At 46.0% G+C, this 71368-nt stretch overlaps 3 protein-coding genes across 6 annotated transcripts; 2 read left to right on the forward strand and 1 right to left on the reverse strand.

The window, feature by feature from the left end:
- Positions 1 to 9716: 9716 nt before the first annotated feature.
- LOC120042193 (luc7-like protein 3) lies at positions 9717 to 30309 on the reverse strand. 4 transcript variants are annotated; one of them, XM_038987068.1, is made up of 10 exons: positions 30066 to 30309; positions 24030 to 24136; positions 22929 to 23073; positions 22692 to 22769; positions 20642 to 20746; positions 20309 to 20470; positions 19736 to 20073; positions 12959 to 13116; positions 12042 to 12277; positions 9717 to 10342 (listed from the first exon to the last, which is right to left on the reverse strand). In XM_038987068.1, the coding sequence occupies exons 1-9, from the start codon at positions 30162 to 30164 to the stop codon at positions 12075 to 12077; spliced, it is 1395 nt and encodes a 464-aa protein (XP_038842996.1). In that variant the 5' UTR covers positions 30165 to 30309; the 3' UTR covers positions 9717 to 10342; positions 12042 to 12074. The 4 variants fall into 4 exon arrangements, with proteins under 4 accessions (XP_038842996.1, XP_038842997.1, XP_038842995.1 ...); XM_038987069.1 differs by having other exon boundaries at positions 19736 to 20070; positions 22692 to 22772; XM_038987067.1 differs by having other exon boundaries at positions 22692 to 22772; positions 30066 to 30308.
- Positions 30310 to 42929: 12620 nt separating this feature from the next.
- Positions 42930 to 58134, forward strand: LOC120042194 (ankyrin repeat domain-containing protein 40-like). Its single transcript, XM_038987071.1, has 5 exons — positions 42930 to 43459; positions 43971 to 44119; positions 44436 to 45038; positions 45351 to 45532; positions 55132 to 58134. The coding sequence occupies exons 1-5, from the start codon at positions 43326 to 43328 to the stop codon at positions 55273 to 55275; spliced, it is 1212 nt and encodes a 403-aa protein (XP_038842999.1). The 5' UTR covers positions 42930 to 43325; the 3' UTR covers positions 55276 to 58134.
- Positions 58135 to 65717: 7583 nt separating this feature from the next.
- LOC120042195 (WAP, Kazal, immunoglobulin, Kunitz and NTR domain-containing protein 2-like) lies at positions 65718 to 69142 on the forward strand. The gene is made up of 2 exons (XM_038987072.1): positions 65718 to 67360; positions 67757 to 69142. The coding sequence occupies exons 1-2, from the start codon at positions 67113 to 67115 to the stop codon at positions 68964 to 68966; spliced, it is 1458 nt and encodes a 485-aa protein (XP_038843000.1). The 5' UTR covers positions 65718 to 67112; the 3' UTR covers positions 68967 to 69142.
- Positions 69143 to 71368: the final 2226 nt, after the last annotated feature.

The raw sequence follows: 71368 nt of genomic DNA on the forward strand, positions 1-71368 counted from the left end.
CTTGCAACTTCATTTCGATAACACTTTACGACTGCTCCTACCTGCAGTGAGGTGTGGTAATCTGGACACATAATTCCAGATCTGCTGCAGTGAATTTAGTTTGGGATACCTTTTTCTGTCAGCACCGCACTTACCTGACCCAATGTGCATTCTTTCCTAGTTACTTTCCACATATCCTTCTGCCACAGTGAGAGAATGAGAGGGAGACTAGTGTTTGTGCTATTTTTATTTTGCCGTCATGTTTGGGTTTTTGCACCGGCTTGTTGTTATGGTACAGATTATGGGAGGTCAGTTTGAGGGGTTGCTATGGAGACAGTGTTCCCTGCGCTGGCGGAGGATGATTCGGTAGCTCCTGGGTGTGTCAGTAGGTTCTCTGGTGAGGTGAAATAGATTTGACCTGGATAACACATCCAACCATTTACACATAAACACAGCTAGGCCTTCCTGCCTGAGAGCAGGCAGCTCAACCCACCATTCCCTCTCCACTCCCCTCTTGTTTTTTTCCCCATCTCTCTAATCCGTCATTTTCAACAACAAAAAATGACATGCCGGGCATTCAGTTTGTGTTTCTGAAGTATTTGCTTATCATTTTTATCTATCTCTCTGTATCCTAGTCATCCGCCTCTTTCTGCATTTCTCATGTTCCTCTTCATCTCACTCCATCCCTCTCTCTTCTTCTCTCCTGATGGGGTGGGTGGAAGTGAGGACATCCTCCCTCCATATCCCTCCCTCCTCTCCCTTTGCTTTTTGAGAGTGATGTAGGCAGTCATCCTTTCATTGTCAGTCCTGAATTCTCTCATCCAACTCTCATTCTCTCAAATGTCTCTCTCCCTTCTCTTCACCCCTTTCATTCCTATTATCACTCTTTCATTTATTCTCTCCATACCTCTCTCTCCTGTGCTCTCTGAGAGGAGTGGAGGCGGCTGGAGGGAGGATGTCATCCTGAGCATCAAGCCCACAACGAGGCTTTGAAGCTCGGTTGGACTCCACTCACTGGCTGCCTCTCCTCCCTCTCTACCTCCGCAGCTCCTGGCTCTGGAGCTATGGCTAGGCAGGCAGGACTGCAAACGCAGCAAAAACACACACAGAGAGAAAGAAAGCGAATGAAAAAAGAAAGAGGGAGGGAGGAGAGAGAAACAGAGAGCTGCTGGGCTTTTACTCTGAGCCTGTGTGGTGCCTGATTCCTGTGGAGGGGCCATCTGCTTAGAGGGAAGGAGGGAAGGAGAAAGAGAGAGGGGGGGGCAGGGAGGGGAATTCAGAAAAGAGCAGTAGTAACAGTACCACACACACTCTTATCTAACCTCTGCAACCAGTCTCCTCTGCAACCAGTCTCCTCTGCAACCAGTCTCCTCTGTAACCAGTCTCCAATGTAACCAGTATCCTCTGTAACCAGTCTCCTCTGCAACCAGTCTCCCCTGCAACCAGTCTCCTCTGTAACCAGTCTCCTCTGTAACCAGTCTCCTCTGCAACCAGTCTCCTCTGTAACCAGTCTCCTCTGTAACCAGTCTCCCCTGCAACCAGTCTCCTCTGCAACCAGTCTCCTCTGCAACCAGTCTCCCCTGCAACCAGTCTCCACTGTAACCAGTCTCCCCTGCAACCAGTCTCCCCTGCAACCAGTCTCCTCTGCAACCAGTCTCCCCTGTAACCAGTCTCCTCTGCAACCAGTCTCCTCTGCAACCAGTCTCCTCTGTAACCAGTCTCCTCTGTAACCAGTCTCCCCTGCAACCAGTCTCCCCTGCAACCAGTCTCCTCTGCAACCAGTCTCCCCTGTAACCAGTCTCCCCTGTAACCAGTCTCCACTGTAACCAGTCCCCTCTGTAACCAGTCTCCACTGTAACCAGTCTCCACTGTAACCAGTCTCCACTGTAACCAGTCCCCTCTGTAACCAGTCTCCACTGTAACCAGTCTCCACTGCTGTGTTACTATGACAGAGGTACAGTACAGTAAACATCACCTACAGCCTCTTACCATCACCTGGTGTCCTGAGGACTCTCTCTCTGCTGCTCCAAGTCTCACTCCACCATTATGTTACAGTACTAATGGTATTAAGTGGTAATAACGAAGGTGATAATGCCCATGTGTGTGTGTGTGAGACAGAGAGGGTGTACTTTCATGCTCTATCCACCATGCGTTACAGTACTACGTGTGAAGGAGTAAGCCCTTCACTACAAGGACATTGTTTTAATTGTGTCTATTGCTTATTTATTGGATAAAACAACATGTATGCAGAATCCCTATCATGTTAACCATTCATCATTCCATGCAATATTATAGCTGCAATGTCAATTGCACCTCTTCAGTGTTAATTTGTTATGTAGCTCCTGATTGGCTAGTTAATTGAGTGGCTGTTTGAACACAGGTGTGGTCCCTCAGACCTAATTATTGAAGGAACCGCTTTTAACAGAGGGTGTGTTATTGTTTGAGAGATTATTGTGCGTGTGTATGGTGAGCCACAGTTTTAGCCATCCATTTGGTCATTTTTACCTGGTTTATCCTGCCTTTTTACAATGAATTAAGCATTTTTGCACATCTTACTTGTCAGTCGGTTTTAAAAGCATTATGTGCAGGAGTAGGCCAGCTGTTTCAGGCACAAGTGATAATAAGAGTGATAATGATATGTGATAATGGGTAGTAGTGGAACAGCAGCCTCAGACAGAAGGTAATACATGACTCTGGAGGAGTGTCCTCTGGCCTCACTACTAGATGACTGACAGGTGACATAGTAGGTGTGTGTGTGATGGAGTCAGGGTGTGTGTGTGTGTGATGGAGTCAGGGTGTGTGTGTGTGATGGAGTCAGGGTCGTTAGAAAGTCGAGTGACATAGTAGGTGTGTGTGTGATGGAGTCAGGGTGTGTGTGTGTGTGTGTGTGTGATGGAGTCAGGGTGTGTGTGTGTGTGTGTGTGTGTGTGTGTGTGTGTGTGTGTGTGTGTGTGTGTGTGTGATGGAGTCAGGGTGTGTGTGTGTGATGGGAGTCAGGGTGTGTGTGTGTGTGTGTGTGTGTGTGATGGAGTCAGGGTGTGTGTGTGTGTGTGATGGAGTCAGGGTGTGTGTGTGTGATGGAGTCAGGGTGTGTGTGTGATGGAGTCAGGGTGTGTGTGTGTGTGTGTGATGGAGTCAGGGTGTGTGTGTGTGTGTGTGATGGAGTCAGGGTGTGTGTGTGTGATGGAGTCAGGGTGTGTGTGTGTGTGTGTGTGTGATGGAGTCAGGGTGTGTGTGTGTGTGATGGAGTCAGGGTGTGTGTGTGTGTGTGATGGAGTCAGGGTGTGTGTGTGTGTGTGTGTGATGGAGTCAGGGTGTGTGTGTGTGATGGAGTCAGGGTGTGTGTGTGTGTGTGTGTGATGGAGTCAGGGTGTGTGTGTGTGTGTGATGGAGTCAGGGTGTGTGTGTGTGTGTGATGGAGTCAGGGTCGTTAGACAGACGAGTGACATTGCATTACTGTTTTTACTGTCACTTGACGAATGGCCCTCTGATACAATCTATGGACGGCTCTCCCACTCAACCTTCACTTGTACACTACTGACTATGTGTGTGCATGTGACAGGGCGAGAGGGAGGGAAGGAGGAGAAAGAGGGAAGGCAGAGAGATGACCATCCATCCCCATTATCCTTTTTCACTCAAGTTATTTATGCCTCACATCCGGCTGACTCTCTCCATCTGTTTTTCTATCGGTCCCTGTCATTTTCACTTGTTCATGACTGTCCCCTCTCCCTCTTTCTCTGTTCTCTCATTCTGCCCCTCTCCCTGAGGAAATACCAGGGTCCTAATGACATGCGGAAAGGTTGAGGTGGGAGAAATAGCAGGGTCCTAATGACATGCAGAAAGGTTGAGGTGGGAGAAATAGCAGGGTCCTAATGACATGCAGAAAGGTTGAGGTGGGAGAAATAGCAGGGTCCTAATGACATGCAGAAAGGTTGAGGTGGGAGAAATACCAGGGTCCTAATGACATGCAGAAAGGTTGAGGTGGGAGAAATACCAGGGTCCTAATGACATGCAGAAAGGTTGAGGTGGGAGAAATACCAGGGTCCTAATGACATGCAGAAAGGTTGAGGTGGGAGAAATACCAGGGTCCTAATGACATGCAGAAAGGTTGAGGTGGGAGAAATACCAGGGTCCTAATGACATGCAGAAAGGTTGAGGTGGGAGAAATACCAGGGTCCTAATGACATGCAGAAAGGTTGAGGTGGGAGAAATACCAGGGTCCTAATGACATGCAGAAAGGTTGAGGTGGGAGAAATACCAGGGTCCTAATGACATGCAGAAAGGTTGAGGTGGGAGAAATACCAGGGTCCTAATGACATGCAGAAAGGTTGAGGTGGGAGAAATACCAGGGTCCTAATGACATGCAGAAAGGTTGAGGTGGGAGAAATAGCAGGCTATTGACATACAGTAGTGTGTGTGTGACACTGGTCAAATGTCAGTGATTTTATTCTCAATGCTCCAGTGTGTGTGTAAATGACTGTGTGACACTCACTAGCAGACACACACACTCCCCTCTGGTGCTCTGGCACATCTAAAGCCTTTGGGGTGAAAGTGACACAGCGCAGTTACACACTGACCCCTGCTGCAAATATTGGGTAATACAACCAGCACATACACGACTACTTCAAACAGGAAGACAACACTAAGCATGAAGTTGCATTGGAGCCTCTGGGCTGGTAAAACTCTTGTGACATCACATTTACATGTAGGCTGTTTTACAACAGCAATGCAATTTGGTCCATTACTTTATTCTGGAGAACAGTGATCTGACCACTAAAACAGAATTTAAATACTATTTACTCATACTCTGCCGAGGTTAAAGCATAGCAGTGAAACAAGTTGAAAGAGATACTGACGTTCCATTCCAAACTGCAGCACACCTGCTCTATTGTGCTGCAGCGAGGGAGAGTCAGCCAAAGCGTTTAACTCTGTGGACCAGGGCCAATATAGTAGGGCCAGACTTCAGAACCTGTATGGAAGCTTTACCAAGACATTTCAGTCTTCAAATTTACAACCTTGGCCGGGACTCAATCCAAGCCACATCTGCAGTGTTTACCTAGAATACATTGCCTTTAAAAGGTGCATTGCATAAACCATGGTTTATGAACTGACACAAAAAACACTTGATTCAACACAGAGTTTTTCATTTTAAATTATTATTCCAATTTCTTGCCACCAACAGAATATATATATATATATATATTGGGCATACCACAATCTCAGCTCTGTAGATTTTTGTGCGAAGAGACAGAATCACAAGATAATTTATTCTGGTATTGTCCCTATGTAGCTTGTTTCTGGTCACAGGTTAAGGAATGGTTTAAAAAAAATCACAACATGCACTTAAAATTAACCTTACAAATAGCAGTGTTGGGCGATTTGTTAAGCCATAGTCAATAAATCATATTATAATACTAGTAGGAAAGGTTTTCATCTTCGGATAAGAATCTGTGGATACTACAACATTAGAAAGGTTCTAAATGTACATAAAACATCACAGCACTATTGACAAACATATGGCACTTACAAACCAAACGGGGGTGGTCTATGGTGATAGGTGGGATGGGCTGAGAGTGGCTGAGGGGTGGGGTTAAGGAGTTTATGTTCAGTAATGTATTATTGTTATGTGATTGCTGTATATAAAAATAACGTATGCAAAATGTATGTATATGTAGCAGAAAAGCTGTAAAAAACAAAAAAAGATGTGTCCTCCTTAGAGGGGGTTAATAATAATACAAATCAATATATACAGTACCAGTCAAAAGTTGACACACTCATTCAAGGGTTTTCATTATTTTTACTGCCATTTACTACATTGTAGAATAATAGTGAAGACATCAAAACTATGAAATAACACATGGAATCATGTAGAAAGCAAAAAAGTATTTTATATTTGAGATTCATCAAAGTAGCCATTCTTTGCCTTGATGACAGCTTTGCACACTCTTGGCATTCTCTCAACCAGCTTCATGAGGTAGTCACCTGGAATGCATTTCAATTAGGGTTGTTAAAAAGTTAATATGTGGAATTTCTTTCCTTCTTAATGCATTTGAGCAAATCAGTTGTGTTGTGACAAGGTAGGGGTGGTATACAGAAGATAACCCTATTTGGTAGAAGACCAAGTCCATATTATGGCAAGAACAGCTCAGATAAACAAAGAGAAATGACAGTCCAGCATTATTTTAAGACATGGTCAGTCAATCTGGAAATGCTCAAGTTGAAAGTTTCTTCAAGTGCAGTCACAAAAACCATCAAGCGCTATGATGAAACTGGCTCTCATGAGGACCGCCACAGGAAAGGAAGACCCAGAGTTACCTCTGCTGCAGAGGATAAGTTCATTAAAGTTACCAGCCTCTTATATTGCAGCCCAAATAAATACTTCACAGAGTTCAAGTAACAGATACATCTCAACATCAACTGTTCAGAGGAGACTGCGTGAATCAGGCCTTCATTGTCAAATTGCTGCAAAGAAACCACTACTAAAGGACTCCAATAAGAGGAGACTTGCTTGGGCCAAGAAACACGAGCAATGGACATTAGACCGGTGGAAATCTGTCCTTTGGTCTGATGAGTCCAAATTAGCGATTTTTGGTTCCATCCACCATGTCTTTGTGAGACGCAGAGTAGGTGAACGGATGATCTCCACATGTGTGGTTCCCACCGTGAAGCATGGAGGTGTGACGGTGTTTCGCCGGTGACACTGTCAGTGGTTAATTTAGAATTCAAGGTACACTTAACCAGCATGGCTACCACAGGTTTGCACTTAGTGGGACTATCATTTGTTCTTCAACAGGACAATGACCCAACACACCTCCAGGCTGTGTAAGGGCTATTTAACCAATAACGAGAGTGGTGGAGTGCGGCATCATATGACCTGGCCTCCACAATCCCCCGACCTCAACCCAATTGAGATGGTTTGAGTAGGGCGGCAGAGTGTAGGAAAAGCAGCCAACAAGTGCTCAGCTGTTGGAAAAGCATTCCAGGTGAAGCTGATTGAGAGAATGCCAGGAGTGTGCAAAGCTGTCATCAAGGCAAAGAGTGGCTACTTTGAAGAATCTCAAATATAAAATATATTTTTTACGCTTTTTTGGTTACTACAAGATTCCATGTGTTATTTCATAGTTTTGATGTCTTCACTATTATTCTACAATGTATAAAATAGTACAAATTAATAAAATGAGTAGGTGTGTCCAAACTTGACTGGTACTGTATATAGACTCAGCAAAAAAGGAAACGTCCTCTCACTGTCAACTGCGTTTATTTTCAGCAAACTTAACGTGTAAATATTTGTATGAATATAACGGAACAAGTTCCACAGACATGTGACTAACAGAAATTGAATAATGTGTCCCTGAACAAAGGGGAGGGGTCAAACTCAAAAGTAACAGTCAGTATCTGGCGTGGCCACCAGCTGCATTAAGTACTGCAGTGCATCTCCTCCTCATGGACTGCACCAGATTTGCCAGTACTTGCTGTGAGATGTTACCTCACTCTTCCAACAAGGCACCTGCAAGTTCCCGAACATTTCTGGGGGGAATGTGATCAATGGGATTGAGATCCGGGCTCTTCGCTGGCCATGGCAGAACACTGACATTCCTGTCTTGCAGGAAATCACGCACAGCACGAGCAGTATGGCTAGTGGCATTGTATTGCTGGAGGGTTATGTCAGGATGAGCCTGCAGGAAGGGTACCACACGAGGAAGGAGGATAATGCATGTAATGCACAGCGTTGAGATTGCCTGCAATGACAACAAGCTCAGCCCGATGATGCTGTGACACACCGCCCCAGACCATGACGGACCCTCCAAATTGATCCCGCTCAAGAGTACAGGCCTCGCTGTAACGCTCATTCCTTCGGCGATAAACACAAATCCGACCATCACCCCTGGTGAGACAAAACCGCGACTCGTCAGTGAAGAGCACTTTTTGCCAGTCCTGTCTGGTCCAGCAACGGTAGGTTTGTGCCCATAGGCAACGTTGTTGCCGGTGATGTCTGGTGAGGACCTGCCTTACAACAGGCCTACAAGCCCTCAGTCCAGCCTCTCTCAGCCTATTGCGGACAGTCTGAGCACTGATGGAGGGATTGTGCGTTCCTGGTGTAACTCGGGCAGTTGTTGTTGCCATCTTGTACCTGTCCCACAGGTGTGATGTTCGGATGTACCGATCCTTTGCAGGTGTTGTTACACGTTGTCTGCCACTGCGAGGACGATCAGCTGTCCGTCCTGTCTCCCTGTAGCACCGTCTTAGGTGTCTCACAGTACGGACATTGCAATTCATTGCCCTGGCCACATCTGCAGTCCTCGTGCCTCCTTGCAGCATGCCTAAGGCACGTTCACACAGATGAGCAGGGACCCTGGGCATCTTTCTTTTGGTGTTTTTCAGAATCAGTAGAAAGGCCTCTTTAGTGTCCTAAGTTTTCATAACTGACCTTAATTGCCTACCGTCTGTAAGCTGTTAGTGTCTTAACGACCGTTCCACAGGTGCATGTTCATTAATTGTTTATGGTTAACTGAACAAGCATGGGAAAGTGTTTAAACCCTTTACAATGAAGATATGTTAAGTTATTTGGATTTTTATAAATTTTCTTTGAAAGTCAGGGTCCTGAAAAAGGGACGTTTCTTTTTTTGCTGAGTTTATGATTCCGGCCCTTGTCTCTGTGATAACACTATCATTAAACACTGATAGCAATGGTTTTATCAGGTATGGTTTTGAAATGTTTTATCAGGTATGGTTTTGAAATGTTTCATCAAATATTCTTAATTGCTAATACTTTATAGCCTGCAGGTCACTTGGTTAGGGAAACCTTTTGGCTCTAATCACGATTTATCATCAGTCGAGCTAAGACGTTCCTTCTGAACACAAGACCCGGCCTGGGAAAATTCCAAGCCCTAGGAAAACTCCAAGCCCTAGACCCAATTCCCCTCTGGAAGAGGCAGGTGCAGTCTACACCCAGTACAATCACTTAGACCTTGGCACTAATCCTTAAGCATTTGGCTGGGCTCCAATGCTCACTCAGACCAGCCACAGGAGGCAGGCACAAATCCAGCCTGTACACTGACCCCACCAGCCTTAATTATTAATTACACTGCTCTGATCAGGTCTGGAAACGCCCGCTGCGTTGTCTACTTGCCTGCTGGGTTGACAAGGTCAGTTCTGAGACTGAAAAGCCGAAATCACACTAATAAAAAAGGCGCGACTAAGCCAAGCCAAACTGTAGGCTACTGGGCTGCCTGGTTACGCATTCACTATAGTTGCTGGAACCGTGCTGGAAAGGAGTGTGAAAAGACAATATCTGAGCCAGCACAGTGGGGTTCATGACGGCCCTAAAGTGTGATCCAGGGAAGAGCGAGAGGGTGGTAAGGCATCCTTATTAGGACCATAATCAGACCAAACGCCCTCAGTTATCTAGCTCCTATCTTGATGCTGGATGGTAGACAGGGAATAGCAAGTTAGTTGCTTAACCACTACGCCACCTGCTGCCCCAAAAAGACTGAGAGCAAGTGAAAGATGGAGTGAGTCAGCTACCGTTGATTAATGAAAATCTCTGGGTTTTATACAGGGCCAGTGGGGCTCATCCTCGGAAGTAGATTCTAATGAGCCGGGGTCTGTATTCACGAAGCATCTCAGAGTAGAAATGCTGATTTGTTGGAACTGATCCCGACCTCTTATTCAGGACTTAAAAAGGCTAAATTGACCCTAAATCAGCACTCCTAACACAAGAGTCAAACAAATCCAGACATCATTCAAGCTCTCTTTTTATTGATCAAGATGAACAAGTTTTAAAATCAAAACAAAAAAAGCTCAATTAAATCTCACTATATTTTACAGTAAGGGGCTAGAGAGATCAGTCAGTGGGTGTGAGATCTGGTGGGTGGGAAGGAGAGAGAAGAGAGAGATGCTCCTGACTAACATTGTACAAACACTTCTCGAACTGATTTTACAACTAATTTTCCCCCAAAAAGTCAAATCGTGGAAACCTGACATTACAAACCAAAACAATTTATTTGTCATAAAAACTGCATGAGAAACAGAACATAGATAAAAGCCTTAATGTATCATTCAGCCTCAGCAGCTACTAGACAAGGTCCTTTATTTCAGAAACGATGAAGGAAAGAAATACAACGTAAAACTGAATGAAGAATGTCTGGTCCTGCGCTAAAAATGTGATCTTCAAAAAAAAAAAACAGGAGGACAACAGAGGGCACCTTTACACACGTGTCTTTTGTTGTGATTTAGATGTCACAGTTGTTTTAATAAGCCACTACATCTGTGGTTCACCTTGTTTTAAGCAGCGCAGAGACAGGTTCAGGGTGGAGCGACAGGTGGTCTTCAGATCTTCCTCCTCCAGATTTCCCAGCGTCCCCTGGGGTGCACAAACGGTCAAAGAGGTGACACATTAGCAAAGATCCTGGTAACACAGCTTGTAGCAGCCACAAGCTGTTATCAACTATACATACAGATATTTCTCATTAATAGAAATCCCCCTACAGACATGTCACAGAGGAATGGTAACTAATCTAACGAACTGGAAAATAAACTAAAACTAACACTAGCAAACGTTGGGGAAAACTAAATTGCATTTTTGGAGCAGGGAACATCCTGGCATTTTGTGGACGTTTCTCCAACAGCTCTTTAATGTTAGTGGACATTAGCTGACGATGGCCGCCCTGCTCTTCACACTCAGTTTGGGACACAGTATAAGGCAATAGAACTCAACTTTAAAGTTTTAACCATCCTATTTTGAGATTATGGAACCTGCTTGATATCCCCTTTACCATAAAATGAACTGTAGACAAACCTAAACTGAGGAATGTTAGTTGGATGATATCGATATAAGCATCGATATCAAACATGGGTCAAAATTAAGTGTTTTCACTCAACAGCATGTAAATAATATAAATTGATACACTTTCAAAGTCAATGAAGTCTTGAAAGGCAGGTTCACTAATAAGTATCAAATCTAATTAAACTAGACAGCTGGAGGATATCAAACAAGTTGACATGTACCTCTTATCATCATCACTTCCTGATAATAAATACTGCACAAAAACACCTTTAAAAGATGAAAAAAACAAAGGAGAAACAAAAACAATACACATCAAGCTTTAGTCATGATAAAGAGCAGTAGGCTCACAGGTAACAGCATTCAGTAGAAATGGATGTGGGTAGAGAAAGGAGTACCTGGGTGAGTACCTGAATAGTTTGACAGTTTGATCCTTGAGGGTTTATTAATTTGCCTTTTTCTTTCATGAGGTCGCTCACTCACTCAACACCAACGCTGTGTGAGGTATGGAAGTCAGCTGCAATCATTCATTAACCCCTACCCTTCCATCATCAGCCCAATGCTAACCAACACACTGTGTTACAATACAATGCATATCAGAGAACAGAGAGCTGTATATAGAACACAATATCCATGGCAGTGGGAGAAAAAAATGGTTTTAGACTGTGCATTCAGTAGGTCAAAGAAATAGTACGGATCCTTCCATATATAGCTTCACTTTACTTTTAAAGTATCTGTAAAATGCAGTGTGTCTATGTGTGGATACATGTCCACATATCTAGACAGTCACTTTAATACGTTCAATATAGGCTATGAAAATCGACAAATGAAAAGACATGGTTACTGCCACCATCACTGAAGAGAAAAAAAATATACAAGAGGCAATACAGGCAGAAAGAAATGCTTGGATTTAAATTTGGAAGAGATTTTTGTCCAATAGACAAAATAGAGATATATAATATGTATGCATGTATATAACCGATACAAAACGAGGGGTACCTCCAGGTATGTTTTTCAGGGCTACACTGGTCTTTCCCTCTGGGCTTTGTGACCTCTGTTTCTACCTTCTTCTCTCATCATCGGTCTAGCTCCATCTTCAGTGCATACTTACGATGCACTATATCCAAAACAACAGGATAAAGATACAACATACAAATCAAAGGCAATAGAACTGAAAGTAAACGGGGGGAGAGGAGAACAGGAGGGGGAGGTTTGAGAGGGAAGATGGGGGAGGGGTGTGTGTTTTGAGAGCCAGGATGACGGGGGAGGGCGCACTTACCTGAGCCTGATCTGAGGTCCTATCAGATCAGTTTTAATTGGACTGAGTGTCACCTTCAGAATGGAGGTCGTCTTGAGCAGCCCCGTTGACCCTGGCCAGAAGGGCCAGGCCCAGAGTGGAGGCAGGAGCCTCAGCCTCCACAGGCCCAGGCTTGGCCACGTCAGAGGAAGGCTTGTCTTCCTTTAACACCTCGTCCTTCTTGGAGCTGCTCCTCCTCTCCTCCGGCTCCTTACGCTCTGGGAGGGATGGAGGTAGGAAACAGAGTCATGACAAAGACTTGTAGAGTAGGACACACTTCAGATCACACTTGTGAATTCAGTAGGGACCATTATGGTCCAAATGTTGTTGCATCACCAGCTCAATCACAAGTGTGGAGTCACTAAACCAAAGTGTAAAAAAGTATATTTTATACATTTTAGGGATGGAAACCACTTTCAGTGTAAACCTAAACGACAAACCAGATATAAAGTATTTAGAATAAATAATGGAAAATATATATTTTTTTAATGATAGATTTTGAGATCTAACAATCACCAAAAGAAAAGCTAGACAGTCGAGGAGAATTGAACAAAAAGATGAATTTAGCAGTATTGATTTTATGTTTGAGTAAAAGAACACAGCATTAGCCGTGGCAAAATGAATAGAATTGCAGGAAATTAGCTCTAAAACAAACATTTTCTCACAGCTCAATGGGGAAATTTGTATAACTAAGAAATTCACTTAAATTCAAACATTTATCTACACCGCCTCTAAAATTCAACCACGCCGACAGATGGACCGCGCCCATTGCCACGCCCACCACCTAAGCCCCTTTTAGATTCAGAAAAAAAACCTGCTATTGCTGCAAGAAACCTGCAAGATCTGAGTTGTGATTATTCTAAATGTGTTTGAATGTGCCAACCTGTCCCATGTCTCACCTTTGTCTCTGGACGTCCTGTCCTTGTCCCGGCTGCGGCTCCGGTGGCGGTGAGACTTGCGCTCTGAGCTGCGGGACTTCTTCCTCTCCCGGCTGCGGGAGCGCCGTTTCCTGTCCGAACGCTCCCGGCTGCGCCGCCTCTCCCGGTCCCTGTCCCGGCTTGTGTGGGAAAACACCGAACACAGGAACATGTTAATCCATGACAGACTCAAGAGCAGAGCAGTGGAACTTTCAACGAGAGATTTTCACAAACACATGAACTGTGATCCCTGATTAACATTATAGGGCCAGGCAGAGCTGTACTGGGCTGATTAACCCCCTAAGGTCGATGTCCGCATGTTAAGTTCATGTTTTAAGTATCCCTATATTTCTGTTATTACGGGGCTATCACTCAGTCAAGAGTGCGCATGCGCAGGAAGTCTTGTCGTTGTTGGACCTAGCCTGGAGTGTAATGGCTACCTTGTAGTGTGTTCATATAGTAGAGTAAACTTTGTTAAACTGGAACCTTGTCGTTGTGTCATTTCGAGTTAACATTGGTAGCAGAGGATGGTTTCTAACTACAACGTGCCACCTCGCTTCGACGAGAAGAGGTCGTACGAAAGTTGGAAAAATGAACTGGGAATCTGGACACGCGTTACTAATCTGGACGCGAAAAAGCAAGCACTTGCGGTGGTATTATCGCTCGAGGGAAGAGCGAGAGATACAGCACTGGAAATATCCGTTGAGGATTTGAACAAGGATGACGGTATGGGAACTTTGATCACAGCACTGGATTCTGTATTTCTCAAAGAAGAGAAAGACCGTGCCTACGAGGCATATTCAAACTTTGACAGTGTTACGAGAGATATTTTGGTTGCAATGGCAGACTACATCATTGATTTCGAACAGAGGTACAATAGAATGCGCAAGTACGACATGGTTCTCCCAGATGCAGTGTTAGGGTTCAAGTTGCTAGACACTGCTTGTCTAGATGGTAGGGAGAAACAGTTGGCTTTGACTGCTTGTACTGTGCTGACTTTTGCATCTATCAAGTCGGCACTAAAAATAATATTTGGTGAGAAGACGTCTATCGCGCCAATAACAGATGGAATGCAAGTGAGTGACGCAGCATATTACACCGAGCAGCACAGAAAAGGCGCCAACAAGTCACATTCTCAAGACAACCAGAAGAGGGCGCCATTTCCCGGCACAAATCCACTGGACAAATATGGAAGGAGATCGAAATGTGCAATTTGTCAAAGCACTTACCATTGGGTTAAAGACTGTCCTCATAAAAATGAACAAGTTAAACTAACAGAGGAAAATGTAAACACAGAGATAGAGCAGTGTAACATTACACTGTTTTCAAATGAATCTGCTTCTGATACTGAGATTTTTATAGTTGAATCCTTAGGATCTGCTGTGATTGATACTGCATGTACACGGACAGTGTGTGGTGCAAAATGGCTTGATAGCTATGTCAGTGAACTAAATATGAAAGAAGTACAAAATATGATTGACACACCAAGCAACAGAGCTTTCAAATTTGGAGACGGGAGAATTGTCCATTCTACCAAGAGAGTTAAGATACCAGCAAAAATTGGTCAGACTAAGTGTCACATTGAAACAGAGGTGGTCCCTACAGATATCCCCTTACTATTAAGCAAAGCTTCCCTCAAGAAGGCAGAGGCTGTACTAGACATAAAAAATGACAAGGCAGTGATGTTTAAACAACCAGTGACTCTTGAACTTACTACCTCAGGCCACTATTGTGTAAACATTTTAGACAAAGACATCACACAGAGTCCATGCAAAAATGAGATTCTGACTGACACAGAGCACATGAAGATTCTGACAGTCACAGAGAACATGAGCACTAAAGAAAAACACAAAGTATTGTTAAAGCTTTACAAACAGTTTGGACATGATACAGTTAACAGACTTCAGAAGTTACTCAGCAGTTCAGGGAATAATGATGATGAGAAGTACGAAACTGGAAACAAAGTGTACTACAAACGAGTTGACTGTCAAGAGTGGAAAGGACCGGGAGTAGTCATTGGTCAAGATGGTGTGGTGATATTTGTGAGGCACGGAGGCATGATTGTCAGGGTGCATCACTCAAGATTGCAGAAAGTAAATGATCAACAAGATAGAGGGGCTGTTGCTGAGAATCAGTCTCCTAATGAAAATGACAAAAAGGACACAGTAACAGACACAAACCTACCAGATGTCGCATCCGATGATATGGACACCGAAACTAACACAGGAAATGGAGCAGAGACCTTCAACCATGCCACAGGTAATACTGTTGAGCGTTCAAATGAGGAAAACATTCAACAGCCACATGTGTTAAGAGAACATGGTTGTTCCAATCTGAAAACTGGACAAACTGTTAAATACATGGACAGAGAAAGTGGTATTCCACATACAGCAACCGTCATTGGACGAGCAGGAAAAGCAAAACACAAGAACTGGTACAACTTGCAGTACTCTGAACCAGCTACACTTTCTGGTACAACAGGGTCAGCTGACCTGCCACTTGTAGATAATATCAGAATTGAACCAATGGAAAATCGAGAAAAACAGAATGACATTCAAAATGATGATGTACTTGAAACAAAGGACGTGTCATTTGACTCAGCTAAGCTAGATGAGCTCAGTAATTGGAGGAAAAATGGAGTGTTTGAGGAAGTCAAAGACATTGGCCAAAAGTGCGTCTCAACAAGGTGGGTGTGTACCCTTAAAGAATCCTTAGCTGGAATAGCGCCCAAAGCACGTCTAGTGGCTAGAGGTTTTGAGGAGCTGGCTGCTAAAGAACTCCCAAAAGACTCACCGACATGCGCCTCAGAGTCACTCAGATTGCTGATGTCAGTGATCTGCCAGAAAAAATGGAAACTTAATTCCATAGACATCAAATCTGGATTTTTGCAGGGAACAGAGCTGTCAAGGGACATTCACATCCGACCTCCGCCCGAAGCTAAAAGTGAAGGAACACTGTGGAAAATAAAAAAGTGTGTGTATGGACTGGCAGATGGATCACTCTACTGGTACAACAAAGTCAAGGCAACAATGCTGAATACAGGTGGAAAAATGTCACAAGTGGATCCTGCAGTCTTCTATTGGCTTGATCAAGACTGCAATGTGACTGGAGTACTTGCCTGTCATGTTGATGACTTTATCTGGGGTGGCTCACAGACCTTTGCTTCAACTGTGATTCCACACCTCAAAGCTGTTTTCTAGGTTGGCCGTGAGGAGCATGATCATTTTTGTTATGTTGGCATAGAGTTTATTACAGTTGATGGAAAAATACTGATGCAACAGGAGAGCTATATCAAGAATCTTCAACCTATCCACATGGATTCTTCAAGAGCCGTACAAAGGAATTCCCCTCTGTGGAATTGAAGCTGGTCAATTGAGGTCAAAGATGGGACAAATTTTATGGGCTGCGAGACAGAGTAGACCTGGTTTGATGGTTGCAACTTGGCATCTAACACAAAACACGCCACTGTACAAACCATTCATGAGGCAAACAAAGTTGTTCGTAAACTGAAATCACAACAAGTGACTTTAAAGTTTCAGCATGTTGGAAAAGATGACTCTTTGAAACTAGTTGTCTTCCGTGATGCTTCGCTAGGTTATCACTGGTGGGACAAAACGGCACTTCCTACCTGTAGTTTGTGTCACTGACAACTACTCATTAGTTGATGCTGTGAAGTCAACCAAGTCTGTCACAGAGAAAAGACTTTGAGATTAGCAGCATCAAGGAACTTATTCAAGCACAGAGAATCCAGCGGATTCTGTGGTAGACCACAAAGGAACAGCTTGCTGACTGTCTGACTAAAAAAGGAGCATCCGGTCTTGTGCTCCTACAGGCTCTCGCTCCTACAGGCTCTCAGTAATGGAAAGTGGCAGCTTGAGTAATACAAATAAGAACTGTCACACAACCCATTTGTAATGGGGATCTTGAATAATACTTGGACATTTAACTATGTTGTTGATGTTTTATTTGTCTTTAAAGAAAAGGGGGAGATTGTTAAGTTCATGTTTTAAGTATCCCTATATTTCTGTTATTACGGGGCTATCACTCAGTCAAGAGTGCGCATGCGCAGGAAGTCTTGTCGTTGTTGGACCTAGCCTGGAGTGTAATGGCTACCTTGTAGTGTGTTCATATAGTAGAGTAAACTTTGTTAAACTGGAACCTTGTCGTTGTGTCATTTCGAGTTAACACGCACCCCGCGGAAAACTATTTACAATAATAGCTCCATCAAAATACACTGCTCAAAAAAATAAAGGGAACACTTAAACAACACAATGTAACTCCAAGTCAATCACACTTCTGTGAAATCAAACTGTCCACTTAGGAAGCAACACTGATTGACAATAAATTCCACATGCTGTTGTGCAAATGGAATAGACAAAAGGTGGAAATTATAGGCAATTAGCAAGACACCCCCAATAAAGGAGTGGTTCTGCAGGTGGTGACCAAAGACCACTTCTCAGTTCCTATGCTTCCTGGCTGATGTTTTGGTCACTTTTGAATGCTGCCGATGCTTTCACTCTAGTGGTAGCATGAGACGGAGTCTACAACCCACACAAGTGGCTCAGGTAGTGCAGCTCATCCAGGATGGCACATCAATGCGAGCTGTGGCAAGAAGGTTTGCTGTGTCTGTCAGCGTAGTGTCCAGAGCATGGAGGCGATACCAGGAGACAGGCCAGTACATCAGGAGACGTGGAGGAGGCCGTAGGAGGGCAACAACCCAGCAGCAGGACCGCTACCTCCGCCTTTGTGCAAGGAGGAGCACTGCCAGAGCCCTGCAAAATGACCTCCAGCAGGCCACAAATGTGCATGTGTCAGCATATGGTCTCACAAGGGGTCTGAGGATCTCATCTCGGTACCTAATGGCAGTCAGGCTACCTCTGGCGAGCACATGGAGGGCTGTGCGGCCCCACAAAGAAATGCCACCCCACACCATGACTGACCCACCGCCAAACCGGTCATGCTGGAGGATGTTGCAGGCAGCAGAACATTCTCCACGGCGTCTCCAGACTCTGTCACGTCTGTCACATGTGCTCATGTGCTCAGTGTGAACCTGCTTTCATCTGTGAAGAGCACAGGGCGCCAGTGGCGAATTTGCCAATCTTGGTGTTCTCTGGCAAATGCCAAACGTCCTGCACGGTGTTGGGCTGTAAGCACAACCCCCACCTGTGGACGTCGGGCCCTCATACCACTCTCATGGAGTCTGTTTCTGACCGTTTGAGCAGACACATGCACATTTGTGGCCTGCTGGAGGTCATTTTGCAGGGCTCTGGCAGTGCTCCTCCTTGCACAAAGGCGGAGGTAGCGGTCCTGCTGCTGGGTTGTTGCCCTCCTACGCCCTCCTCCACGTCTCCTGATGTACTGGCCTGTCTCCTGGTAGCGCCTCCATGCTCTGGACACTACGCTGACAGACACAGCAAACCTTCTTCCCACAGCTCGCATTGATGTGCCATCCTGGATGAGCTGCACTACCTGAGCCACTTGTGTGGGTTGTAGACTCCGTCTCATGCTACCACTAGAGTGAAAGCACCGCCAGCATTCAAAAGTGACCAAAACATCAGCCAGGAAGCATAGGAACTGAGAAGTGGTCTGTGGTCACCACCTGCAGAACCACTCCTTTATTGGGGGTGTCTTGCTAATTGCCTATAATTTCCACCTTTTGTCTATTCCATTTGCACAACAGCATGTGAAATTTATTGTCAATCAGTGTTGCTTCCTAAGTGGACAGTTTGATTTCACAGAAGTGTGATTGACTTGGAGTTACATTGTGCTGTTTAAGTGTTCCCTTTATTTTTTTGAGCAGTGTATTTCAGATTAAGGTAAAAATATTTTGTTTTTGCAATGGATGTGTCTCAATCCACTGCATCCGCCTACGTAACACTTCCGCATCTGCGGTGAAAGGTGACAGAGCTAGAGCGGTGTTTGTCAGACCATGAGACATCCCGAAAAATCGGTCTTCTCACAGAATCATCTGTAGCGTCCGAACTATTATGAACCCTCTATGGAAAGATGAGACTGGCATGAACACGGTGTTCTCCGTTTTGCTCTACGATCCCCACAAGCGTCTTGGGACTCATCAGAAGTCATTACAGCCAATCTGCCGACTTCTGTCTGTAGCGTCCAAACAGTTTGGGCTACACACTAATATGTGAAGGTGAGACTCTCAGGAACATGTCTGTTGTTCTGCTCTAAGACGCCCACAGGCCTCAAGACTGGTCTTATGGAAGTATATATGGAGGCTGTTAATTGGCAAAAATATGGGGTTAAATACATGTTTCAAAATAAAATTATCTGTCAGATGTAGGACAGACACTTCAGAACAAACTTCCTTTAGATGTCTTTTTGGGACTATTTGTTGTTCCATGTAATGAATCTGTTATTCAATGCGTTTGTATAGGCTAATAGCAGTAAGGCCCAAAAATGTTTTAATCAAATACGTTTAACATTAAAAAAAAAGTGTGATACAAGGGGTCTTAAAATACCAAATCAAATAGCAAAATTATCTTTGGTATGACCTTAACACAATTCCTTATAGCTTAGTAGACCCCCTCCCCCGGCTTAGACTCTTATGGGTTAAGCATCCACCATAGTTGCTGGGACCGTGCGGGAAAAGACCATTTGAAAGGAAAATGAACGAGCCAGCACAGTACAGTTGGGGGTCGGCCTATAGTGTGAATCAGCCATACACTACTAGTCTACGTGCCATACACTACTAGTCTACGTGCCATACACTACTAGTCTATGTGCCATACAGTACAGTACCTGCTACGTTTGCGCTCCCTCTCCTTGCTCCTGGACCGCCGGCGTTCCCGGGAACGACTCTTCTTACGGTCCGACGCTCGGCTGGAGTGGCGGCTGTTCGAGTGGCTCCTCCTTCCTCTCTTCTCCCTCTCTCGCTCCCTCTCTCTCTCCCGCTCCTTCACTCGCTCCCTCTCTTTCTCCTTCTCCTTCTCACGCTCTTTCTCCTTCTCCTTCTCTTTCTCCTCCTCTTCCAACTTGCGCTTAGTCTCCCTCTCCTCCCTCTCACGCTCCCAGTCCTTGCTTTCTAGCTCTCCCTTGTCTTCTCCGGCGGGGTCTTCGGATCGCCGATTTAACTTCTCCTTAACAGAAAATCATTCATTCATGACTTACCACCAACAATTCAATTATATGACTGAATGTTTTTCTGCATCAGCAATATCAACATACTGGTCTTTCAAAACAGCAACAGTCAAAATGATAAAATGATACTTCCTTTTCATGGGTATTAAAGCATACAGTACAACAAATGGCATATATGGAATCTTGACAAACATTGACTTGGGAGTGAACAATCCTTCAAACCTAAGGACTTACCTTGAGCTCCTCCACAGTGGACTTGATCTTGGCGTAGCCCATGTGCTGCTTGCCCATCAGGTGGTCATCCACCCGGGACTGGGCGTCTCCCACAATGAGGAATGCCCCGCACACCTCACACACCTCCATCTGTTTCTCCTGGGCCGCAAAGGTCTCAATCGTCTGGAATCAATCAGGATGACTTTTAGTTTTACAAGTACAGCACTTTCAACCAAAAAATGTCTCATCCCCAGGTTTAATTCACGGTATTGAATTCATACAAAAGGCTTACTAAATAGATAATGGAGTTGATCTCAATGCTGATGGAGTGAGAAAGAACTGGGAGTAACTCACAGAGGGGGTGGAGCTGAGCAGCTCCCTCTCATCCTTTAGCTGTTCCACGAGTTTCATCATCCCCTGGGCCTCCTCCACTCTGCCCTCAGAGCCCAACTCCTCGATCTGAACACAGCACATACAAACGGAAACTTTGTTGACATAGAAAACAACTTACTCACTCCAGAGTATGTGTCCTGCAGGAATGTAGGTCTTCACATGACGGATGCATGTACACTACAGTTCAAAAGTTTGGGGTCACTTAGAAATGTCCTTGTTTTTGAAAGAAACAATGTCTACAATGTATTTGACCAATTTGATGTAATTTTAATGGACAAAAATGTGGTTCTCTTTCAAAAACAAGGACATTTCTAGGTGACCCCAAACTTTTGAACGGTAGTGTAGGGTCCATGTACATTTGAAGTCGGAAGTTTACATACACCTTAGCCAAATACATTTAAACTCCGTTTTTCACAATTACTGACATTTAATCCTAGTAAAAGTTCCCTGTCTTAGGTCAGTTAGGATCACCACTTTATTTTAAGAATGTGAAATGTCAGAATAATAATAGAGAGAATTATTTATTTCAGCACATATTTCTTTCATCACATTCCCAGTGGGTCAGAAGTTTACATGCTACCAAATACTAATTGAGTGTATTGCCTTTAAATTTTTTAACTTGGGTCAAACGTTTCAGGTAGCCTTCCACAAGCTTCCCACAATAAGTTGGGTGAATTTTGGCCCATTCCTCCTGACAGAGCTGGTGTAACGGAGTCAGGTTTGTAGGCCTCCGTGCTCACACGCTTTTTCAGTTATGCCCACAAATTATCGATAGGATTGAGGTCAGGGCTTTGTGATGGCCATTCCAATACCTTGACTTTGTTGTCCTTAAGCCATTTTGCCACGACTTTGGAAGTATGCTTGGGGTCATTGTCCATTTGAAAAGACCCATTTGCGACCAAGCTTTAACTTCCTGACTGATGTCTTGAGATGTGGATATATTGAAGCAACATCATTTTTCTGCCTCATGATGCCATCTATTTTGTGAAGTGCACCAGTCCCTCCTGCAGCAAAGCACCCCCACAACGCTGCCACCCCCATGCTTCACGGTTGGGATGGTGTTCTTTGGCTTGCAAGCCTCCCCTTTTTCCTCCAAACATAACGGTCATTATGGCCAAACAGTTCTATTTTTGTTTCATCAGACCAGAGGACAATTCTCCAAAAAGTAAGATCCTTGTCACCATGTGCAGTTGCAAACCGTAGTCTGGCTTTTTTATAGAGGTTTTGGAGCAGTGGCTTCTTCCTTGCTGAGCAGCCTTTCAGGTTATGTCGATATAGGACTTGTTTGACTGTGGATATAGATACTTTTGTACACGTTACCTGCAGCATCTTCACAACTTCCTGTGCTGATGTTCTGGGATTGATTTGCACCAAAGTACGTTCATCTCTAGGAGACAGAACGCGTCTCCTTCCTGAGCGGTATAACAGCTGCGTGGTCCCATGTTTATAGTTGCGTACTATTGTTTGTACAGATGAACATGGTACCTTCAGGCGTTTGGAAATTGCTCCCAAGGATGAACCAGACTTGTGAAGGTCTACAATTCTTTTTCTGAGGTCTTGGCTGATGTCTTTTGATTTTCCCATGATGTCAAGCAATAAGGCACTGAGTTTGAAGGTAGGCCTTGAAATACATCCACAGGTAAACCTCCAATTGACTCAAATGATGTCAATTAGCCTATCAGAAGCTTCTAAAGCCATTTTCTGGAATTTTCCAAGCTGTTTAAAGGCACAGTCAACTTAGTGTATGTAAACTTCTGACCCACTGGAATTGTGATACAGTGAATTATAAGTGAAATAATCTGTCTGTAAACAATTGTTGGAAAAATGACTAGTGTCATGCAAAGTAGATATCCTAACCGACGTGCCAAAACTATAGTTTGTTAACAAGAAATTTGTGGAGTGGCTGAAAAACGAATTTTGACTACAACCTAAGTGTATGTAAACTTCTGACTTCAACTGTAATTGTGTTCGATGGTAGAATGTAATGTTTTGGTAAACCCAGGCAGCTCACCTGCATGACTAGGTCCTCGATCTTCTCTGTCAGGACTGTAGCTTTCTCCTCGTTCTTCCCCACAGGACCACCAGGCCCCTGCTGGAGAAAGAGAAGGTCCAGTCAGCATAATCTAACAACATTGATTAACATGACAAACCGAATACAAGGGTTGGCCTAGGTTTCCATGTTGAGTTCTGTGTTCTCTATAGCGGCGACCTATGGGCATTGACTGAGTAAATCTTTATGTATTCTTACTCCTGCGGCCTGCTGGGCCTGCGACAGGGCCAGACGGGCGTGGCCCCTGCGGATCCTCCTCTCCACCTCGGCCAGGAGAGACTGCAGGTAGCGCAGGAAGTCCCTCTCATAGCCCTCCTTCATGAACCGGGAGCTCTTCTCATACCTGGTGCACATAGGGATGAAAAGGGAGTTATTCACCTGTTATACACTATAGACATGTGATATTAGTTTAAGAACAGCCCTTAGTCATGGTATATTGTCCATATACCACACTCCCCAGGCCTTATTGCTTAAATATACCACAGGTATAATACAAAATTACCTGTTTACTTTTCTAATTAAATTGGTAACCAGTTTATAATAGCAATAAGGCCTGAGGGGGTATGGTATATGGCCAATATAACATTCATAACCAGTTTATAATAGCAATAAGGCCTGAGGGGGTGTGGTATATGGCCAATATAACATTCATAACCAGTGTATAATTGCAATACGGCCTGAGGGGGTGTGGTATATGGCCAATATAACATTCATAACCAGTTTATAATAGCAATAAGGCCTGAGGGGGTGTGGTATATGGCCAATATAACATTCATAACCAGTTTATAATAGCAATAAGGCCTGAGGGGATGTGGTATATGGCCAATATAACATTCATAACCAGTTTATAATAGCAATAAGGCCTGAGGGGGTGTGGTATATGGCCAATATAACATTCATAACCAGTTTATAATAGCAATAAGGCCTGAGGGGATGTGGTATATGGCCAATATAACATTCATAACCAGTTTATAATAGCAATAAGGCCTGAGGGGGTGTGGTATATGGCCAATATAACATTCATAACCAGTGTATAATTGCAATACGGCCTGAGGGGGTGTGGTATATGGCCAATATAACATTCATAACCAGTGTATAATTGCAATACGGCCTGAGGGGGTGTGGTATATGGCCAATATACCATGGCTACGGGCTGTATCCAGGAACTCTGCGTTGTGTCGTCCATAAGAACAGACGTAAGACTTGCTATATTCACAATATGCCACACCGCCTCGGGCCTTATTGCTTAATTTTAACACAAACAACAAAAAGTGATGGGGTGGAAAAGGTAAAACTTACATTTTCCTAAGGTTTTCATCGTGGATTTTTTCACAGGGACCCAAGTCAGACCGGGTGTTTGTGAATAATTCTGCAGGGCAGAATCCACAGAGATAGTACTTACAGGTCTGCAAGGGAAGGGAGAAAAGATGAGCCACGTCATTAGTGAGCCAACAGTTGCATGATTTTGGGAAATACTGAAGCTACAAAACCCAAAACCTCTTCAATGCCGGGCCTGCCAAAAATGTTGCTTGCAAACTGGTTGCGAAATGCAACATGGATCTTCTATCAAACATGCATCTTCAAACATTGATTAGCCTAATCTCACTGATGAACAAGATTAGTAGCTAGTGACCTTTGCTTTGGTAATAATGCCAATTCTAATCTTTTTAGAGGTAACCATTTGGCCCATTATACACACATACAGTGCGTTCGGAAAGTACTCAGACCCCTTCACTTTTTTCACATTTTGTAACATTACAGCCTTATTCTAAAATGGATTAAATGAACAGAAAATCCTCTCAATCTACACACAATACCACAATGACAAAGCAAAAACAGGTTTAGAAAATGTTGCATAAAAATACACAAAAAACAGAAATACCTTATTTAAATAAGTATTCAGACCCTTCGCTATGAGACTTGAAATTGAGCTCAGTTGCATCCGGTTTCCATTGATCATCCTTGAGCTGTTTCTACAATGTGATTGGAGTCCACCTGTGGTAAATTCAATTAATTGGACATGATTTGGATAAGCACACAGCTGTCTATATAAGGTCCCACAGTTGACAGTGCATTTCAGAGCAAAAACCAAGCCAGGAGGTCAAAGGAATTGTCCGTAGAGCTCCGGGACAGGATTGTGTCGAGGCACAGATCTGGGGAAGTGTACCAAAAAATGTCTGCAGCATTGAAGGTCCCCAAGAACAGTGGCCTCCATTCTTAAATGGATGAAGTTTGGAACCACCAAGACTCTTCCTAGAGCTGGCCGCTGAGGCCAAACTGAGCAGTCGGGGGAGAAGGGCCTTGGTCAGGGAGGTGTCCAAGAACCGGATGGTCACCGACAGAGCTCCAGAGTTCCTTCCAGGACAACCATCTCTACAGCCCTCCACCAATCAGGCCTTTATGATAGAGTGGCCAGACGAAAGCCACTCCACAGTAAAAGACACATGACAACCCGTTTGGAGTTTGCTAAAAGGTACCTAAAGGACTCATACTGATGTAACGATATGACATTTTTGGCCGATACCAATATCCGATATTTTCCGTGTCAAATAAAACAATACCGATAACAGACATTTAAAAAAAATTGTAGGCTTTTAAGCATTCTAGTACAGTTAAATAGTTAGCACACACATGGACGCAGCGGTCTAAGGCACTGCATCTCAGTGCAAGAGGCGTCACTACAGTCCCTGGTTCGAATCCAGGCTGTATCACATCCGGCCGTGATTGGGAGTCCCATAGAGCAGCGCACAATTGGCACAGCGTCGTCCGGGTTTGGCCGTCATTGTAAATAAGAATTTGTTCTTAACTGACTTGCCTAGTTCAATAAAGGTTACACACACACACACACACACACACACACACACACACAATTATATTGTTGGCATTTACGTATGCCCCCACTACCAGTAAAACATCATCAAAAAAATATATTTCACTTACTTGCTGTGCTGTTTCGTCGTTAATTTCTTCAGTCGTTTCATTCTCAACCAGGATTTCTATGGAACGCCGTTTGGGTCTTTACGTGTCAAAAAAGATAAGTGTCAAATAACACTATTTGACGTGTCAAATAAGCTTGTTGACCAATCAACATCTGAATATGACTAATAATTTAACGGGTTCATACATTTTTTGCATAGTTTTTACACATTGATTACTCTATCACTCGTATTTCATATGTCACAACGATTCATCGATACGCATGCTATGAGCGCTGGTAAATATTTATCGCACATCTACAGTGCTGGACATTTAAAAATAAGACAGTTCTTATTTGATTAATGGTGGTCGGACCCATCTATGTGATTCTAGCCACAATAAGGATTAGGCACAATAGTTGAATTTGAGGTTAGCCTTCAAATAAAAATATGGCATAATTCTACTATTGTTTTCATTTGAATCACTTTCAATTGCATACTTTTATTTTGAAGGCACACTGCAAATTCCACTAGTGTGCCTAATCCTTATTGTAGCTAGCTTCACAACACATTCCGGTCGAGCTTACTGAAGCTAGCTGGCTGCTTACAATGTTAGCTTTGGCAACAGGGTTAAGCAGTTGGCTGGCTATTTCTTTTCTTCATGAACTGATGTTCATTTTCAATAGGCGAACAACAAGTGGCAACCTAGCTAATACTTACAAGGATTCCTAAATCATTGCTAAGAATAATGAAAATGACCACAGTTTCTACTGGTCATTGTTTTCAGGCTGGATGTATTGGTACTAGCTAGGTACCCCAGAAGCTGCGGCCGAACAAATGATGCTTTATTACCAACGCGGTATTGTAAACACATCGTTCGTGGCCGGTGTTTGCAGACTCTTTTGTACTGCTTTGACTGTGTTACTGTATCTTTTTTGACACGCAAACACCCAAACGGTGTTCCATAGTAAACTCAGCAACAACAAAAAATGTTCTCTCACTGTCAACTGCGTTTATTTTCAGCAAACTTAACATGTGTAAATATTTGTATGAACATAAGCTTCAATTACTGAGACATAAACTGAACAAGTTCAACAGACATGTGACTAACAGAAATTAAATAATGTGTCCCTGAACAAAGGGGGAGCATCAGCTGCATTAAGTAGTGCAGTGCGTCTCCTCCTCATGGACTGCACCATAATTGCGCGTTCTTGTTGTGAGATGTTACCCCGCCCTTCCACCAAGGCACCTGCAAGTTCCCGGACATTTCTGGGGGGAATGGCCCTAGCCCTCACCCTCCGATCCAACAGGTCCCAGGCGTGCTCTTCGCTGGCCATGGCAGAACACTGACTTTGCTGTCTTGCAGGAAATCACGCACAGAATGAGCAGTATGGCTGGTGGCATTGCATTGCTGGAGGGTCATGTCAGGATGAGCCTGCAGAAAGGGTACCACATAAGGGAGGAGGATGCACAGCGTTGAGATTGCCTGCAATGACAACAAGCTCAGTCCGATGATGCTGTGACCTACCGGCCCAGACCATGACGGACCCTCCACCTCCTAATTGATCCAGCTCAAGAGTACAGGCCTCGCTGTAACGCTCATTCCTTCGACGATAAACACGAATCCGACCATCACCCCTGGTGAGACAAAACCGCGACTCGCCAGTGAAGAGCACTTTTTGCCAGTCCTGTCTGGTCCAGCGACGGTGGGTTTGTGCCCATAGGCAATGTTGTTGCCTGTGATGTCTGGTGAGGACCTGCCTTACAACAGGCCTACAAGCCCTCAGTCCAGCCTCTCTCAGCCTATTGCGGACAGTCTGAGCACTGATGGAGGGATTGTGCGTTCCTGGTGTAACTCGGGCAGTTGTTGCCATCTTGTACCTGTCCCGCAGGTGTGAAGTTTGGATGTACCGATCCTGTGCAGGTGTTGTTACACGTGGTCTGCCACTGCGAGGACGATCAGCTGTCCGTCCTGTCTCCCTGTAGCGCTGTCTTAGGCGTCTCACAGTACAGACATTGCAATTTATTGCCCTGGCCACATCTGCAGTTCTCATGCCTCCTTGCAGCATGCCTAAGGCACATTCACACAGATGAGCAGGGACCCTGGGCATCTTTCTGTGTGTTTTTCAGAGTCAGTTCTCATAACTGACCTAATTGCCTACTGTCTGTAAGCTTTTAGTGTCTTAACAACCGTTCCACAGGAGCATCTTCATTAATTGTTTATGGTTCATTGAACAAGCATGGGAAACAGTGTTTAAACCCTTTACAATGAAGATCTGTGAAGTTATTTGGATTTTTACGAATTATCTTTGAAAGACAGGGTCCTGAAAAGGGGACGTTTCTTTTTTTGCTAAGTTTATGTATGTTGTGAAGCTAATAGCAGTGACGCTATTACTGTGTAACTCCAGTAGGACAACATCTGAAAAATAGCACACTTGGTAGTGTGTACCGGTGCTCAACCAGACGGCGAAAGCCAACATCCCCCATGACAGAGAACGGTTGATTGTCAAGGGCAATGAATTCCATTATCTTGGCTTTAATGGATTTTGCCTTTGAGTTGTCTCACTGAAAATGTCACAGCAGACATTGTGGGCTCGGTTAGGGATGCTGTGTTGCATAACATTTTACGTGGTGTCATTAATTCATTACCTACGTTATATAGATATGCACGGCAGCTTTGACATCGGTTTTTAAACATCGGTGTGAAACTATACATCGGGCCGATACCGATATTGGCATTTTTAGCTAATATTGTCCGATTCCGATATGTTCACCGATATATTGTGCATCCCTAACTCAGACCATGAGAAACAAGATCCTCTGGTCTGATGAAATCTTTGGCCTGAATGCCAAGCGTCACGTCTGGGGGAAAGCAGGCACCGCTCAGTTCCAGAGCGCTCAGGACCTCAGACTGGGGCGAAGGTTCACCTTCCAACAGGACAACGACCCTAAGCACACAGCCAAGACGACGCAGGAATGGCTTCAGGACAAGTCTCTGAATGTCCTTGAGTGGCCCAGCCAAAGCCCGGACTTGAACCAGATCAAACATCTCTGGAGAGACCTGAAAATAGCTGTGCAGTGAAGCTCTCCATCCAACCGGACAGCGCTTGAGAGGATCTGCATTGAAGGGATTAACTGCCCAAATACAGGTTATAGCATCATACCCAAGAAGACTTGAGGCTGTAATCGCTGCCAAAGGTGCATCAACAAAGTACACGGTAAAGGGTCTGAATACTTTTTTTAAATTTAACTAGGCAAGTCAGTTAAGAACAAATTCTTATTTACAATGACGGCCTAGACGACGCTGGGCCAATTGTGCGCCGCCCTAAAGGACTCCCAATCACAGCCGGATATAATACAGCCCGGATTCGAACCAGGGACTGTAATGACGCTTCTTGCACTGAGATGCAGTGCCTTAAACCGCTGCGCCACTCCGGAGCCCTGAATACTTGTGTAAATGTACGTTTTTTTTTTATTGTTAATACATTTTCACAAAAATAAAAAATAAATGTATTTTTGGGGGTATTGTTTGTAGATTGAGGGGGAAACAATTGCATCGATTTTAGAATAATGCTGTAATGTAACAATGTGGAAAAAGTAAAGGGGTCTGAATACTTTCCGAATGCACTGTAAGTTACATTACTTTTTAGATGTGTATATTGTTAGATATTACTGCACTGTTGGAGCTAGGAACACAAGTATTTCGCTACACCCCCAATAACAGCTACTAAATATGTGTATGCGACCAATAAAATGTGATTTGACTCAAGACTCATGCAACTTGATTAACTAGCTAACGTTACATTGACAACGACATAGCATAAGGTTACTAAGCTAGCTAATGTCTAACTTTGAGCCAATACAAATGTCAATATTGACTGAAATTCGCAGCTAGCTAGTTTGTCTCCATTACGGTTTCACATTATGTTGATGTCTGCAAATAACGTTAAAAGTACCCACTTGTTTTTATTTAGCAAACTAGCTAGCCCAGTTGTCAGTGCACCTGTCGCTAGCCGTCGTTAGCAAACTCGTATGTTGTCGTTGGCGAAGTTACTCATTATATAACATTATCTAGCTAGCTATAGTACAGGGCCAGTGTTGGTCGTTAGTTTAATGTTGAATGCGGATTCGTGGGTCAGGGGGTTGGGCCTGAGAAGAACATGCTGTCCTCAATTGTAGCTAACGCATTAACTTACCTAACTAACTAACACCCGACCCTAGCGGTCGTCAGTTTATAGCTAGTTAGGATACTGTTAGTTAGCGAGCATCATGTAGGTAGCCAGTTATTACGTTTACGCAAACACATCAATATCAACGTCAGTTTGCTAGCTACCTACCTATAAAACGACTCACTGAAAACAAGAACCGGACGAAATTGTTTCCAGCGAGCTGGCTAAAGCTAACAAAGTGGCTAACTTACGGTCTCGTGGTCCCAGCGTACGTTGCATCGTTTCTCGTCGGGGGCCAAGTTTCTGTCTCGACCCATCAACTCATCGAGTAACTGGGCTGCGGAAAGCATTTTGCCTCAAAACTGAAAGCAAAAAGCTATTGTATCTACTAAGTTAAACCATTTATTATTGCGCCAAAGAAATACAGACCCTAGTTATTTCAGATCAAAATGGCAGCCGTTCGCATTCAGCAACAGTCGCTACCCAATGTGCATCCGTGTGCGGAACCTGAAACCGCCGCTGTGTGAGAAATTACGCCACCCTCTGCTAGGATGTCCTGTAGCATCCACTCATGGTCCCCCAAAAGCCCTTGATCATCATGACTCCCACATAAGACTTATTGGGCGAAGGCGTATTCTGTATGGGGATTTACTAAGAGCCCTGACGCTTGGCTGAACATTAACTAGCATCGCTTGCAGTAAGGTTTTAGAAGCATAAGGATCTTATCTTTCATATCACAGATAAATTATATATACTGAAATATGGCTGTGTGGGAACCTTAACCCTAACCCTATAAAGGTGTGTATCAATTTAACCTTTGTATATATATATATATGTATATATATATATATATATATGGTTAGGGTTAAGGTTCCCACACCGCCATATTTCCATGTTTCAGTGATTGTTTAAAAGAGCAGATGGAAGACAGAGGCTGTGTTGGAGAGCATCAAAATGACTGCAGGCGATTGCCGACTGACTGATCTACAAATCACCTCGCACATTGATATCAAAATATTTACCCCTTATACTAACCTTGGTAGAGCTTCATACTGGAAGCTAAATAGCTCGTTATTAAATAATGATATAGTTAAGTTTGAGGTTAAAGATCTGCTTTCACACGTTTGGGAAAGGGCTTGTGAAGAAAAATCTTATTGCAACATCTGGGAGCTCTTTGATTTTGAGGTGTCCAAATACCTTAGAAAATATGGTAGTAATTTTGCTAAGAACACAAGAGCTGAGGAGGAAAAGGTTATCATTAAGATAACTTGCCTTTCTCAGAGGTCCCCAGCCAGCCTCTCGGGGGAGGAGAAGATGGAACTGATTGAGTTTCAAAATAAACTGGATAATATATATAGATTAAATAAACTGGATAATATATAGAGATGAGATAAACTGGATAATATATATAGATTAAATAAACTGGATAATATATATAGATTAAATAAACTGGATAATATATAGAGATGAAATAAACTGGATAATATATAGATTAAATAAACTGGATAATATATATAGATTAAATCAACTGGATAATATATATAGATTAAATCAACTGGATAATATATATAGATTAAATCAACTGGATAATATATATAGATTAAATAAACTGGATAATATAGATTAAATAAACTGGATAATATATATTAAATACACTGGATAATATATATAGATTAAATAAACTGGATAATATATAGAGATGAAATAAACTGGATAATATATATAGATTAAATAAACTGGATAATATATATAGATTAAAAGCAGAAGGAGCCTTTATTAGATGAAGCTGTTGAAGTTTCAACTGTTCTGCCTGCGGTTATGGAACCCTGACCTGTCCACCGGACGTGCTACCTGTCCCAGACCTGCTGTTTTAAACTCTTAATGATCGGCTATGAAAAGCCAACTGACATTTATTCCTGATTATTATTTGACCATGCTGGTCATTTATGAACATTTTGAACGTCTTGGCCACGTTCTGTTATAATCTCCACCCGGCACAGCCAGAAGAGGACTGGCCACCCCTCATAGCCTGGTTCCTCTCTAGGTTTCTTCCTAGGTTTTGGCCTTTCTAGGGAGTTTTTCCTAGCCGCCGTGCTTCTACACCTGCATTGCTTGCTGTTTGGGGTTTTAGGCTGGGTTTCTGTACAGCACTTCGAGATATTAGCTGATGTACGAAGGGCTATATAAAATAAACTTGATTTGATTTGATTTGATTGAGGGAGAACAGAATTCATCCTATTTCTTTAGACTTGAGAAATTTCACTCTACAAATAACACTATCCAAATAACACTATTTCTACAACAAGGCCGACGCACAAGACATTCTCCAAACACCCCACAGGGCCGACATCCCCGTTATTTGCAAGAGGAAGCGACGCAGGTACAGAGGACAAAGAGCTGGTCGCCAACGCCAACGTGCAATCATTGGACAATAAATTAGACGAGGTACGATCACGAATATCCTACCAACGGGACATCAAAAACTGTAATATCCTGTCGTGTCTTTGGCTATGCCGGATTAAGTGATATGACATGCTATTCTATAAAATCCTTTCTCTGTAATTAATATTACCTGATTGAGCTAATCATGCAAATGTAATTAACTAGAAAGTTGGGGCACCACGAAATAATATTTATAGAGCAGTTATCTTCAGAATAAACTCTTAAAGACCTAGTAATATTTTACATCAATAGCAGTCAATATTAATCGTCACCTTATTTCAGTCTCATCTGAAAGTTGTAAATTCTTGGTTATCTTCACGAACCCTGGCTAACAAGTTGAATCAGCAATACAAAATTGGGTTTAATTATTTATTTACTAAATACCTAGCTAATCACACAGAATTACATATACACAGAATGAACCATACATTGATTACAAATTACGTCATAAAGGAAAACGTCCCTAGCGCACGGAGCAGATATGACAGCTGGTTACACAAAGGAAAGGGGGTTGGGTTTGAGTGAAAGAGCGGGAAGACTGAGGAACAAAGGGAGAAGCTGTGCTATCGTAAATACAGTATCCTATGCATTCTAAATTACCGCCCATTTGGAAAAGGAAAATGCAATAAATATTTACTTTGAGCTGCGCTTCAATAGGTTGGTGGTAGATGGAAGGCCGTGTTGCCCAACAGAGTCCTTTGAAGAGTGTCTCTGGTGGTGAACGGGAAACGTTGTAGTGTCGTCGTTGTGTGGTAGACGGGATACTCTGTCTGTCCTCTCCTAGCCCACGTTTACAGCGGCCGCTGCTAACTCAACGGCTAGGAGGTATCACTTCTGTAGCGAATAAGAGTTTAAAGTTCATACCATTCGCAACCAAAGCTCAAGCTGAGGTTGGCTTCGTTCTGTAGTTATTATCTGAATCCTTCTGACATCGGACCGTCATCCTAATGTACCCGGAACAGGAGGTTACATTTTCGCCATATAGTGGAGGGAGAGAAGGGTGTGTTTCATAGTTTATAACTCGTGTCTCTTCACAGTGGCGGGCCACTGATTTAGCAGAGCCCTAACCTTATGAAAACCCAAATCTCTCATTTGGAAGCTAAAATTACATTTCATCTTTTCACAAATAATTTTATATTTAAACATTTGAATTGCACAACAATTCCATGTGAACCTGATAACTATAATGTGTAGACTTTCCCAGATACAGTTTATGTCGTCCTGTCATCAGTCATAATGTCTCAGATGACAACCGAACTGACATCATATTCATTAAGTACCAAGGCATATTTTCAACTGGTTCTATTACCGAAATATTGTTCCTTTCCCCCCACTTGTTTGATGTTCCCAGATTCTCTATGTTTAACAAAGGTATTTATGGGGGGGGGTCATAAACCTTACCCACAGGCCAACGTCATGACAATCCTATGTTTCACGGAATCGTGGCTGAATGACGACATGGAAATTCAGCTAGCGGGATATACGCTGCACCGGCAAGATAGAACAGCACACTCCGGTAAAACGAGGGGTGACAGTCTGTGCATATTTGTAAACAACAGCTGGTGCATGAAATCTAAGGAAGTCTCTAGATTTTGCTCGCCTGAAGTAGAGTATATTGTGATAAATTGCAGGCCACACTACTTGCCTAGAAAGTTTTCAGCTATACTTTTTGTGGCTGTTTATTTACCACCACAGACAGATGCTGGCACTAAGACTGCACTCTGTCAGCTGTATAAGGAAATAAGGAAACAGGAAACCACTCACCCAGAGGCGGCGCTCCTAGTGGCCGGAGACTTTAATGCACGAAACTTAAATCAGTTCTACCAAATTTCTATCAACATGTTAAATGTGCAACCAGAGGGAAAAAAATTATAGATCACCTGTACTCCACACACACGCCTCGCTCTCCATTTGGTAAATCCGACCACAACTCTATCCTCCTGATTCCTGCTTACAAGCAAAAATTAAAGCAGGAAGCACCAGTGACTCGGTCTCTAAAAAAGTGTTCATATGAAGCAGATGCTAAACTAGAGAACTGTTTTGCTATCACAGACTAGAACATGTTCCGGGATTCTTCCGATGGCATTGAGGAGAACACCACATCAGTCATTGGCTTTATCAATAAGTGCATTGAGGACGTCGTCCCCACAGTGACTGTATGTACATACCCCAACCAGAAGCCATGGATTACAGGCAACATTCGCACTGAGCTAAAGGGTAGAGCTGCCGCTTTCAAGGTGCGGGACTCTAACCCGGAAGCTTACAAGAAGTCCTGCTATGCCCTGCGACGAACCATCAAACAGGCAAAGCGTCAATATGGGGCTAAGATTGAATCATACTACACCGGCTCCGACGCTCGTCTTATGTGGCAGGGCTTGCAAACTATTACAGACTACAAAGGGAAGCACAGCTACGAGCTGCCCAGTGACACAAGCCTACCAGACGAGCTAAATCACTTCTATGCTCGCTTCGAGGCAAGCAACACTGAGGTATGCATGAGAGCATCAGCCGTTCCGGACGACTGTGTGATCACCCTCTCTGTAGCCGATGTGAGTAACACCTTTAAACAGGTCAACATACACAAGGCTGCGGGGCCAGATGGATTACCAGGACCTGTGCTCCGGGCATGTGCTGACCAACTGGCAGGTGTCTTCACTGACATTTTCAACATGTCCCTGATTGAGTCTGTAATACCAACATGTTTCAAGCAGACCACCATAGTCCCTGTGCCCAAGAACACAAAAGCAACCTGCCTAAATGACTACAGACCCGTAGCACTCACATCCGTAGCCATGAAGTGCTTTGAAAGGTTGGTAATGACTCACATCAACAACATTATCCCAGAAACCCTAGACCCACTTCAATTTGCATACCGCCCAAACAGATCCACAGATGATGCCATCTCTATTGCACTCCACACTGCCCTTTCCCACCTGGACAAAGGAAACACTTATGTGAGAATGCTATTCATTGACTACAGCTCAGCGTTCAACACCATGGTACCTTCAAAGCTCATCAATAAGCTAAGAATCCTGGGACTAAACACCTCCCTCTGCAACTGGATCCTGGACTTCCTGACGGGCCGCCGGCAGGTGGTCAGGATAGGTAACAACACATCTGCCACGCTGATCCTCAACACTGGAGCTCCACAGGGGTGCGTGCTCAGTCCCCTCCTGTACTCCCTGTTCACTCACGACTGCATGGCCAGGCACGACTCCAACACCATCATTAAGTTTGCAGACGACACAACAATGGTAGGCCTGATCCCTGACAACGACGAGACAGCCTATAGGGAGGAGGTCAGAGACTTGGCCGGGTGGTGCCAGAATAACAACCTATCCCTCAACCTAACAAAGGCTAAGGAGATGATTGTGGACTACAGGAAAAGGAGGACCGAGCATGCCCCCATTCTCATCGACGGGGCTGTAGTGGAGCAGGTTGAGAGCTTCAAGTTCCTTGGTGTCCACATCAACAACAAACTAGAATGGTCCAAACACACCAAGACAGTCGTGAAGAGGGCACGACAAAGCCTATTTCCCCTCAGGAAACTAAAAAGATTTGGCATGGCTCCTCAGATCCTCAAAAGGTTCTACAGCTGCAACATCAAGAGCATCCTGACTGGTTGCATCACTGCCTGGTACGGCAATTGCTCTGCCTCTGACCGCAAGGCACTACAGAGGTTAATGCGTACTGCCCAGTACATCACTGGGGCTAAGCTGCCTGCCATCCAGGACCTCTACACCAGGCGGTGTCAGAGGAAGGCCCTACAAATTGTCAAAGACCCCAGCCACCCCTGTCATAGACTGTTCTCTCTACTACCGCATGGCAAGCGGTACCGGAGTGCCAAGTCTAGGACAAAAAGACTTCTCAACTGTTTTTACCCCCAAGCCATAAGACTATCTGCATTGTGTTGAAGTCTTTTTAGAGAGTATTAAAAACAATGTTCTCCCTCCTACAATGAGTCAGGGGTTAATAACACTGAATCCTAAGCCTCAAAAAGAAGTGCTGCTCATCGATAACTGGTGTCCAATTTGTCTTCTTAATAATGACTATAAGATATTAGCCTTACTACTGTAACGGCTTTCTTCCTGGGATGAAGGAGAGGACCAAAATGCAGCGCGGTTATTGTTCAACATGTTTAATAAGATGATAAACGATGAACATTAACAAATAACAAAATAACAAACGTGAAAGCCGAGACAGTCCTATCTGGTGCAGAATACAAACACAGAGACAGGAAACAACCACCCACAATCCCCAACACAAAACAAGCCACCTATATATGATTCTCAATCAGGGACAACGATTGACAGCTGTCTCTGATTGAGAACCATATTAGGCTGGACACAGAAACAGACTAACTAGACACACAACATAGAATTCCCACCCAGCTCACGTCCTGACCAACACTAAACAAGCAAAACACATAAGAACTCTGGTCAGGACGTTACAGTACCCTCCCCCCCTGAGGTGCAGACTCCGAACGCACCCCTAAAACTCAAGGGGAGGGTCTGGGTGGGCATCTGTCCGCGGTGGCGGCTCCGGCGGTGGACGAGGACACCACTCCACCACTGTCTTTGTCCCCCTCCTTAGCGTCCTTTGAGTGGCGACCCTCGCCCCCGACCTTGGCCTAGGAATCCTCCCCAAGGCCCCCACATGATTTAGGAGACAGCTCAGGACCGAGAGGTAGCTCAGGACCGAGAGGTAGCTCAGGACAGAGAGGTAGCTCAGGACAGAGAGGTAGCTCAGGACAGAGAGGTAACTCCGGACAGAGAGACAGCTCCGGACTGAGTGGCAGCTCCGGACTGAGTGGCAGCTCCGGACTGAGTGGCAGCTCCGGACTGAGTGGCAGCTCATGACTGAGTGGCAGCTCATGACTGTAGGGCAGCTCATGACTGTAGGGCAGCTCATGACTGGAAGGCAGCTCATGACTGGAAGGCAGCTCATGACTGGAAGGCAGCTCATGACTGGAGTGCAGCTCATGACTGGAGTGCAGCTCATGACTGGAGTGCAGCTCATGACTGGAGGGCAGCTCATGACTGTAGGGCAGCTCATGACTGTAGGGCAGCTCATGACTGTAGGGCAGCTCATGACTGGAAGGCGGCTCTGGCGGCTCCTGACTGGCTGGCGGCTCTGGCGGCTCCTGACTGGCTGGCGGCTCTGGCGGCTCCTGACTGGCTGGCGGCTCTGGCGGCTCCTGACTGGCTGGCGGCTCTGGCGGCTCCTGACTGGCTGGCGGCTCTGGCGGCTCCTGACTGGCTGGCGGCTCTGGCGGCTCCTGACTGGCTGGCGGCTCTGGCGGCTCCTGACTGGCTGGCGGCTCTGGCGGCTCCTGACTGGCTGGCGGCTCTTGACTGGCTGGCGGCTCTGGCGGCTCCTGACTGGCTGGCGGCTCTGGCGGCTCCTGACTGGCTGGCGGCTCTGGCGGCTCCTGACTGACGGACGGCTCTGGCGGCTCCTGACTGACGGACGGCTCTGGCGGTTCCTGACTGACGGACGGCTCTGGCGGCTCCTGACTGACGGGCGGCTCTAATGGCTCGGGACAGACGGGCGGCTCTGAAGGCTCGTGGCAGACGGATGGCTCAGATGGCGCTGGGCAGACGGATGGCTCAGATGGCGCTGGGCAGACGGATGGCTCAGATGGCGCTGGGCAGACGGATGGCTCAGATGGCGCTGGGCAGACGGATGGCTCAGATGGCGTTGGGCAGACGGATGGCTCAGATGGCGCTGGGCAGACGGATGGCTCAGATGGCGCTGGGCAGACGGATGGCTCAGATGGTGCTGGGCAGGCAGGCAGTACAGACGGTGCTGGGCAGACGAGCAGTGCAGGCGGCGTTGGGCAGACGGCCGACTCTGACCTGCTGAGGCGCACAGTAGGCCTGGTGCGTGGTGCCGGAACTGGTGGTACCGGACTGGAGACACGCACCTCAAGGCTAGTGCGGGGAACAGGAACAGGGCACACTGGACTCTTGAGGCGCACTATAGGCCTGGTGCGTGGTACCGGAACTGGAGGTACCGGGCTGAGGGCACGCACCTCAGGGCGAGTGCGGGGAGAAAGAACAGTGCGTACAGGGCTCTGGAGACGCACAGGAGGCTTGGTGCGTGGTGCCGGAACTGGAGGTACTGGGCTGGAGACACGCACCATAGGGAGAGTGCGTGGAGGAGGAACAGGCCTCTGGAGACGCACTGGAAGCCTGGTGCGTGGTGTAGGCACTGGTGGTACTGGGCTGGGGCCACGCACCATAAGGCGAGTGCGGGGTGCTGGAACTGGAGGAAATGGGCTGGGGCGGGAAGGTGGCGCCGGATATACCGGACCGTGCAGGCGTACTGGCTCCCTTGAGCACCGAGCCTGCCCAACCTTACCTGGTTGAATGCTCCCCGTAGCCCTTCCAGTGCGGGGAGGTGGAATAACCCGCACTGGGCTGTGTAGGCGAACCGGGGACACCATTCGTAAGGCTGGTGCCATGTACACCGGCCCGAGGAGACGTACTGGAGGCCAGATATGTTGAGCCGGCTTCATGGCACTTGGCTCAATGCTCAATCTAGCCCGACCAGTGCGGGGAGGTGGAATAACCCGCACCGGGCTATGCACACGTACAGGAGACACCGTGCGCTCTTCCGCATAACACGGTGTCTGCCCGTACTCCCGCTCTCCACGGTAAGCATGGGAAGTGGGCGCAGGTCTCCTACCTGACTTCGCCACACTACCCTTTAGCCCCCCCCCCCCAAGAAATTTTTGGGATTTCTTCTCGGGCTTCCTGGCCAGCCGTGTTCCCTCATAACACCGGTTCCCCTTCTCAGCTGCTTTCGCTCTCCTAGCTGCCTCCACCTATTCCCATGGAAGGCGATCCTTACCAGCCAGGATCTCCTCCCATGTGTAGCAACCCTTTCTGTCCAATACGTCCTCCCAAGTCCATTTCTCCTGGTCCCGCTGCTGCTGCTGCTGCCGCTGCTGCCCGTTGCTACGCTGCTTGGTCCGAGATTGGTGGGTGGTTCTGTAACGGCTTTCTTCCTGGGATGAAGGAGAGGACCAAAATGCAGCGCGGTTATTGTTCAACATGTTTAATAAGATGATAAACGATGAACATTAACAAATAACAAAATAACAAACGTGAAAGCCGAGACAGTCCTATCTGGTGCAGAATACAAACACAGAGACAGGAAACAACCACCCACAATCCCCAACACAAAACAAGCCACCTATATATGATTCTCAATCAGGGACAACGATTGACAGCTGTCTCTGATTGAGAACCATATTAGGCTGGACACAGAAACAGACTAACTAGACACACAACATAGAATTCCCACCCAGCTCACGTCCTGACCAACACTAAACAAGCAAAACACATAAGAACTCTGGTCAGGACGTTACAACTACTTGCAAAAATAATTAAAGAAGTCCTGGATGCAATCATTGATGAAACACAGTCTGGCTTTATGAGGAACAGACATATTTCTAATAATATCAGACTAGTATTAGACATACTTTACTACTCAAATCTAATAACTGAGGATAGCTTCATATTATTTTTAGATTTTTATAAGGCATTTGACACAGTAGAGCATCAGTTCCTCTTCCACTCCCTTGAGAGACTTGGCTTTGGGGGGGGGGGGGGGGGGGGGGGGGTCTGTAAGTCTATTAAAACTCTCTATACAATAACAGCTCTATCAAATTGAAATATGGCACCTCACCTAGAGTTGAGTTAAAGAGAGGAATTAGGCAAGGTTGTCCTATCTCTCTGTACCTGTTTTTATTAATCACCCAACTTCTTACAAATTCTTTAAATAATAGTCCTGTACAAGGTATTTCCATAGCTGGTAAAGAAATTATTATAAGCCAGCTGGCTGATGATACTACACTTTTTCTGAAAGATGCTAACCAAATTCCCATATCGATCAATGTGATGCAATCCTTTTCCAAAGCTTGTGGTCTATATCTTAACATTAATAAATGTGAACTCATGGCTGTCAAAGATTGTGTAACACCTTCATATGATGGTATTCCAGTAAAAGAAGAACTTACATATTTAGGCATAACCATTACAAAGGATCAGAAGTCTAGAGGCTTACTAAACTTTAACTCTCCTATTAAAAACCCCAGAAGAAGCTAAATCAATGGCTACAGAGGGACTTATCTTTAAAAGGAAGAGTCATAATAACCAAGGCTGGAGGTATCTCTAGACTAACATATGGCGCTCCATCTTCATATCTTGACGGTAAAATAAGCAAGGAGATAGGCCAGATGCTTTTCAACTTTCTGTGGAGAAACCGTACCCATTACATTAGGAAAACTGTTGTAATGAACACTTATGAGTATGGTGGGCTGAATTTTCTGGACTTTACTACATTAAGTTATACTTTTAAGATCAATTGGATGAAACAATTCCTAAGAAGACCCTTCTATGTGGAATTGTATTTCTCATCATGTCTTCTCTACTTTTGGTGGCCTTAACTTCATGTTGGTTTGCAATTATAATATTGACAAAGTTCCAGTGAAACTTTCTGCTTTTCATCGGCAGGTTTTCTTGTCATGGTCCTTAATTTATAAGCAACATTTTTATCCACACAGATATTATATATGGAATAATTGGGATTTTTTGTATAAAAATTTGTTTTTAGAATATTGGTTCCAAAATAATATCCTATTGGTGAGCCAACTGGTAAATGAAGAGGGTCTTTTACTTAGTTCTACAGAATTCTTATCACTTTACAAGGTCCCTGTAACACCTAAAGATTTTGCAATTGTTTTAAATGCCATTCCCTATTATTCAGGAAGATGTCAAGACCTGACCCTCAGAGCCTACCTTCCATTAACCCTGTTGACTCATCAGTAGGAAAGATGCGTTTCTCTTTTGGTCCATTCAACAACAGAGCGATACGAACCTTGTTTCAGCAGGATGTTGTATCTATACCTTATGTCATGCCTTATTAGAACGGATTTATTGATAATATCTCTTGGAAAAAAGTTTGGATGTTGCCACACACATACCTACTTGTTAACAAAATTAAGGAAGTTTCCTTTAAAATTATTCATAAATATTATCCTGCCAACCACCATATGAAGAAGTTTAAGGAAAACATCAACTCAAATTGTACCTTTTGTAATGACCACCCAGAAACGGTGTTGCATATTTTTTGGCATTGTATTCATGAAAGGAATCTGTGGCAAGACATCAGTAGATTTATAATTGAACACATTTATGAAGATTTTACACTATTGTGGATAGTCAAAAGCAGAGATGTACTGCTTGGATTCTTTACCTAAAATAGAAATAAGCTGAAACAATTTTATGTAATTAATTTCATAATGTTTTGAGCCAAATTTCATATTCACAAACGTAAATTTACAAACAAAACACCACATTTTCTTACCTTACAAAAATAAATGTAACTGTATTTTAAGACAATTAAATACTCTACTAACAAAAAAGCTGTTAGAATAATAAGTGTATGTATGTCCCTTAAGGTCCTTGTGTAATGTGATATTGTACCCCCTAGCCCAATTGTCCTTTGTACAGTATATTATGTATATACTTGTGTTCCCATGTACATCCTGTATTGATTTGTTGTTAATAAAAAATAAATGTATAATAATAAAAAATAAAAAATAAATAATACAAATCACCTCGCATCATAAATAAAGACTCATTATTATTTCTGTGTCAGTAAGTAACAATTTACCCTTGACACGTTGCGGTTCTGATCCTTTGGAACAAGGCCCGAGTGTACTACTTGTGTTAATTAGCTATCTGCATCTCTGGACGCTTGTGTGTAAACAGAAGAATGATGCCACAAACGTGTTGTCACTGAAAAATACTGTTGGCTGCAACTGTGTTATACCTAGTTAAAACACGTTTACAGTAAGTGGGTATTTTTCATGTTGTGAAATTATTTTTATGTGATATAGAACTGTTCCGCAATTGAGAATCGATTCACGTTTAGATGGGAGTATTTGGCTGCTTTGACTTCCAGAGCCAAATTAGCCTTTAAACAGAACATGTAAGGTCCTTGGACTATAAGGAGTAATGTTAGGCTGCTTTAGTCCTTGACTGGGCTAGGTCCCCCACATTACATACTTTCTGATGCACAAAATCAGTTTGAAATCAAATAAAGTTGATTGACCACAACTTTGAAAAGGGTATAACTGTAAATCAGTGACTCTCACCCCTGATTATAATGCTACTAAGTCGATGAGGTCAAAGTCTACTGTGGTGTCAAACTATAAAGTTTTGAGTCTGAAAATTTTGAATGATGATTTTGGTTCAAGCGAATTCTCAAGGAGGTTTAGAGGGGAAAAAAATACTTATTTGTGGGAATGAACAAAGCAAGGGTGCTGTAGGTGCTCTCAGTAAGTAAAAGTACACAAATTGTGTACACAGTAAACACACACACACACCAGATATTTTCGGAATATCGTCCAGAAAATCTGTAACTAGACCTGTTGGACAGCTAACTCGTTGACTCCACAAGGAGCATACATAGACATATGGCACAAAACAGTGTAAGTTGAACATTCAAACAAGTATGTGCAAGGTAAATAAATGTCAACAGAACACATGGGTTATTGTAACATTCATTATTACGAGAGCTAATTAAAATAAATCGTATTTTGCAAGGAGGAACATAGTACTTTCTTCCCACGGTTGTTACACTCAAATCTGTCCCCGATATGTGAGAAATAGTTGACAGCGCACGTCGGAGTCTTTACGCAAAACAGCTACAATGTAATGGACTTTTAATTTTAAAACTCATTTAAAAGAGTTGACAAGCCGGTGCAGCAACAACATATTACATTAAACTAACCATTGATGGTGTCCTTTGATAAATATTGTTCCTGCCAAGCTTAACATTACGGACATCAACAATCTTGCGCGAACCTAGTAGCTGTAAAGCTAGCTATCTAGTCAGTTAACGTTAGCTTCTTAGCTAACAACACTCCCCTAGTCGCCGGCTATATTTAGTGCAATTAGGCAGCTATTTCCAGACCAAGGCGTCACCCTCTTACGACCTGTAAAGTAATTATTGTCTCCCATGATCTCGTTAAGTTAGCTAATCATTTGTACAAAATGTCAACGACATCGTTGGATAAGGAATTGCAAGAGCGCTTGAGAGAGGCGTCTGCGATTGGAGACATCGAAGAGGTGCGGATTTTAGTGGAAAGCGGAGTAAATGTCAACTCTCAAAACGAAATAAACGGGTGGTAAGTGTGTCTAATACAGATATATATCAAACTTAAACAAGTTGATAAATAACATGTAAGGACGGGTGATTATTGATCGATTGATTGTTAAAATGCTGCCTGCGCAATGTTGGCAACGTGCTCTATGCAATGGCATGTCAAATGTCACCATTTCATGCTGGCCTAAGAAGAATAGTGTGTTATCCAATTGTGCCTAGATGGCAATCTCCTTTAATTGCAAGTGATGCAAATATACCCCCGCGTGGGTTCTCAAGTTTGACTATGATGACAATAAAAATTAACTAGTAAATGTTGGCTGCAGGGTGCAAATATTTGCCTAGGTAAAGTCGGTGAACACTGTACTTCATCTGGATCTGGATCTATCTCCAGTAACTACTTTATCATTCACAATGACTGTTCCCACATTGATTGTTTTATTGCGTCATCATCATGCAATGTCAATCTTTCATCAACATTATAAATCATCCCAGAGCAGATCAGAGACTTACTTTATTCATTGTCTTTTATTCAGGACATGTTTGCATTGGGCATGCAAGAGAAACCACAAACCGGTTGTGTCGTACCTGCTGAACTCTGGCGCTGACCAAGAGATCCTCACTGCTAAAGATGAGCTGGCTGTCCAGCTGACCTCTAAGCCTGAAATCAGAAGACTGTTAGGAGGTAAATGTCCCATCATCACATCACCACTCTCCCAGTTATTACTGTTTTTGTGTTAAAATTCTCTTAAACATGTTCATGTAATATCTGTATAATAGCTGTATTTTGGGTATAATGACTATTAGAAGCACTAATGACACCCCTAAGCACTAGTTCATTGCTCATAGCTCATAGTTAGGGGTCACAATTTGGGTAGTGATCATAGATGGAGGCTCCTGCCAGGACCTGCTATGTTTTGGTTTTTACAGCATGATCTGGGCATGTCAATGCTCAAGGTTCTCCCCAGTTCAATGTAGTGTCTTATGTATTTTTTTCACAGTTGAGGAGGAGGAAGTGCCTGAAATCAAGGAGCCTGAGTTGCCAATCATCCCAAACTACCTGTCCAACCCGCCATTCATGTACAGTAAGATGGACAACAAGGCTGAGCTCATATTGGCACAGTTGACCCAAAATGGAAATGGAGACCACTCATCAGATGACCCACACAGCGACTCAGCTTCCCTGTCGCCCACCCACGAGCAACAGCTGCCTCAGCAACCGCAGAGCCTACTCTCTGACACCCCGAGCCCGAGAGAGGGGGCCTTCATTCCATTGGCGCAGCAGAACGGAGTGTTGCCGAGCCCTGCCTCGTCTCTCACCGTCAACGGAGGCCTGCCTATGGACCTCTCCATGGAGCCCCACCTGGTCAACCATGGGGAGTACCCACACTCGATGGCCCATAATGGGCCTGTGTGCTCTCCTCCCCTGCCCTCCCCCAGCACCACCAGCAGTAGCAGCCAAGCCCAGATGGCTAACGCTAACCCATCAATGACCCGGCAGCAGTCCCTCCCTCAGCAGCTCAACTGTGGCCAGGGTGCTGGGGGTAACATGCCTGCCTTCCAGCCTTTCTTCTTTACCAGTACATTCCCTGTCAATGTGCAAGGTAAGGACGGTCGCCACACTGCACTTGCTTTTGATGTTGTGCTGTTGATGTTGTGTGACGTCTGTTTGTCTCTAATGTTGTGGTGTTCGATCAAGCATTGTTTTGAGTCAACAGCAGAGCTTTTTTGGAGCTTATCCCATTGCATGTTGAACCTGTTTTATCACCACTCTGCACTTTCAGACCCATTATCCAATGCTTTCTCCCCATGTGTGTGCCTGATTGTGCCCCAGATACTGAGTGTTCTCTCTACTGCATCTCACACACTGAAGTAGCTAGCGTAATCTCGTTGGTGTATCTGTGTGTCTCTCCCAGAGCTGGTCCTAAAGGTGCGCATCCAGAACCCCAACGCGCGGGAGAACGACTTCATCGAGGTGGAGCTGGACAGACAGGAGCTGACCTACCGCTCGCTGCTCCGGGTGTGCTGCCGCGAGCTGGACATCAGCGCCGAACACGTGGAGAAGATCCGCAAGCTGCCCAACACCATGCTACGAAAGGTATGGAATGGCAGAGACGCACACGCAGGCACAAAAACACACACATGCATCGGAAGGGTGATGTTTCAGGGGGCTCTGGTACTCAAACTGTCTGGTTATAACACTAGTGGCTGAGCACTAGCACTGTGAACCCTGAGGCTGCAGCTACCTTTCCACTCCACTTACCAGCTCAATGGAGCGAGCAGGCCGGGGTAGGGCAGGGCCAGACAACACTAATAAAAGATGCAGGGCAGGCAGGAACTCTCCTAGACACACCTCGATGGCCCAACAGTTCACTGCTCTGTTAGGTTGGAGCACCACGCTGTTCTGTTAGGTTGGAGCACCACGCTGTTCTGTTAGGTTGGAGCACCACGCTGTTCTGTTAGGTTGGAGCACCACGCTGTTCTGTTAGGTTGGAGCACCACGCTGTTCTGTTAGGTTGGAGCACCACGCTGTTCTGTTAGGTTGGAGCACCACGCTGTTCTGTTAGGTTGGAGCACCACGCTGTTCTGTTAGGTTGGAGCACCACTCTGTTCTGTTAGGTTGGAGCACCACTCTGTTCTGTTAGGTTGGAGCACCACGCTGTTCTGTTAGGTTGGAGCATCACGCTGTTCTGTTAGGTTGGAGCACCACTCTGTTCTGTTAGGTTGGAGCACCACTCTGTTCTGTTAGGTTGGAGCACCACGCTGTTCTGTTAGGTTGGAGCATCACGCTGTTCTGTTAGGTTGGAGCACCACGCTGTTCTGTTAGGTTGGAGCACCACGCTGTTCTGTTAGGTTGGAGCACCACGCTGCTCTGTTAGGTTGGAGCACCACGCTGTTCTGTTAGGTTGGAGCACCACGAGGTTCTGTTAGGTTGGAGCACCACGCTGTTCTGTTAGGTTGGAGCACCACGCTGTTCTGTTAGGTTGGAGCACCACGCTGTTCTGTTAGGTTGGAGCACCACGCTGTTCTGTTAGGTTGGAGCACCACACTGTTCTGTTAGGTTGGAGCACCACGCTGTTCTGTTAGGTTGGAGCACCACGCTGTTCTGTTAGGTTGGAGCACCGCGCTGTTCTGTTAGGTTGGAGCACCGCGCTGTTCTGTTAGGTTGGAGCACCGCGCTGTTCTGTTAGGTTGGAGCACCGCGCTGTTCTGTTAGGTTGGAGCACCGCGCTGTTCTGTTAGGTTGGAGCACCGCGCTGTTCTGTTAGGTTGGAGCACCACGCTGTTCTGTTAGGTTGGAGCACCACGCTGTTCTGTTAGGTTGGAGCACCACGCTGTTCTGTTAGGTTGGAGCACCACGCTGTTCTGTTAGGTTGGAGCACCACGCTGTTCTGTTAGGTTGGAGCACCACTCTGCTCTGTTAGGTTGGAGCACCACGCTGTTCTGTTAGGTTGGAGCACCACGCTGTTCTGTTAGGTTGGAGCACCACGCTGCTCTGTTAGGTTGGAGCACCACGCTGCTCTGTTAGGTTGGAGCACCACGCTGCTCTGTTAGGTTGGAGCACCACGCTGTTCTGTTAGGTTAGAGCACCACGCTGTTCTGTTAGGTTGGAGCACCACGCTGTTCTGTTAGGTTGGAGCACCACGCTGTTCTGTTAGGTTGGAGCACCACTCTGCTCTGTTAGGTTGGAGCACCACTCTGCTCTGTTAGGTTGGAGCACCACTCTGCTCTGTTAGGTTGGAGCACCACGCTGTTCTGTTAGGTTGGAGCACCACGCTGTTCTGTTAGGTTGGAGCACCACGCTGTTCTGTTAGGTTGGAGCACCACGCTGCTCTGTTAGGTTGGAGCACCACGCTGCTCTGTTAGGTTGGAGCACCACGCTGCTCTGTTAGGTTGGAGCACCACGCTGTTCTGTTAGGTTGGAGCACCACGCTGTTCTGTTAGGTTAGAGCACCACGCTGTTCTGTTAGGTTAGAGCACCACGCTGTTCTGTTAGGTTAGAGCACCACGCTGTTCTGTTAGGTTAGAGCACCACGCTGTTCTGTTAGGTTAGAGCACCACGCTGTTCTGTTAGGTTGGAGCACCACGCTGTTCTGTTAGGTTGGAGCACCACGCTGTTCTGTTAGGTTGGAGCACCACGAGGTTCTGTTAGGTTGGAGCACCACGAGGTTCTGTTAGGTTGGAGCACCACGAGGTTCTGTTAGGTTGGAGCACCACGAGGTTCTGTTAGGTTGGAGCACCACGAGGTTCTGTTAGGTTGGAGCACCACGAGGTTCTGTTAGGTTGGAGCACCACGAGGTTCTGTTAGGTTGGAGCACCACGAGGTTCTGTTAGGTTGGAGCACCACGAGGTTCTGTTAGGTTGGAGCACCACGAGGTTCTGTTAGGTTGGAGCACCACGAGGTTCTGTTAGGTTGGAGCACCGCGCTGTTCTGTTAGGTTGGAGCACCGCGCTGTTCTGTTAGGTTGGAGCACCGCGCTGTTCTGTTAGGTTGGAGCACCGCGCTGTTCTGTTAGGTTGGAGCACCGCGCTGTTCTGTTAGGTTGGAGCACCGCGCTGTTCTGTTAGGTTGGAGCACCGCGCTGTTCTGTTAGGTTGGAGCACCGCGCTGTTCTGTTAGGTTGGAGCACCGCGCTGTTCTGTTAGGTTGGAGCACCGCGCTGTTCTGTTAGGTTGGAGCACCGCGCTGTTCTGTTAGGTTGGAGCACCGCGCTGTTCTGTTAGGTTGGAGCGCTGTTCTGTTAGGTTGGAGCGCTGTTCTGTTAGGTTGGAGCACCGCGAGGTTCTGTTAGGTTGGAGCACCGCGCTGTTCTGTTAGGTTGGAGCGCTGTTCTGTTAGGTTAGAGCGCTGTTCTGTTAGGTTGGAGCGCTGTTCTGTTAGGTTGGAGCACCGCGCTGTTCTGTTAGGTTGGAGCACCGCGCTGTTCTGTTAGGTTGGAGCACCGCGAGGTTCTGTTAGGTTGGAGCACCGCGAGGTTCTGTTAGGTTGGAGCACCACGAGGTTCTGTTAGGTTGGAGCACCACGAGGTTCTGTTAGGTTGGAGCACCGCGCTGTTCTGTTAGGTTGGAGCACCGCGCTGTTCTGTTAGGTTGGAGCACCGCGCTGTTCTGTTAGGTTGGAGCACCGCGCTGTTCTGTTAGGTTGGCGCACCGCGCTGTTCTGTTAGGTTGGAGCACCGCGCTGTTCTGTTAGGTTGGAGCACCGCGCTGTTCTGTTAGGTTGGAGCACCACGAGGTTCTGTTAGGTTGGAGCACCACGCTGTTCTGTTAGGTTGGAGCACCACGCTGTTCTGTTAGGTTGGAGCACCACGCTGTTCTGTTAGGTTGGAGCACCACGCTGTTCTGTTAGGTTGGAGCACCACGCGGTTCTGTTAGGTTGGCGCACCACGCGGTTCTGTTAGGTTGGAGCACCACGCTGTTCTGTTAGGTTGGAGCACCGCGCTGTTCTGTTAGGTTGGAGCACCGCGCTGTTCTGTTAGGTTGGAGCATCGCGCTGCTCTGTTATGTTGGAGCACCGCGCTGTTCTGTTAGGTTGGAGCACCGCGCTGTTCTGTTAGGTTGGAGCACCGCGCTGTTCTGTTAGGTTGGAGCACCGCGCTGTTCTGTTAGGTTGGAGCACCGCGCTGTTCTGTTAGGTTGGAGCACCGCGCTGTTCTGTTAGGTTGGAGCACCGCGCTGTTCTGTTAGGTTGGAGCACCGCGCTGTTCTGTTAGGTTGGAGCACCGCGCTGTTCTGTTAGGTTGGAGCACCGCGCTGTTCTGTTAGGTTGGAGCACCGCGCTGTTCTGTTAGGTTGGAGCACCGCGCTGTTCTGTTAGGTTGGAGCACCGCGCTGTTCTGTTAGGTTGGAGCACCGCGCTGTTCTGTTAGGTTGGAGCACCGCGCTGTTCTGTTAGGTTGGAGCACCGCGCTGTTCTGTTAGGTTGGAGCACCGCGCTGTTCTGTTAGGTTGGAGCACCGCGCTGTTCTGTTAGGTTGGAGCACCGCGCTGTTCTGTTAGGTTGGAGCACCGCGCTGTTCTGTTAGGTTGGAGCACCGCGCTGTTCTGTTAGGTTGGAGCACCGCGCTGTTCTGTTAGGTTGGAGCACCGCGCTGTTCTGTTAGGTTGGAGCACCGCGCTGTTCTGTTAGGTTGGAGCACCGCGCTGTTCTGTTAGGTTGGAGCACCGCGCTGTTCTGTTAGGTTGGAGCACCGCGCTGTTCTGTTAGGTTGGAGCACCGCGCTGTTCTGTTAGGTTGGAGCACCGCGCTGTTCTGTTAGGTTGGAGCACCGCGCTGTTCTGTTAGGTTGGAGCACCGCGCTGTTCTGTTAGGTTGGAGCACCGCGCTGTTCTGTTAGGTTGGAGCACCGCGCTGTTCTGTTAGGTTGGAGCACCGCGCTGTTCTGTTAGGTTGGAGCACCGCGCTGTTCTGTTAGGTTGGAGCACCGCGCTGTTCTGTTAGGTTGGAGCACCGCGCTGTTCTGTTAGGTTGGAGCACCGCGCTGTTCTGTTAGGTTGGAGCACCGCGCTGTTCTGTTAGGTTGGAGCACCGCGCTGTTCTGTTAGGTTGGAGCACCGCGCTGTTCTGTTAGGTTGGAGCACCGCGCTGTTCTGTTAGGTTGGAGCACCGCGCTGTTAGGTTGGAGCACCGCGCTGTTAGGTTGGAGCACCACGAGGTTCTGTTAGGTTGGAGCACCACGAGGTTCTGTTAGGTTGGAGCACCACGCTGTTCTGTTAGGTTGGAGCACCACGCTGTTCTGTTAGGTTGGAGCACCACGCTGTTCTGTTAGGTTGGAGCACCACGCTGCTCTGTTAGGTTGGAGCACCACGCTGCTCTGTTAGGTTGGAGCACCACGCTGTTCTGTTAGGTTGGAGCACCACGCTGTTCTGTTAGGTTGGAGCACCACGAGGTTCTGTTAGGTTGGAGCACCACGCTGCTCTGTTAGGTTGGAGCACCACTCTGCTCTGTTAGGTTGGAGCACCACGCTGTTCTGTTAGGTTGGAGCACCACGCTGTTCTGTTAGGTTGGAGCACCACGCTGTTCTGTTAGGTTGGAGCACCGCGCTGCTCTGTTAGGTTGGAGCACCGCGCTGCTCTGTTAGGTTGGAGCACCGCGCTGCTCTGTTAGGTTGGAGCACCGCGCTGTTCTGTTAGGTTAGAGCACCGCGCTGTTCTGTTAGGTTGGAGCACCACGCTGTTCTGTTAGGTTGGAGCACCACGCTGTTCTGTTAGGTTGGAGCACCACGAGGTTCTGTTAGGTTGGAGCACCACGAGGTTCTGTTAGGTTGGAGCACCACGAGGTTCTGTTAGGTTGGAGCACCACGAGGTTCTGTTAGGTTGGAGCACCACGAGGTTCTGTTAGGTTGGAGCACCACGAGGTTCTGTTAGGTTGGAGCACCACGAGGTTCTGTTAGGTTGGAGCACCACGAGGTTCTGTTAGGTTGGAGCACCACGAGGTTCTGTTAGGTTGGAGCACCACGAGGTTCTGTTAGGTTGGAGCACCACGAGGTTCTGTTAGGTTGGAGCACCGCGCTGTTCTGTTAGGTTGGAGCACCGCGCTGTTCTGTTAGGTTGGAGCACCGCGCTGTTCTGTTAGGTTGGAGCACCGCGCTGTTCTGTTAGGTTGGAGCACCGCGCTGTTCTGTTAGGTTGGAGCACCGCGCTGTTCTGTTAGGTTGGAGCGCTGTTCTGTTAGGTTGGAGCGCTGTTCTGTTAGGTTGGAGCACCGCGAGGTTCTGTTAGGTTGGAGCACCGCGCTGTTCTGTTAGGTTGGAGCGCTGTTCTGTTAGGTTGGAGCGCTGTTCTGTTAGGTTGGAGCGCTGTTCTGTTAGGTTGGAGCACCGCGAGGTTCTGTTAGGTTGGAGCACCGCGAGGTTCTGTTAGGTTGGAGCACCGCGCTGTTCTGTTAGGTTGGAGCACCGCGCTGTTCTGTTAGGTTGGAGCACCGCGCTGTTCTGTTAGGTTGGAGCACCGCGCTGTTCTGTTAGGTTGGAGCACCACGAGGTTCTGTTAGGTTGGAGCACCACGAGGTTCTGTTAGGTTGGAGCACCACGAGGTTCTGTTAGGTTGGAGCACCACGAGGTTCTGTTAGGTTGGAGCACCACGCTGTTCTGTTAGGTTGGAGCACCGCGCTGTTCTGTTAGGTTGGAGCACCGCGCTGTTCTGTTAGGTTGGAGCGCTGTTCTGTTAGGTTGGAGCGCTGTTCTGTTAGGTTGGAGCGCTGTTCTGTTAGGTTGGAGCGCTGTTCTGTTAGGTTGGAGCACCACGCTGTTCTGTTAGGTTGGAGCACCACGCTGTTCTGTTAGGTTGGAGCAACACGCTGTTCTGTTAGGTTGGAGCACCACGAGGTTCTGTTAGGTTGGAGCACCGCGAGGTTCTGTTAGGTTGGAGCACCGCGAGGTTCTGTTAGGTTGGAGCACCGCGAGGTTCTGTTAGGTTGGAGCACCGCGAGGTTCTGTTAGGTTGGAGCACCGCGCTGTTCTGTTAGGTTGGAGCACCGCGCTGTTCTGTTAGGTTGGAGCACCGCGCTGTTCTGTTAGGTTGGAGCACCGCGCTGTTCTGTTAGGTTGGAGCACCGCGCTGTTCTGTTAGGTTGGAGCACCGCGCTGTTCTGTTAGGTTGGAGCACCGCGCTGTTCTGTTAGGTTGGAGCACCGCGCTGTTCTGTTAGGTTGGAGCACCGCGCTGTTCTGTTAGGTTGGAGCACCGCGCTGTTCTGTTAGGTTGGAGCACCGCGCTGTTCTGTTAGGTTGGAGCACCGCGCTGTTCTGTTAGGTTGGAGCACCGCGCTGTTCTGTTAGGTTGGAGCACCACGCTGTTCTGTTAGGTTGGAGCACCACGCTGTTCTGTTAGGTTGGAGCACCACGCTGTTCTGTTAGGTTGGCGCACCACGCGGTTCTGTTAGGTTGGAGCACCACGCTGTTCTGTTAGGTTGGAGCACCGCGCTGTTCTGTTAGGTTGGAGCACCGCGCTGTTCTGTTAGGTTGGAGCACCGCGCTGCTCTGTTAGGTTGGAGCATCGCGCTGCTCTGTTATGTTGGAACACCGCGCTGTTCTGTTAGGTTGGAGCACCGCGCTGTTCTGTTAGGTTGGAGCACCGCGCTGTTCTGTTAGGTTGGAGCACCGCGCTGTTCTGTTAGGTTGGAGCACCGCGCTGTTCTGTTAGGTTGGAGCACCGCGCTGTTCTGTTAGGTTGGAGCACCGCGCTGTTCTGTTAGGTTGGAGCACCGCGCTGTTCTGTTAGGTTGGAGCACCGCGCTGTTCTGTTAGGTTGGAGCACCGCGCTGTTCTGTTAGGTTGGAGCACCGCGCTGTTCTGTTAGGTTGGAGCACCGCGCTGTTCTGTTAGGTTGGAGCACCGCGCTGTTCTGTTAGGTTGGAGCACCGCGCTGTTCTGTTAGGTTGGAGCACCGCGCTGTTCTGTTAGGTTGGAGCACCGCGCTGTTCTGTTAGGTTGGAGCACCGCGCTGTTCTGTTAGGTTGGAGCACCGCGCTGTTCTGTTAGGTTGGAGCACCGCGCTGTTCTGTTAGGTTGGAGCACCGCGCTGTTCTGTTAGGTTGGAGCACCGCGCTGTTCTGTTAGGTTGGAGCACCGCGCTGTTCTGTTAGGTTGGAGCACCGCGCTGTTCTGTTAGGTTGGAGCACCGCGCTGTTCTGTTAGGTTGGAGCACCGCGCTGTTCTGTTAGGTTGGAGCACCGCGCTGTTCTGTTAGGTTGGAGCACCGCGCTGTTCTGTTAGGTTGGAGCACCGCGCTGTTCTGTTAGGTTGGAGCACCGCGCTGTTCTGTTAGGTTGGAGCACCGCGCTGTTCTGTTAGGTTGGAGCACCGCGCTGTTCTGTTAGGTTGGAGCACCGCGCTGTTCTGTTAGGTTGGAGCACCGCGCTGTTCTGTTAGGTTGGAGCACCGCGCTGTTCTGTTAGGTTGGAGCACCGCGCTGTTCTGTTAGGTTGGAGCACCGCGCTGTTCTGTTAGGTTGGAGCACCGCGCTGTTCTGTTAGGTTGGAGCACCGCGCTGTTCTGTTAGGTTGGAGCACCGCGCTGTTCTGTTAGGTTGGAGCACCGCGCTGTTCTGTTAGGTTGGAGCACCGCGCTGTTCTGTTAGGTTGGAGCACCGCGCTGTTCTGTTAGGTTGGAGCACCGCGCTGTTCTGTTAGGTTGGAGCACCGCGCTGTTCTGTTAGGTTGGAGCACCGCGCTGTTCTGTTAGGTTGGAGCACCGCGCTGTTCTGTTAGGTTGGAGCACCGCGCTGTTCTGTTAGGTTGGAGCACCGCGCTGTTCTGTTAGGTTGGAGCACCGCGCTGTTCTGTTAGGTTGGAGCACCGCGCTGTTCTGTTAGGTTGGAGCACGGCTGTTCTTTGAGGTTGGAGCACCGCGCTGTTCTGTTAGGTTGGAGCACCGCGCTGTTCTGTTAGGTTGGAGCACCGCGCTGTTCTGTTAGGTTGGAGCACCGCGCTGTTCTGTTAGGTTGGAGCACCGCGCTGTTCTGTTAGGTTGGAGCACCGCGCTGTTCTGTTAGGTTGGAGCACCGCGCTGTTCTGTTAGGTTGGAGCACCGCGCTGTTCTGTTAGGTTGGAGCACCGCGCTGTTCTGTTAGGTTGGAGCACCGCGCTGTTCTGTTAGGTTGGAGCACCGCGCTGTTCTGTTAGGTTGGAGCACCGCGCTGTTCTGTTAGGTTGGAGCACCGCGCTGTTCTGTTAGGTTGGAGCACCGCGCTGTTCTGTTAGGTTGGAGCACCGCGCTGTTCTGTTAGGTTGGAGCACCGCGCTGTTCTGTTAGGTTGGAGCACCGCGCTGTTCTGTTAGGTTGGAGCACCGCGCTGTTCTGTTAGGTTGGAGCACCGCGCTGCTCTGTTAGGTTGGAGCACCACGCTGCTCTGTTAGGTTGGAGCACCACGCTGTTCTATTAGGTTGGAGCACCACGCTGTTCTGTTAGGTTGGAGCACCACGAGGTTCTGTTAGGTTGGAGCACCACGCTGTTCTGTTAGGTTGGAGCACCACGCTGTTCTGTTAGGTTGGAGCACCACGCTGTTCTGTTAGGTTGGAGCACCACGCTGTTCTGTTAGGTTGGAGCACCACGAGGTTCTGTTAGGTTGGAGCACCACGCTGTTCTGTTAGGTTGGAGCACCACGAGGTTCTGTTAGGTTGGAGCACCACGCAGTTCTGTTAGGTTGGAGCACCACGCAGTTCTGTTAGGTTGGAAACCCTGATCATGACGGCTGCTTGATGATGGAATGATGGTCACCCATTATTACCATTTTAATAAGTCATTTGCATGAGAGAGAGAGTGTGTGTACAGCTCTATTCTTTTCTTATGAGTTAGGGCCACAGAAAATGTACATTGTCACAATGGTTTCAAACTTTTGTGTTGATTTAGGATGTTTGCAAGTTAATTGATTTGAGCTACATTGTGTTTCATCGCACACGGTAGTCCCATCTTGCACTGCATGGGTGGATTTGATTTGAAAACAATGTCACCCATCCAGTTATGAAGGGAGCTGTTGTCACATTATGTAATCCCAGAACAACTGCTGACTAAGACTGTGAAACACACACACGCACACACACACACACTTACGTCTCTTCTATCCTCCCACCTAATGTCTAAGTCCTGTGTGTGATGAACCATGTATGTACTCGATTTTGTACCATAATCACTACAAACAATTGGCCCTTTTGTGGACAGTAAAGATGTTTTATTGAATGCAACTTTATTATTCCCAGGACAAAGACGTGGCTCGGCTGCAGGACTTCCAGGAGTTAGAGGTGGTGCTGGAGAAGGCTGAGGGCCTGGCACTCCTCTCTGGGTCGGGAGGCCTCACCGACAGACCCTGCTACAACATGAAGGCCTCCAGACTCACCTACTAGAGACCCTGACAGACACCCTGACAGACACCCTGACAGACACCCTGACAGACCCTGATGTCCATGTGGACCCTACTAGCTCTCTATTGGCCGTAATAGCCACTATCGTTATTAGTCAATTTCATTGCATTATGATCCGGTGTCGTTCAGGCAGCGTTATTGGGGTTTGTTTAAAAATCCTGTTGTGTTAGCTAGGTAACGTGGTCGCCCTGCCTGTCCTTGCCTTGCTCCCTGCCAGTCTGTCCCCATGCAGCGCTCGCTAACCGATTTACTCATGCATCATGTCCTCAGTTATATACTGAAGAATTTGGGCCTCCTTCCCTCTCTCTCCCCTCTTCTCTTCCCTCTGTCCCACTCTCTCTCCTCCCTCTCTAGTTTGTGTTGTCGGGCTACAGTGGAACATTGGCGTTGAGGGACAGTGACAGTCTTCCTACATGGCTTAACTTATGTACTGTACCCCTTTGTACTGGGCATTAGTCATACATGTACTGTGGACTTGGCTCCTGGATGATGGGGGGGTTGAGAAGAGTAGAGGCCATTTGAACAGCTCTTCTGATATAGAGCCATGGCTCTTAGTCCAACATGGGCGGCTTAGTACAATGTTGCAGCACAGCTGACTTGCACACAGCAACATGCAGTACTGCCGCTTGCTTAGTGGACATAACAGGTGGCTGCCGACGTTCCAACTGGCATTCACACACATGCTGCAGACTACACACACACACACACACACACACACACACACACACACACACACACACACACACACACACACACACTCAGTCATACTCCCACACTTCAGTGATATTTCCAGTTTTTCTTTCAGTGGTTGCCCATGTTATCACACTACCCTGTTTATTTGTTCTTAGGTGGATGCCTGATGGAGCTATTAACAGAGATGTTGCTTTGTGCTACTGAGGTTTGATCATCTAAGAGGGAGTGGGTGTGAGTGTCTCTTGCCAATTGAGAAGTTTTTGTTAGTTTCGTAGAACTGTTTATGTGCTTAGTAAGCAAACAGATGCTTCAAGTTTCATCGGTATTGTTAAGCCAGTGGGTCTGTTTCTTAAAGAAGTCTCTTCGTCAGTTGGAAGATAGCAGCCTTCTAACAGATGCAATGGTTAGCTAGCTCCACAGACAACGTCTGGATTTCAAACACCCAATCTGGAAAAATGATTCATTGCTTCTGCTCTATGAATTTAGTTTTATTGTACAATGTTTACTTGCTGAAACAAAACTCCTTTAGATGAACATGTATTTGGTGCAGGGGCAATATTTAAGTGCTCTACAGTTTGGTTGAATGTTTGTGTGTGAGGGGTTCTTTTCAATGTAAAAGTTATTGGGTATAATATTCAACTGACACTTTTAGCTGTGAATGAATTGAATGGTAGACCGTTCCTATAGAGTTCAGGTATTATTGATTTAAGCAGAATCCGCTAGGTTCACTTTAGGGGAAGTATATTCCCAGCTCAAGTAGAGGTTCCCCTAAAATGAGTATGTTAAACCGTTTCTGGATCGCTTCACTTAAGATACTTCCATTTACTGTGATTAGATCAAAACCAAATACAAACCTAGCCAGAAAAATTGTCTGATTCTCCACAATAGATTATCAATCATAAATGTCCTATTTTTTTAAAATTGCTGTATGAAATGTTTTTAGTTTTTTCGGAGCGAACTGAATGACGTGGGCAAAGGACAGATTGAGAGGATTGTTTCCGTTTCATACGTTTGACACAGCTGTTATGTTTGAGTGCTTCCATCACACTTTTCCCAGCAATTCTCCCCAAGCTGTTGCTTCTATCATACAGTGCATTTGTCATAATACACATTCATACTGCTCTCTGAGAACGTTTTAAACATATAACCTACATTAACATGTAAGCTAGCTAGAGATCAAATGTTAGTTCTTGAGGGGTTCCCGGGTTTAACCTACTTACATTTGACTTTTGTCAAGTTGTGGTGTTTGCTACTTATTTGTTTGAGTATAAATGACGATTCATACAAAGAATGCAAACGTTAGTATTGAAGCTGAATGAGAGTGCATTGATTGAAAAGATTACTGCTTAAAATGCTTTGTGACAAACACATTTGCTCATAGAGGAAGACTAAGACCCTAACATGTCCTATCAGTTCTTTATGCTGGTTAACATTACATTCAGTTCAACGGTAGTCAGTGACCCACTACAGAAGTTTAGAAACAATCAACAGTCAGTTACTAACAAAGCCGTTAATTGTTTACCGTTCAAATGTATACCTTAAGCTCTGACTGTCTTAGTATGTTTTAATGATTATATATTTTTATTAATTTGTCATTTCCTTTTTTAACGAGAAATGTCTTTAGTTTGTATCGATGCCTACAAGTATGGAAAGTGTTTATCAATGGGGGTGAAAGTGAAGGTAGGTTGCAGCTAGGATGAAACCAAGTGTAAAGCCACAGTATCTACTGTGTTGAATGAGTTGAGTGTAAATGTTGAAGAAATACAAGACTAACTTGAACATGTCAAATGGACTCTCCAGAGAATGTTGTATTCCTAACTTGTGCCACGAGACTGAGAGGTACCTGGTTGAAGAAGCTGAATGATGTTTGAAACGCCTACGGCCATTTTGTGCCCGGTGAAAGAGCACCAGTGTTCTAGAATGTTCCAGAATGAATACTAGTTCTGTGCAAATGGATGACTAACATTGTACTGATTGATTGCTCATGTTCTAGAGGAAGAATACAGTAACTTAACCTATGCATTCAGAGTCTGATATTTTTATATGTCCTGTGTACCTTTGATAAATTGCTTTATAGGCACTGTTTAACTTGTGTTTGATTGTGAAGACCTGCACCTGTTCTTTGATAAAGCATGGTGGATAACTTGATCAATCTTTCCTTTTGTCTGAAATTGGTGGTTATATCAAAGGATGAGATGGTAATTATGAAGATGGCAGAGAAGTGAAATGAAACCTCATCTGTTTCTGCTAAGATCCACTAGAGGGGGTAGATAAGTCAGTGTTGACATGAATCAACCATGCCAATGCAGTGGTGTAACTGTTCACTGCCTTGCTCTCCTCCCAAAGTAAATCATTTAAAATGAAACATGCTTAAATTTAATCCAAAAAGCATGATTTTATGAAGCTTTAAAACTGTTTAACGAGATTGATTTGGGAGTCGGGGGGGATGTTATTACAATAGGATACACAGTGTACAAAACATTAGGAACACCGTCCTAATATACTGTAGAGTTGCACCCCCTTTTGTGCTCAGGACAGCCTCAATTTGTCGGGACATGAACTCTACAAGGTGAAAAGTTTTCCACACATGATGCTGGCCCATGTTGTCAAGTTGGCTGGATGTCCTTTGGGTGGTAGATCATTCTTGATACACACGGGAAACTGTTGTCTGTGAAAAACCCAGCAATGTTACAGTTCTTGACACACTCAAACCGGTGTACCTGGGACCTACTACCATACCCCATTCAAAGGCGCTTAAATATTTTGTCTTGCCTGTTCACCCTCTGAATGGCACACACACACAATCCATGTCTCAATTGTTTTAAGTCTTAACAATCCTCCTTTAACCTGTCTCCACCCCATTCATCTCCACTGACTGTAGTGGATTTAACAAGTGACATCAATAAGGGATCATAGCTTTCGACTGGATTCACCTGGTCAGTCTATGTCATGGAAATAGCAGGTGTTCCTAATGTTGTGTACACTCAGTACATAGTCTAGATACCTGTGAAAACATGATTCTGCCTGGTTTAAGATTTTATGTAGATGGTTTGAGAAGAAGACTAGTTCAGTGTGGTGTCAGACGAAGGTAGAAAACCTACAGAAGCACATACATCACTTTAGTTCACACACAATTTAGGAGTCGAAAAGTAATTAATTTGTTCAACTTTAAACAGCCTAGTCATCAACCACTCTAAATCTCTTTATTTCTTCCAGTCCATTGACAGTGGCAGTTTGGCCAACAACAAAAAAATACTATTTTCTTTAATAATACATAACATCAGTAAAATAGGTTTTTAGATACTGGGGTACATGACCATACACGATGTTATGGGCCAATGCCAGTTTATGCTGTGGGACCCTTTAATCAACTGATAGCCACTGTAGTTCACTGAGCTGAGACGGACCAACATGAGCCCGATGACTAAGATTCAAAATTACCCTTGACATTTTATTTGGAGCTGTCTAACTTGTTCTTGATGAACTTGGGGGAGCTACTGTACCAGGTAGTGCATGCATAATCAAAGTGATGCTTAACTAACGCTGCTGAAAGTTTTTTCAAGGTCCCTTTATTTAGAAACGTGGCTTTTGGTGACCTTGGTAACCAGAAACAAGCATGGGATTTGTTTTCCTTCCTACCGTGGCTCAGTGGCAGGCAGACCTTATTCCTCTCTCCAGTCTCACTGGTGAAGCTCCAAGAGAACGGTTGGATGTGTAGATTGATGCGTAGATTGACCTCAGGGACTTTGACACAACATAGCTGCTTCCCCTAGTACAGGTGGGAGTGGGGTCTCAAAATAACACAGCTGCTTTAGTCGGAGTGGAATCTCATAACAAAAAGCTAGAACTGAACAGCCCTAGGTGACTGGGGCAGAAATCCTTTAGGTGACTGGGGCAGAAATCCTTTAGGTGACTGGGGCAGAAATCCTTTAGGTGACTGGGGCAGAAATCCTTTAGGTGACTGGGGCAGAAATCCTTTAGGTGACTGGGGCAGGAATCCTTTAGGTGACAGGAGCAGGAATCCTTTAGGTGACAGGAGCAGGAATCCTTTAGGTGACAGGAGCAGATGTCAGATGTCTTTACTGGCTGTTCCTGGCTGTTCCTGATACAGCTAGTTGTGTACAGCTTTGTTTTCAGCCGGTCCACACACTCTTGACCCTGCACACGCTGTACCCTGTCTGTATAAGTGTTGACATGTACTATAAAAGCCCATGTTCAAGAGTGCAAGAATGTTATTATGTTCTCTTCCTAATTTAAAGAACACAAACAGTGAGTAAGCTATCGCCACACTGCCCCCAAATATGTGCGAAGTGCACAAGCTGGTTGGAAAAGGAATGAAAATATTCCTCATGTGGTCAGCAGATGTTTTAAGGCCTGCTCAACTGACACAAGAGCAAGGCACTAGTTGCGTAATACCAACCGGCTGGAAAGTGACACTTAACGGAGTGATATTTGTGTGCTGACGTGCTCGTAGGTGTGTGTATGTGCGTAGGTAAGTAGGTCTCTGTATGTGTGTTTGTTTGCTACATGTCTAGCCGCTGTCTGTTTGGTCAGGGCGGGCGGATATGTGTGTGAGTGTGTGTGCGCGCATGTAGTTAAGTCTATGTACCTGGGTGTTTGACCTTCATACATGTTCTGTGTGTGTGTGTGTGTGTGTGTGTGTGTGTGTGTGTGTGTGTGTGTGTGTGTGTGTGTGTGTGTGTGTGTGTGTGTGTGTGTGTGTGTGTGTACGTGTGCCGTGTCTAGCCACCATGTGTCTGGCCTCCTCCCTGGGTCAGGGTCTAGGAATCAGCTTAGGCTGCTGCTGAGGCTGGACGCGTTCCTCTCCTTTGTCTTGGTGTCAGACACTTTAATAAGATTAGAACCAGCAATAACACCTTCATTGTTTTTCTAACAGCCCTCAGTCCCTACCCAGACAGAACCATCTGCAAAGCCAGTGGCTAGCTCTTCCATGGCCAAGGCTCCTAAGAGCTTTTAGGGTCAGAAACTTTGGATATGTTCCCCGCAGGAACGGAGGCAAAGGGCGACGTTACTCGCAGGTACCTCAAGCGATGGGTTTGGACTGTGGCCCCGCACCATGGTTTTCGTGCAATTCGTGCCGTTCACCGGGGGATAAAGCACAGAGCTACTTAGCTGTTGCACAAATGCACATACAACATTGTAAACCCACTGTAAAAAGAAAAAAGGCAGGAATGGAAAAACATTTTGGGCACATTCTAAGCCAGCTGTGTATTTCTGAGGACTGGTACATCACTGTGGGAAACAGGTGCTATACTGGTCACAGCTTCAAGGAGATAATCAGGTATTACTGCATTACAACCTTAAAGGGTTCTTTGGCTTTACCCATAGGAGAACCCTTTGAAGAACCATTTTGGTTCCAGGTAGAACCCTTTACACAGAGGGTTCTACATGGAACCCAAAAGAGTTCTACCTGGAACCAAAAAGGGTTCTCCTATGGGGACAACCGAAGAACCATTTTGTATAGCTTGGTCACAGGTCATTTTCTGGTTGATGGTGGATAAAAATCACAGAATTAGATGCTGATTCAAAAGTCAGTGTAGATAGTGAAGCCCTTGACCAGCCCTTGACCGAGGCAGTCCTTGAACAGGTTCATTTTGATTAACAACATTTATAAGGGAGTATGAGACAGCTTAGATGCTGCCCCAGATGACCTAGAGTCAATCAGTAGCAGTGGCAGTTAGTCTGATGCCAACCTATCCTCATATGGTCATGGCAACCCTACAGAACATTGCTATGGTACTTCATTGGTGCATAATTGTTACCCAATTCACAATCAACATTTTTCCTTGTAAGTTGTGCCCATTCACTACAAACAATGTCCCAGGTATCTAGGCTCAAATAACAGATTGTGTCACATCTGTGACATTTGATCTGCTATGTTTAATCAGGTCCAGATAATGATGCTGATTTGAAGAAGGAAGATGTTGAGTTTTGAGCCCTGGTCTGGTCCAAGTCTGGTCTGCTGTGGTTGACTGTGCTTGTGCTACTGCTAAACACGCTTAGTTACATTGATTAGGGAGAGTGTGTGAGACAGCTTAGATGTTGACCTTGCCTTATCAGATCAGCAGCAACAGCCCAGCCTCCCCTGAGCCTGTCAAGTATGTGTATGTGGGGGCGACAGGCAGAGGGGGTCCCAAACAGACCCAGCTCAACTGCCCCGGACCAGGCAACGTCTACCCTGCCAAACACCCTGTTTGGAAGTCACCTTCAGCACCCATCAGAGATGGAGTCGGGCATGAGTGGAGGGGGTTGGTGGGTGGTTCTGTTACCTTGAAATGGATAGTTTGTGGTAGTACACTGGTGAGTCTGACCAAGAGACAACTGAAACTTCCAGAGGATAGTCCCATTCCAGTTAAACTCCAATCAACCCCTGACTTAGCAGTTGGCTCTCATGCTTTTACAGGACAAAGCAATGTTCCCTCACATCCCTCATAAAGCTCTCAATGTAACATCCCCATATCCCCATCTGTCAGACTGCAACTCAAAGATGCCAATTATTGGAGGTTTGGTTGAACTGAACTAATTGTTCTTGATTGGATGCTAATCTATCCTTTGTCCCATGACTCTGTATTCTATAATAACCCTATAGATCATTATTATGGCTCTGACAGCCTCTGCACTGTTATGTCATTTACGATTAACTATCTAATCTTGTCCTAGCAAATGTGTAAAATGTTCCTGTATTTGAGAGGGCAGGGTGGCGAGAAGGGAACCTAGGTAGGAACAGGTTAAGATCAGATTCAGTATCAGATGTAGGTGTTTTCTCAGAATGACAGGCGGTCACATCACACATCACCCCATCTGGACATTATTGGCTTGAGTTGACCAAGGCAAGAGGGACTAGTGGCTTTGTGTGGTGGTTGTGATTGTATTGCTGGTTACAAATCACACTATATCAACCTGTGAAATAACGCAATTTGGGGAATTTTGAAATATTGTCCAGTTTACTTAGCTGGTTTTCAGTGAGATATATTTCATTATGTTTATGGCTTTCAGCTTTTTTTGCTTTTAGATTGATGGAGTACTGCCAGCACAAGGGAAAGACAGTACGAGAAAACACCTCACACCCCTGTTTATTTTAACAGGAAATGGAATCCTTTGTAAGAACACCAAAACACACAGGAACTTATAGAATATTTATGTGACTGTTTTATTATCATGTCTCCATACTGTGAAATTGCGTGGGCTTGGATAAAATTAAATAAGTTATCAAAAACAACATGGTGCTTGTTTTGGACAAGGTTCAGAGAGGCTGCAAAGTCCTCACAGAAGGTCAAAAGGACTGTTTGCAGACAAGACATATAGGCTGAATGCAGGGAGGGTGTCAGAGTGCTTGGCGGGGCTTCTCTGGAAATCGTTATTCAATATGTGACATGTTTTCAAGCCTTCATGTGTCAGCGTTGGTGGGAATGTTGGGGTCTCAACCTCCCAGGGGTGAGGGCTGGAGGGGGAGGCTGGGGGTGAGGAGGCATCAAACCCAAGATGTCTGAATACATGTTGTGAGAAAGGGGATCACTTTGTACTGTTGCTCGGATTATGGTAGTGTGTGTGTTTGTGTGTCTACATGTGCGTGTGCACTTGTGTGTGTTAGTGTGTCAGCTTGTGTTTTAGTGTGTTAGTTTGTGTGTGTGTGTGTGTGTGTGTGTGTGTGTGTGTGTGTGTGTGTGTGTGTGTGTGCGTGTGCGTGTGTGTGTGTGTGTGTGTGCAAGCGTGCACACACTTTGTATATGCACATGTATGAGTGTGTTTGTGGAATATATGAATGTGTGTGCATACATGTGTGGAGTCTGTATGTGTGTGTTTATGTGTGTGAGCAGCAGGTTGCTAGTCTGCCAGTGTGCCTGGTCAGTGGGTCAGTGAGGGCTCTGACTGAAGTTAGAGCTGCAGGGGCCTGGGCCTCTTAGACACAGCAGGGGCCCCACTTGGAAGGATACTGGATGGAGAGAGACTGATGTAGATTTACACATGCATACAGACCCCTCAATCCATGTCCCATAGAATGTTGGGTTGACAGCTATGGGAAAGATCCTATTGTACCTCTCTAAGTGTGAACATCATGGACCCTGTTTCAGATGGCTCATAGTAATGGCTGGAAAGGAATAAATGGAATGGTATCGAACACATCAAACATATGGTTTCCATGTGTTTGATACCATTCCATTTACTGCATTCAAGCCATTGTTATGTGCCGTCCTCCCCTCAGCAGCCTCCCGTGGAACTAATGTTCCGAACAGTGATAGTAGATGGACTGAGAGGTCTCGGAAAATGGAAATTAGGCAGAAAGGGAGTTGTTTTTAAGGTAGGCTGTTCCTTTGCGACACTTCCAAACATTGTGTACTAATGTTTTCATAGAGTCCTCTGTTGACTGTTTATAACGTGTCATGACAATGTTCTGTCAGTGTTATACAGGTCTTATGACAGAGGATCAAGGTGTTGCTGATGTTTCCATAATCATGAGGCATATTCATCAGTGGCCGAGTAGGGAGATGTGTGAGCGTTCTCCGGAGTTCAATACAAACCTCTGACCCCAGGATGACAAACAGGGTTGGGGAGTAACTGGTTACATGTAAAACAAATGTTTATCAATTACGTTAGAAGCAAAAATATTGTAATCAGATTGCAGATACTTTAGAAAAAAACTAGATGATTACTTCAGAGAGGATGTTTGTGAAAAAAAATACATTATGTCATCTATCTGTTTTCTCAATGACATTCAATTCAGCATTGAAAAAGGAGCAAGTTTATGTTTGTTGCAGCTGAGGGAGTCTGACCACACGTCAGAGACCACTATGATGACACTTCTAATGCCTCTTAAGGGTAAAGTAATCCAAAAATAACTGAAAGTAATCAGATTATGTTACTGAGTTTGGGTAGTCCAAAAGTTAAGTTACTGATTAAAATGTTGGACAGGTAACTAGTAACTGATACATTTAGAAAGTAAAATACTGTGTCTGTGAAGAATATCACTGGGTATGGTGCCATCACCAGGAGACCCATTCACACTGTACATACAGTATAGTATGACCTACAATAGTCTTCATCATTTGGTCAGTGCTTATATTTGTCCTATTTCACACATGTACAAGTGTGTATTATATGCATGTGTTAATAGGAAATGTGTTTTGCATATCGCAACTCTCCCTGAGACACCCTTGGAGAGTGGGGCAAACCATTGTCTATGGCGACCCTGGAGCACTTTATGGTTAAGTCCCTTGTTCAAGGGCACGTCCCTTGTCGGCTCTGGGATTTGAACTAGCAACCTTTCGGTTAGTGGCCCAACGCGCTAACTGCTAGGCTACATGCCACCGAGTATCCTATAACCTACAGTAGCAGGAGAGAAGTCTCAGAGCAAAGATCTCCAAGAATGAAACCCTTTGCCTTCCCCAGGCAAGTATTGTGGATGTATTAAGCTCATTCCACATGGTTTTACTGATTCATCTCTGAAGATGTGAACCCACTCCTGGGAAAGGTTGAAAACAGCACTATGCAATGTGTTCAATAAGGCCATATTGATCCAGATAGTTAACTGTTTAGATATTATTATCCAAATATCTAAATGTGTATCAACATAAGAGTAAATATTGTGTCAATATAAAAATACTTATATCAGTATGAATATAATTTGTTTTCATGTTACCACAGTATGTTTTCCACATTTACAGTACTGCATAGTGGGCTACAATGAAGGTGGTCCAACTATTTACACAAAGGGGGAAAAGGTGTCACACGCGCCTTGCGCACCACACGCGCACAGCACAGGTATTTTGCCGGCGGTCCCTGCTCGAGCCTGCTGCTGCTGCGGACTTTTTAATATGTTCATCAGAACTGTAGCTCGCCTGGGATTTGCTGTCGGGGTAGACTAGCCACTGTAATTCATGTAGTTAGATCTTAAGTAATAGGGTTCAAATACCACCTAATCTCTCCAGACTATTAAACGTTGACCAGCGGACTGACGGAGTTCTTCACTGCAGCAACACTCCGCACTGACCACACGTCCTCCTGACCGTTTTATCACATTTTACTTTACATTTCAACTTCATTTCTCCCTTTGGCTTTGTCATTTATGACCATTTAATATTGTTGCACTCATCGGGAAAATTTTGCTAACTTCGACGCTCCTCGGATCTTGTTTTATTTCTTCGGGATCCTTGTGAAAGTCCCGTTACGCGCTGGATATGTGGTGGATGTTGTTTCCTCGATGGATCTGGTTTCTCTTTGGACAGTGCTACGTCTTGCTCCTGATCATAGACAGCTGTGTGAGGGTGAAAGCGATGCCAATGTCCATGCCCAACAAAGTGGTGTACTCTCACGCGGGCATGTGCCCCAACGAGATGAACCCCAACCTGTGGGTGGACGCCATGAGCACCTGTATGCGCGAGTGCGAGTTGGACCGGGTGAGTTTCTGGGATCAGTTTTCCTCGCGGGCTGGAGACAAATAGGGGACACTTTATTGTGTCAAAAGTTTATCTACATAAAGTTTCTGCAATTTCATTCATGGAATGAAAGGTGGAGATAAGTGGGACATGCGCACTCCGCACTGTTTTTGGTCATTAAAATTCAATTGTGACCACATTGCCTCTGTTGTTTATTTCTGCATTTCTCTTTGAATTAGATTGAATATCTCCTCAATCAGATATTTGTTCATAGACTACAGTTTTTGGAAATAGCAGACACTGGTGTATATACCCACAATATTACATTTGTTGTCAACAGATTGTTCACCTAGTCAGCTCAGTAATTCGAACCAGCAACCTTTCAGTTACTGACCCAACACTCTTAAGCGCTAGGCTACCTGCCACCCATGACTATTCACTCTAATAACTTGTATTACTCTGCATTAAGAGATATTGAGAAGTAAGCACGTAAAATGTATAGCCTACAATACCAACCTCACATTGCATAGTATTGTTTCATTACATTAGAAAATGCATCACTCTCAAGTTCCTTAACATCCTATATGTTCCCTGAGTGCATAATGAACTGAACCATGCTGATCCTAACAGAACACCTCCCATGTATCCCCTATCACCCCCAAGGACTGTGAAAACTTTGAGAAATGCTGCAACAACGTGTGTGGGAACAAGAGCTGTGTGGCGGCGCGCTACATGGACATTAAGGGCAAGAAGGGGCCGGTTGGCATGCCAAAAGGGGTCAAGTGTGACAAGTTCATGTGTACGCAGCAGGGCTCCGAGTGCGACATCTGGGAGGGCCAGCCCGTGTGTAAGTGCCGGGACCGCTGTGAGAGAGAGCCCCACTTCACATGCGCCTCAGACGGTATGACCTACTACAACAAGTGTTACATGGACGCAGAGGCCTGCTCCAAGGGCATCTCTATCTCTGTGGTCACCTGCAGGTAAACAGGAAACATCTATGTATAGACTCCCATATTAATCACATGTTAATAGAAAAGTTATGTATAGACTGCGGTGTTTACTGTTTTGTTGTACTATGACTGCTTTGTTATGTTGATATCCATCTCTATGGTAACAGGAACTGAAAATCAATAGATGGGATTCTGAATTATAACTGTAGACATAATAACCCTATATTTCTGTATTTGTATGAGATGTACATACTCCTCTGTAGTTACACAGGAGTAATGCTCACTCAATCTAGCGTTGCACTTAGCTTTTGTTTTATGCATTTTAGTTTCTTGTACCAACCTTTGTCTATCACACACCCAGCTCAAGGCGGATCACATTACTGTGGTAACTAATCTATTCTTCTCTCACTGACATCACCTCTGCAGGTACCACCTCACCTGGCCAAACACCAGCCCGTTGCCCATGGAGACCACCCTGCGGCCAACCACTGCCCTCCTGGAGACCACCCCCCCGGCCGACATCCATCCTCCAATGATGCTCAGCAGCCCCACTCAGCAGGCTGTGTTCGTGGGCGAGACAGCCAGCTTCCTGTGCGAAGTGTCAGGTAAGCCCAGTCCGGAGGTGACCTGGGAGAAGCAGCTGGAGGGCAAGGAGAACACAGTGATGAGGCCCAATCACGTGCAGGGGAACGTAGTGGTCACCAACATCGGCCAGCTGGTCATCTACAATGCCCAGCAACAGGACGCCGGCATCTACACCTGCACGGCCAAGAACCTGGGGGGGGCTGTGACCTCCCACAACCCCCTGTCGGTGATCCAGAGAGACACGGGCCGGAAGGAGGGTGAGGTAGGGAATGCCACCAACCCGTTCCCCTTCCCCGCCGAAGAGTGCCTGAAGGGGCCAGACAGTGACGACTGTGGGGAGGAGAGCATAAGCTGGTACTACGAAGCCAAGAGGAACAACTGCTTCACCTTCACCTACAGCCAGTGCAACAAGAACCGCAACCACTTTGACAGCTACGAGACATGCATGTTGTCGTGCGGGGCGGAGCTGTCGGCTCCCTGCTCCCTGCCCAGCCTGCAGGGACCCTGTAAGGCCTACGAGCCCCGCTGGGCCTACAGCAGCACCCTCAAACAGTGCCAGTCCTTCATCTGGGGCGGCTGTGGAGGCAATGAAAACAACTTTGAATCCAAAGAGGCCTGCGAGGAGATGTGTCCTTATCCGAAGAACCATAACTGTAAGATGTGTAAACCGCGGGGCAAGATGGTGACCAGCTTCTGCAAGAGCGACTTCATCATCCTGGGGCGCGTGACAGAGTTGCCTGAAGAACAGGACTCGGGCCACGCCCTGATCACCGTGGAGGAGATCCTAAAGGACGAGAAAATGGGCCTCAAGTTCTTCGGCCAGGAACCCTTGGAGGTGACCTTGATGAACATGGACTGGAACTGCCCATGCCCAAACATCACCACGGCCAACGGGCAGCTCATCATCATGGGAGACGTCCACAACGGCATGGCCGTGCTGCAGCCCGACAGCTTCGTGGGGAGCTCCACCGCACGCAGGGTCAGGAAGCTCCGAGAGGTCATTCACAAGAAGACCTGTGACTTTCTCAAAGAGTTCCCAACAAACCAGTAGTTACTCTCTGAGAGATCCCCACTATCCTGTACAAGAGCTGTCTATGTCAAGAAGAGCAAACTGGTTCTAGCATCCAGTAGTAGCTATTGTCTGAGATTTCCCCACTATCCAGTAGGGAAGATATCTAGAAGAGTAGACTGGGACTTTTTCAAAGTTTCTTACCATTCAGTAGCCGGATGATGGCATTTGTTGATTATTGCTTTCTCCTTCTCCTAAAGGTGGGGACTGAGCAAATACCTTAACACTGATCCAACAAGCTGTTTCCCTACCCATGACTTTCTCATTAGTTTCCATAGAAGTCACATTTTGTATGCATTTTGTCATATTTTCCACTGGCTATCTCCTTCACTCTGATGTTCCCCATATACAGTGGATATCTAGAAGATCCATGGCTTTCTCAGATGACGGCTGCTGTTAGCTGATTCCAGATTCTCTCTCTCTTTTACTCTGAAGTTTAGACATTAAGTGTTGGGGCTCCTCTGTACTATGGAAATGGCTGGAGGTATATTTAAAACAACAACAGATTTATACTTTGTGTGGATTCACTTTCTGAAAGGAGAGCTAAATGTCCATATATAGTACTGTAGTGATGACTTATATCAAGCGCTTACCTTGGAAATATTTTAGTTAAACTAAAATGTCTCTTTGAATAATATTTTAAATTCAAATATATTATCTTGGTATGAATATACTAATGCCTGTCAGATAGCTAAACTCTGTGCCTTGGTTAATATGAATGTTATATTATGTTGACTTAAAGTATCTATGTTATCCTGAAAGAGACGTTTTGTAATATATATTCTGAGTGCTTGAGCTCACGATAATGTAATGTAAAGCTTGTGGAATCAAACAACTCCTTTGATTCCACTAGAAACCACTTTGTAGTTCATGATTGCTTATCCAGTACATGAACTGTTCTTAACATCATATTTATTTTTTATCCTCTCCTTTTAGAGATACATCCAATTCAATAATGGACAGACTTGTTTTGTGTTATTTTGTAAATCCAAATGATAAAGATGTTCATAACACAATGGTAAAGAAATAAAAATGACACTTTGAAAGAATATCCACTTCTTATCTCTGTGTTGCGCTATGCTTCTATACCTGTAAAATGACTGGCAGCAGGTGGTCTGTCTGTCTGTCTGTCTGTCTGTCTGTCTGTCTGTCTGTCTGTCTGTCTGTCTGTCTGTCTGTCTGTCTGTCTGTCTGTCTGTCTGTCTGTCTGTCTGTCTGTCTGTCTGTCTGTCTGTCTGTCTGTCTGTCTGTCTGTCTGTCTGCGTGTATTTGTATGTTCACATGCAAGCGTAATTGTGCATGTGTGCGTGTCATTTTCTAGTTTATACCAGCCCCCTATCTTCCTCCACCCCCTTTCCTCATCCCCCCTTCACATGGAGGGCCAAGTTTGGCATTAAATCTGGAGCAGGTCACATTCCAGCCCAGCTGTGAAGAGCTGCTGAGCCCAGGGGGACGGAGAAGAGAGCAGCCTGGCCGGCCCTGTGTTGTGTCTGGGTCTGGCTGGGCCCTCCATCCTCCACCCACCACCCACTGGCCCTCAGATCTTTCATGTGTGAGGGGCTGACTGAAGGGGGGAGGAGAGGGGGAGGAAAGGATGTAGGCCATCTCTCTCACCCTCGGCTGGACACATCTGTGTAAAGGGGCTATGCGGAGGGGGAGAGGGGGAAGTGAGGGGTTAGATGAAGGGGCGGTGACGGGAAAGCAAAGTGGAGTTGGGATGGAGTGATGCATGCTTTCTCTCTCTCTCTCTCCATCAGATGGGCACCCTGCAGTCTGTCTCTCTCTCATCTCAGTGCTCTCTCTCCAGCCACTCTCTGACCCGACGCGGGGGGAGGTGGTAGGCCCACAGACTGGGCTGTGTTTAAGGCAGAATTTGAACTTTTGACTTGGCTGGCTGGGCTGAAGCCAGGGCTGGAGGCTGGGGGGGGTTGGGACTGGGGTAAAGGGAAAGGGCTAGAGCTAGGATGTAGGGCTGGAGATAGGGCTTAGGTTGGGGTAAAAGGCTGAAGCTGGGGCTGGTCCCTGGGCTAGGGTATAAAGCTAGTAGTCTGGGGTTAGGGTCAGGAGCTGGGGTTGTGGCTGGGGTAGGTAGTGGTCTGGGGTTAGGGGCTGGAGTTGGGGTTACAGCTGGGGGCTGGAGTTGGGGTTACGGCTGGGGGCTGGAGTTGGGGTTACGGCTGGGGGCTGGAGTTGGGGTTACGGCTGGGGGCTGGAGTTGGGGTTACAGCTGGGGGCTGGAGTTGGGGTTAGGGTTGGGACTGGGGTAGGTAGTGGTCTGGGGTTAGGGGCTGGAGTTGGGGTTACGGCTGGGGGCTGGAGTTGGGGTTAGGGTTGGGACTGGGGTAGGTAGTGGTCTGGGGTTAGGGGCTGGAGTTGGGGTTACA

Source organism: Salvelinus namaycush, unplaced genomic scaffold (assembly GCF_016432855.1).
Source record: "Salvelinus namaycush isolate Seneca unplaced genomic scaffold, SaNama_1.0 Scaffold631, whole genome shotgun sequence".
NCBI classification, from domain to species: Eukaryota; Metazoa; Chordata; class Actinopteri; order Salmoniformes; family Salmonidae; genus Salvelinus; species Salvelinus namaycush.

Coding starts and splice junctions, on each gene's coding strand:
- LOC120042193 (XM_038987067.1), bottom strand. CDS start 30,164: ATGCTTTCCGCAGCCCAGTTACTCGATGAGTTGATGGGTCGAGACAGA. Junction 24,137..30,065: donor TACGCTGGGACCACGAGACC/GTAAGTTAGCCA, acceptor CTTCCCTTGCAG/ACCTGTAAGTACTATCTCTG. Junction 20,074..20,308: donor CCACTGTGGAGGAGCTCAAG/GTAAGTCCTTAG, acceptor TTTTCTGTTAAG/GAGAAGTTAAATCGGCGATC.
- LOC120042194 (XM_038987071.1), top strand. CDS start 43,326: ATGTCAACGACATCGTTGGATAAGGAATTGCAAGAGCGCTTGAGAGAG. Junction 44,120..44,435: donor AATCAGAAGACTGTTAGGAG/GTAAATGTCCCA, acceptor TTTTTTTCACAG/TTGAGGAGGAGGAAGTGCCT. Junction 45,039..45,350: donor ATTCCCTGTCAATGTGCAAG/GTAAGGACGGTC, acceptor TGTCTCTCCCAG/AGCTGGTCCTAAAGGTGCGC.
- LOC120042195 (XM_038987072.1), top strand. CDS start 67,113: ATGGACATTAAGGGCAAGAAGGGGCCGGTTGGCATGCCAAAAGGGGTC. Junction 67,361..67,756: donor ATCTCTGTGGTCACCTGCAG/GTAAACAGGAAA, acceptor TCACCTCTGCAG/GTACCACCTCACCTGGCCAA.